The sequence below is a fragment of the Prionailurus bengalensis genome, chromosome A1, assembly GCF_016509475.1.
Source record: "Prionailurus bengalensis isolate Pbe53 chromosome A1, Fcat_Pben_1.1_paternal_pri, whole genome shotgun sequence".
Lineage (NCBI taxonomy): Eukaryota > Metazoa > Chordata > Mammalia > Carnivora > Felidae > Prionailurus > Prionailurus bengalensis.
In genome coordinates, this window is record NC_057343.1 from 101,456,310 (window position 1) to 101,528,398 (window position 72,089).

Genomic DNA, 72,089 nt, shown 5'->3' on the forward strand with positions numbered 1-72,089 from the left:
ATTGGTGCTGTCTCACTCTCTCTTTCCTAGAGGGAAAGCAGGCTGACATATATGGTGTGAGGGGCATTACAGGGAGGCTTGTGTGGCAGCGAACTCACATGTCCAGTCAACAGCCAGTGGGAACTTGAGGCATGCCACCAGCCATGAGAGTGAGCTTGGAAGGAGATCCTCTCCCAGTTGAGTCTTGAATTGGCTATAGCTCTGGTAGATATCTTTATTTCAGACTTGTGGGACACCCCCGAGTCAGAGGCACTCAGCTAAGGTGCACTTGGATTTTTGAGCCTCAGGTAGCATGAGAAAATCTATTTTGTGTTTTTAAGCCATTTAAGTTTGGTGTAATTTGTTTTACAGCAATAGATAACTAATACAGGGTGACCCAGGATCCAAAGTCACTTAAGAAATAGCCCCTAGGGGGCGCCTGGGTGGCGCAGTCGGTTAAGCGTCCGACTTCAGCCAGGTCACGATCTCGCGGTCCGTGAGTTCGAGCCCCGTGTCGGGCTCTGGGCTGATGGCTCAGAGCCTGGAGCCTGTTTCCGATTCTGTGTCTCCCTCTCTCTCTGCCCCTCCCCCGTTCATGCTCTGTCTCTCTCTGTCCCAAAAATAAATAAAAAACGTTGAAAAAAAAAAATTAAAAAAAAAATTAAAAAAAAAGAAATAGCCCCTAAATGCAGTGATCCTCCAGACTATTAGGGGTGATTGAAAAGAGGCCATGATCACAGTACAATATGATAGGTGTTTTAGAAACATACAGAGAAGTGATGGGAGAACACAGAGAAGAGAATTTTTCAATTGTGCTTGAAGGCTAGTGGATTCACTCAGCAGATTTTATTTTGTCATTGAAGAAGGATGGTAAGTCATCTGAAGAAAATGAGCAGAAAAGGTGATAGGATGCTTGAGGAGAAAATTAATTTTTAGAACTTCTACCAGAAAGAGGATTTGGAAAAGATAAATAACAGAGTTGGAGGTTTGAGATCATGGACTTATACGACTTTCAATTAACGTTGGGGGTTACTTATCAAATGGTCTTAGCAATATGGATACAAGATGAGAGAGGCTGGTGGTTGAATTTGGGATTTCAGAGAAGATTAAACAGAAAAGCAAAAACCAAGGCATAAAAGCACCTGAGAAAAATAGTAAGACAATTTTTATAGTTCTGGCTCATGGAATTCAGGTTGAATAGGGAAAGAAAGACAACCAAAGATCCTAAGAATTTGTGGGAAATACAGCTGATTCTGACCTCCTATCAATCACTAGGACTAAAGGAGTCAATAGTATTTGGCTTAGAGGCTAGGTCAGCCCTCCATTCTTGAGTTGGAGGAGACTTTTAGAAAGGAATGGTTACCCAGAAGGAGGGCCAGTTATGCTATCATGAAAAGAGTGAATGAATGCTTTATAACAGAGCCTAGTGGTTCCCTATGATAGTTTCCATTTCCTCCAGAGTATGAGAACCTCTAATTTTTAGGGAGTAGAATAACAACTGCATTTCCTCATTTCCCATAGCTAGAGATAGCCATGTAACTAATGAGCTGTTCAAAGAGATGTGGACAGAAGTGGTGTGTACAACTTCTGGATTCGGCCCTTGAAGGGAAGGGGATGGCATTCTCTTTCCCTTTTACTCCTTTTCTGCCAGCTGGAAAGTAGTTGCGGTGGAGAGCTTACTTGACCATGAGGAAGAGATTATATCCTAGGGAGGGTAAAGCAACAGAAGGAGCCCATAAATCCTAAATGATCTCATAGAGCCTCCATGGTCCTACATGACAAACTACATTTTTTTTAAGCCACTATGTGAACCAGACGAATGCCATCTTGGACAAATCCACCATGATGACCCCTCTGTGACCTGAAGCCTACCTGAGCACAGCCCCACCAACACCCCCAACACATTCTTTCTTTTTGTTAACCGCACCCTTAAGTACACCCTCAGGGCATAACGTCCCTGATCTGCTTTGGAGATATGACTATGGCACACACCTATTTTAAACTCTCCTCCTGTGTGGTCCCCAAACAAGTACTCCCCAGCCTCTACGTCTATAAAAGCAGATCTTAAGGAAGGTAGTGTTGTGGAGATCTATTATGCTTGCTGCCACCGAAGGAACACTTCTGTCTGTAAGTCTCCTTAATAAACCATTTCTTGGTCTTACGGCCTCTTCGGCCTCTGAAGGTCATTCTGCATGTACCTCCCTTTTACAGAACAGCCACTTTTAATTTCAGTCAAAGGTGGCTGGACTTATTTCAACCAAATCAGATGTGTAGTACAAAAAATAATCTGGGAATACAAATGGTCATAGCAGAAGACAGAAAGTAGTAAGCAATAAACAGAGACAGGGGTAAACATTAGGGATGCAGAGAAGAATCCTGTCTACCCAGGCTGTGAGCTTTCAGAAGAGGTTAAAGTGTTTGATCAGTGACAGGTCCAGACTGTAGATTGGTGGGGTACAGGCCGGGGAATGCACCTCAACAGCTGATTCTTCCAGACAGGGACACAGCAGTGGCTCCAGAAAGCATTGGTGATGGTAGCACAATGGTGGCAATCGGTCTCTGCATGAAATTAACCCAAGCAACATTTGAAGTTTGATATACTTATTTAAATTACTCATGGTTTGGGCTAATGCATCTTGATAATCATCATAGAAATGTAGAAATTTAGGAGTGGGGGCGCCTGGGTAGCTCAGTTGGTTGAAGGCCTGACTCTTGATTTCAGCTCAGGTCATGATCTCACTGTTCCAGCCTTGTGTTGGGCTCTGCACTGACAGTGTGGAGTCTGCTTGGGATTCTCTCTCTCTCCCTCTCTCTCTCTGTCTGCCCTTTCCCCCTCGCTATCTCTCTCTGTCTCTCAAAATAAATAAATAAACATTAAAAAAAAAAAAGCTTAGGGATGCAAAAAAAAATCCTCGCAAATAGAAAAACCTGCTCTAATGCAGTTTAAAAAATAAGTTCCAGAGATGCTAAGTAAGTTTTGCACATAGTCAGTAGCACCCAGGCCTAATTCCCATGCCTTTGAGTGTTGAGAGTTTATACTTAATTTGTAAAGAATCCCATCAAAGCTTTTTATTCCTCCAGCAAAATTATAACCCCAGGTTGCTGTTGGCAATGCCCTCTTTTAATTTTCCACGAGCATACTTTGCATTAGCAAAGCACTTTTTAGCCTTTAGAATATTTTCACATATTTTCTCATATTATCCTGAGAATAATCCTGTGCAATCAAGTGACTGGAGGATTAGTAACATTTCCATTTTGCTGCTAAGGAAATTGAAGCTGAAAAGTCTCCAAAAGACCATCCCAGGATGAGGCGCTAGTAATTGGCGGAGGGAATTATTAGGCTCTCGCCAATCATTCACTGCTTTTCCTGTTATTTGTCCAGGCTTTCTCTTACTTTATGAAGCAAAACTATGTGTGGCTCATGTATTTGGAGTTAAGTTAACTAAAGTGAAATAAAATTTAAAACTCAGCTCCTTCGTCACAGTAGTTACAAGGGCTCAGTGGTCATGCCTGGCCAGCAGTTACTCTACAGTACAGCGCTGACAGAGAACATTTCAATCATATCAAAGAGATCTGTGGGACAGCCTAAAGAGGTGTCTCTTTTCCACCAAACCTCAATCTTGCCCTCAATCTGTGTATAATCCAAGCCTAAAGACTGGTCCCCAAACTCTTCCACCTTCCTGAAGGACACTTGAAAAGCGGTAATGCCGGTTTTAAAAGTGGCCCAGACTTGCTACGAAGGTGATGGTAATAAAAGTGCACGAGTCTTCCACCGACAGCACAGCAAGCGGGCGGTGAGAGGGGATGGCCACCCAGACGCGGAGGTGGATGGAGAGGCGGAGGGGCGGGGCTCAGCGCCGCGCTCAGGGGCGGGCGGCATCACGAGGCCGGGGCGGGGCCGCGAGGGGCGGGGCCGGGGGGCGGGGGAGCGAGGCGGCGAGCGCGCCAGCTTTGCCGTGCGTGCTCACGTGACAGGTCCGCGAGGCCCCGCTCGCGCAGTCGTCTGGACGAGCGAAGATGGCGGCGGAGAGGGAGCCTCCTCCGCTGGGGGACGGGAAGCCCACCGACTTTGAGGAGCTGGAAGACGGAGAAGACCTGTTCACCAGTACTGTGTCCACCCTAGAGGTGAGACCGCGTCGCCATGGGTGCTGCGCTCCGCTCCTGCCGCGCGTCTCACCTTTAGGTGCCTTTCCCCGGCCGGGACTTGTCCCTCCCCACCCCCCGGGTTTGCGGGGACCTGGTCGGGGCGACACCTGTGACGCGGGCCCGCCTCTGGTACCTGTCAGTGGGCTGGAGCGTGGCCTGGGCGGCCAGCCTCCCTCACGAGACCAGCCTGGCGGGCTGGGGGTCGACCTGATCCTTTGAGGGGCCGGGACCGGCCCGAGCGTTGCAGCGCCCTTTCCCGGTTCAGCCGGCCTTCCTCGGTGTCATTTGCACCTCTTCTCCAAAGCCGAGGGTCTTGCCCTGAATCCTGGTAAACCTTACCACCCTCCCGGGCGACCTCCGCAGCCCCCTTTGGAGAGGTGCTCGCTTTTCCTTTACCAAGGGAGGGTGTGCCCCTGGGAGGGGAGAGCAGTGAACGGAGCGTTGAGTGGCCGTGGCTCTCCAGGGAGCTTGTGGATGCACTTTTCCCAGTCATGGCCCTTCATGGACTGCTAGTTCCCCTTGAGGGAGGTGCCTCTGTTTTGTATTGTTGAATGCACTTGACCGGTTTTGTCTTCTTTAGTTCTTAGACTTTTTAAGAATACGAGCGTTTATAAAATGCAAAGTTGAAGAGAGGGAGTAGTCCAGGAAAGTGCTGGTTTGGGTTTCCTGTTGTTTTTGTTTGTTTGTTTTATTTTTTGAAGTTGCCAGGAAGAAATAACCGGTCCTCACTCCCTTTTTCCTCTTTTCTCGCATGGTCAGCGGTCTCTGAAGTTGAGTGTTCCTGTTTTTGTCAGAGGAAACACTGTTAACTCTAATTGGCCTCCTAGATCCATTTCAGGTTTGAATTGCTTTGCATTTAAATGAAGTCACCCACACTTCATAGCCCAGTTTTAAGTGTGTGTGTGTGTGTGTGTGTGTGTGTATTAAAATGTAAGCAAATTGCCCAGAGGTTTGTTTACCTTAGGCTGTACTTCTTTATGAAGTGCTTTTGTAAGCTTTCTTGGCTCGTGCAACTCTACACCAAATCAATTGGAAATTACTGTAAAATGTCCATTATCTAAAACTCAGTTAGCTGAAACTTGGAACTTCCGGGAACCGTTTTCATCACTGACCATACTCTGCGAGTTGTATATACAGGTTCCCAGCCAAATCCCACCTCCCCTTAGATTATATGCTTCTTGAGGCTGGGGATAGTGCCTTCATCATCTTTGTGTTCCTCACAAAACCTTGAACATTTGCATTTAGTAAATGTTTGCTAGATTTATTGTCAAAACCAGCATCTCCTAAGAATTAGTAAAAATTGCCTAGCGAAACAGATGAACCTTTGAGTTTATCTTTTTAACCCTTTATACGTACCATGTAGCTGGCTTAAAATGTATTGAGAGTTAGTGTCTATGCTGAATTCTAAGACCTGTATTTCCTTTGAGGACTATGAACGTTTTCCACCAGCTAGGATCAAAACAAACTACTGACCTAGTGTGAACTAGAAATCTGTGAACGCTAAGCGTTCTGTTTAATTGAGGCTTTTCAGAGTTGAGTAGCAGGAGCTGTAAATTTCTATTTCCCATCTGGATGGGACTTTTAAATAAAGTATTTGACTTTTTCAATAAAAGTCTACAGAAGTTTGAGTATGAATAAACTTATCTTGGTTGGTGCAATGTGAAAGTTGTAAAGTTGGGTTTGATTTTTAATCTAAACCCCTTATGTTATATAGACTCATTCAGGTTATTAGTTTTAAGGTAATATAACAGATTTGTAAAATCATAATCTTCCTTGCTTTCCAAACTGTTATGGGGGGGATGGATCTATATCAGTGTTTTTTAGTATACCTAAGCTACTCTGAAGCAATGTTCTTTCTCAGCCCTCCACTTTTGTTTTCAAAAGTGCTTCTCAAACCTGAGAGTGTAGGGGAGACCATAGCGTTCTTGTTTGAAATGTAGATGCCTTCTCCTCACTGGAATCTGCGTATTGAATGCTCAAGATCTTCAAACTTTATACATAACTTACCTAGGGAGATAGATACACACACACACACACACACACACACACACACACACACGTATAATTTATTGTCAAATTGGTTTCCGTACAACACCCAATGCTCATCCCAACAGGTGCCCTCCTCAATGCCCATCACCCACCTAGGGATCTTGTTATAGTGCAAATTATGGTTCTGTAGGGCTGGGATAAGGCCATTATTATGCATTTTTAACACATTCCACCTGGCATTGCTTCTGGTCCATAGACAATAATAAGTTGCAAAGCCTCAGATGATTGTGATGCAGATCATCTACTTCGAATAGTTAACCTAAACTGTAAATTGAAATTCAGATTTACAGATAAATGTATTTTAATTAAAGAAAAAGTAAGCATTTAAAAATTTATATTATTTCTGTAGAAACTTTTTAAATTGATTGAAATTCATCGAAGTGGAAATCAAATTATAGACATTTTCGATGACAGTAAGCTTGTAATGACCGTACAATTTGGTGTGTGATATTAGTCTATTTTTCACACAGTATTGGATTCCTTTCCTTTCACAATTAAGAACAGTCCCATAAAGCCAAATTCAGTAAATGAAGCATATTTAAAAATTACAGTGTTTCTGTTGTGTTGTGACTATGAAACAAGAAATTGGTGGAAGCTGGCATGGGGGCAGAAAATAGAATGAGAAGGGGAAAACATCTAGTGAAGGTTTTTTGGTACCAGAGAGCAAGGCTTTAAATTGTTTACGAATATTGCTTTTTCCTTAAATGATAAAACCCTAAGCTTAAAAGGTGCTTCCCATAAAGAATCATGGAGAAATAAGACAACACCTTTAAAAAAAAAAGTCAGGAAATATATGCCTTTTCTCTATTTTATACAGCTATATTGAAGTATAATTCATATACCATACACTTCACTCATTTAATGTGTACAATTTAATGGTTTTTACTATATTCACAGATATGTGCATCCATCACCACAGTTAGTTTTAGAACATGTTCATCACCTCAAAAAGAAACTCTATGGTTTTCAGCTATCACTCCTTGCCCCCATTCCCCAAATCTCTTTAAACAACCACTAATTAAATTTTTGTCTCTATAAACTGTTCCGGACTTCTGTGAATGAAATCATATGATATGTATTTTTTCATGACTGGCTTATTTCACTTAACATAATGTTTTCACAGTCTGTACTTCATTCCTTTATGGAATTGAATGAAATGGAATAATCCATTGTGTGGGTATACTACATTTTGTTTATCCATTCATCAGTTGATGGACATAGGGGTTGTTTCCACGTTCAGGTTGTTGTTAATGCTGCAGTAGATATTTGTACAAGTAGAATTACTGGGTCTTAGGTTAACTTTACATTTAATCGTTTGAATAATTGCCAGACTGGTTTCCCAAAGTGGCTGCGCCATTTTACATTTCCACCAGCCATGTATGAGGGTACCAGTTTCTCCACAGTCTCACCAACACCCGTTATTATGACTTTTTTTTTCCATTCTGTTTATCTTAATGGTTGTTAAATGCTATTTTTGTGTGGTTTGATTGTTTTTGGTGACTAAAGATGTTGCAGATCTTTTCATGTGTTTGTTGGCCATTTGTGTATCTTTGGAGGAATGTCTCCAGATCCTTTGCCCATTTTTTAATTGAGTTGACTTTTACTGAGTTAAAACAATTATTTATATATTCTAGATAGAAGTTCCTTATTAGATACATAACTTGCAGATGTTTTCTCCCACTTTCTTTGTTGTCTTGTCATGTTCTTGATGGTATCCTTCTAAACACATTTTTAAAAAATTTGATGAAGTAAAATTTATTTTAAAAATTTTGTTTCTCGTGCTTTTCACTGTCGTATCTAAGAATCCCCTGCCAAAGCTAAGGTCATGAAGATGACCATGTGTATTTTCTTCTAAGAATTTTATGGTTTTGGCTCCTTTAAGTCCTTGATCCGTTTTGAGTTAATTTTTGTATATGTAATGAGGTAGGGTCCACCTTTGTTCTTTTCCATTTGGCAATTCAGTTGTCCCAGCACCATTTGTTGAAAAGATTATTCTTTCCCCCTATGAATGATAATTGGCACCCTTGTTGAAAATGACTTGACCATAGGTGCTCACACCTGGTTCTCAGACTAACCTCAGTCTAAATTTAGGTCAGTTGAAGTTAAGAAGAGGACGATAGTTTGCCCATGATAGGGATTATAGAGCATTTCAAATGAAATTTCCAGATGGGAGGCTCACAGGTCTTAAAATTCCTTTTCTCTAACCCCATGCTGCTCTAAGTGTTTGGAAGACATCCTGCTTGGTTGACTTCAGCAAATACTTGGGTATTTACCCTCTCCCGTACTATATGGATCATCATCAGAGTGCAAATATCAGCAACTACTGCAAATCTTTGAGGACAGAAAATCTCCAGTGGAGAAGAAGGAGGTGTACAGAAAACTCCGATACAGATTGTGATTTTATGGTCTGAAAACACAACCAGTTTTCACTGAAAGTACCACTGAAACATGGGGAGATTTTTATTCCTATCAGTGTTCATGACACATAGTAGATGAACACTAAATGCTTCTCTTGGCTGGGAAAAGCTCATTGAAAGGTAATATTTAAGAGAGACCTCAAAGTGGTAATGAAATTTCCAAGTGGGAGAATAACAAGGGTCACTTGAGGGTCAGTCCATATTCTAAGGAACCATAAAAAATTCAGAGTGGCTGAATAGAGGATGTTACAAGTTTACTATGTGGTGAAATTGTGAAGGACTTTGGAGTAGGTGGGTGAGAGCTATGAAAAATTGTTATGGCAGTAACTTGATTATCTAGGAGGATTAAAGTACTAGCAGTCTGAGGGATAAATTTGAGTGGGAGGTATTATTGATAAGTCGATGAGTTGGAAGCTATTTTAAGTTTGAGGTCGAAGACCTGAAAAAGGAAAGCAAGTGCAAATAATAAAGGAGAAAAGGAAATTGATGCAGCAGTAGATGAAAAGTTAGACATCTAAAGACTTACAGTGTCTCCCTGTCTTCAGGCGATTCTTAGAGGAATTACAAGTTTTATTTGGGGCTGCATTACAACAATTAAGAGAACATCAAGCAGCTAGAGATGCCCATGGGCTAGAAATGTTGTTTTGGGAATGTGTCATAAACTTACTGAATGATTATATTAAACGAGGCTGGACATCTAGTCCCTGCCCTAAGGAGTGAGTGTATAAACCATCAAAAGTCAATGTAATAAACCCAGCTCTGTGAACGAATACCTGCAATACCAGATGTTACATGTGTAATTGAAATATGTATGTGCTACAAAATAGTATAGAAGACTAGAGTGACTTAATTACATAGAAATGATCTTTGAGATCTTGAAAATGGTTGGAATTATCAAAAGAAAATAAGAGTATGACAAGGGACTGTTGACAAAGACCTGCTCAATTGGTATGTCTTGTACCTATGCAACAGGTAGTAGCAGTATATGTTTTCTTCTGTTTTCTGATCTCTAGGTAGGCCTCCAATTTTAAATGTACTAATTTTTCTGAAAATTTCTTTATGAATTACGTGTGTGTCAGAGCAAAAACATTTTGCAATCAGGTATTTTAAGGGGTGAGCACTGAAAATTATTAGAAAGATTTATGAGCAGCCTGACTCTAGTTGACCACTTTCCCTTAAAGCTATTAAAGTGAGAGATTTTAGAATGAATGGTTTTTAGTGTCTGTTAAATGTTATTATACGAAGTTGCTTGAGGCAGAGTTGCTCACTTTGTTGTGCTTTTTTCTTAAAAAGAATGAAATTTGCCTTTACTGTTAATTTTACAAATACCCACTTTCCTATGAAGTTGAACTGTTGTTTGTTTTTCCTGTGATGATGATAGTTTTTACTAGAGGCAAAATTTACCTCAATTTTATTCAAATTTTATACCTCAAAGTTTATTCAATTTAGTAAAGTGCATTACCACCTCACTCAGGATAGAGACCACTTCCATCACCTAAAAAAATTCTCTCACATAGTTAACCCCTTCCCACTCCCAGTCTCTGGCAACCAGTGATGTCTTCTGTCTAGTTTTGTCTTTTTTTCAGAATGTCATATAGATTGAATCATACAGTATGAAATTTGGAGTCTAGCTTCTTTAATTTAGTATCAAGTGTGAGACTCAGAGATGTTGCATAGATCAGTAGTTCAGTCCATTTTATTTCTGAATTTAATATTCCATTGCATGTATGTCTCACAGTTGATTGTTGTTGAAAGACAGTTGTGTCTTTCACAGCTTCTTTCAACTGTGTCTTTCCAGCTTCTGGCATTAATGAGTAAAGCCAATATAAACATTGATGTGCAAGTTTTTGTATGAACATAGTGTTCATTTCTTTTGGGTAATACTTAAGGATTGCCGGGTTGTATGGTAATTATGTTTTGACTTTGTAAGAAACTGCCGTACTTTCTGCCACAACGGTTTAAGGGAGGTGAAGTCATTTGCTTTTAGTCCCATGAGTTAATGACTGTAATAATAATGTAATTCAAGACGATATCCGTTAGGGCAGTGTTCTCTGAGTCTGAAAATTGTTAATCTATGGTTTCATTAAAACAGAAGCATGATGTTTCAATATAAAAGCATGTCAGTGTATTTCCTGGTGTCATAAAAGTTATTTTAATATAGAAATTTTATCCTTATTCCGAGAGTCACATTTTATATGTATTACTGAGTGTTGGAATCTTGACAGCTAGCCCCAGGGAAACTTTTGTGCAGCTAGATTTGTCTGTTTTCATCTCTGGTCAAGTTTCTATTCATTTCATCTTTGAAATCTTATAAAATTATAGAAGAGTCAAAGGAGGGAAGGCAAAGAGGGAACGGAAGGGAAAGAAAGCAAAGAAAGAAACTGTCAAGCTCTTTCCAAAGTAGATCTATCATTAATTACATTCCCATAGCAGTGAATGAGAATATGAGTTGTTCCACATCCTGTCTGCATTTATTAGTATCAGTTTTTCTTTTAGGTAGTGCTGAGCTTGAGACTGGCTTCTGTTGGCTTGAAAGAAGTGATTGTTAAATTTTCAGGGATTTGTAAGCTGGTTATTAAACACAGCCATTGTTAAAATTAAGTTATATAAACATATTTAAATGAATTATATTAAAAATTATGGTAATAAGTATTCAAAACTTGTCACTTCCTAATTTCATTACTACTTTTTATTATTTTTATGCTCTTGAGGTCTTATGTCTATTGTATTTTATGGTGCAAAGTACATATCTTCTCAAGTCCACTTTCAGGGAGGGGTAAGCAGCCACAGCAGGCACATTTATACCACACATCAGCAAAAGCTATAAATCAGAGTCTTCTCCCCTAAAGACCTGGTTGCTAAGCATTAATCAGCACACTAGAGATTTTTAGCCATTCTAACAGGTTTCTACTGTTACCCCATTGTAATTTTAATATACAGTCTCTAATAGTCCTTTTGAGTGTCTTTTTATGTGCATATTCACTGTCTGAAAATTATCTTTAGCGATGTCCTTCCTTTCACATCTTTTGCCCGTTTAAAAATTTGGATTTCCTTATTGGGTTTTGAGAATTCTTCATGTATTCTAATTATGCATCCTTTGCCAGATAAATGTTTTGCAAATATTTTTTCCTACTCTGGCTTGTCTTTTTATGCTATTAACATTAGCTTCCACAGAGCAAAAGTTTATTATTTTGGTGAAGTTCAGGTTAGTTCTTTTGTTGCTGTTGATAGTACTTGGTATGTCACATAAGATATCCTTTCCTAGCGCTAACCCAAGGCGACAAAGGTTTTACTTATGTTTCCTTCTAGAAGTTTTGTAATTTTTCTTTTACATTTTGGTGTAACAGGATTCATTATGAATTAATTTTCATGTGAGTTGAAGTGTCTAGTTTTTTGCATATAGATATCTAGTTGTTCCATCACCATTTATTGGAAGATAATCATATTATTAAGGTTTGTTTTGTGGCTGAAAATATGGTCTTTTGTGGTAAATATTATGTTTGCACTTCAAAAGGATGTATTTAGTCAGATGTTGATGGCTGGAGTGTTCTATAATTGTTGGTCACATTGGTTCGTTTTATTTTTCAAAATATACAACATCACCAGTGAATTCCACATGCTTTAGGCTAAGTTAAAGAAGCTAGACTTAAAAAGTTTCTTTATGAGTTGTCTTTGCATCTTTGTCAAAGATCAGTTGAGCATATATATGTATATATATATGTGTATGTCTATTTCTGGACTCCAGTCTTTGTCACTGTTTATTGACTCTCCTTTTGCCAATTGTATGCTGTCTTACTGTAACTAAGTCTTGAAATTAGCGAATGTGAATCCACTGACTTCTTTCAAAATTGTTTTGGTTGTTCTCCTTTTTTTGCCTTTCCATATAATTTTAAAAGCAACTTTTGACTTCTACCAAATAGGTCACCTGAGATTTTAATTGGGATTGTGATGAATCCATAGATTAGTTTGGGGAGAATTAACATATTAACGGTATTGAACATTTAAGCATAAATGTACTATTTCTATTTATTTAGGTTTATTTGATTTTTTCCATCAGTGTTTGTAGTTTTCAGCATACCAATCTAGTACATGTTGTGTGACTTTTATACCTGTTTTGTGGTTTCTTTTACATTTGCTCATTGGTGGCATGTTGACCCTCTATCCAGCAAATGTGCTAAACACTCATTAGTTTTAGTAGCTTTTTTCGAGTCCTTGGGATTTTCATGTACATAATCATGCTATGATTAGAGTTTTATTTCTTTGTTTCCAATGTTTACGCCTTAATGTAATAACTAACATTATCAGCATAATTTTGAATAGAAGTGGTAAAGTGGATATCATTTTCCTTTTTGTGAACTTAGAAGAAAAATGTTCTTTCTCTCCAATATGTTATCTGTTAAGTTTTTCTTTTAGGTGTCCTTCATCAGGTTAAAGAAATTCTATTTATTTTCTGAAATTTTGTACTCATGAACGGATGCTGGTTTTGGCAAATTCTTTTTTTGCATTTAATAAGTTAATCATGTAGTTTTCTTCTTAGGTTAATGATGGCATGGATTATGTTGATTGATTTTTTTAAAACATTGAATAAACCTTGCATTCCTGGGATAAGCCCCGAAGTCATAAATGTGCTTACCCTTTTTATATGTTGCTGCATTCAGTTTGATAGCGTTTGTTTCGGCTATTGTATCTGTCATGCTAGATATTTGTATAGTATTTTCTTTTACTTACAATGACTTTGTTTGATTTTCGTACCAGAAATGCTGGTCTCATTAAAGGAATTGGAGAATGTTTATTTCTCTTCTATATTCTTGAAGAGGTTGTATGGATTAATCTTCTATCTTCTTTAAAGGTTGCTAGAACTCACTAGTGAAGTCACCTGAGCATGTAGTTTTGTTTTTGGAAGACTTTTAACTTCAAATTCATTATCTTTAGTAGATGCAGGACTGTTTCTTCTTGTTGAGCTTCTGTAGTATGTGTCTTTTAAGGAGTTTGTTCATTCAGTCTAGGTTGTGAAATAAGCATAAGGTTTTTCATAATACTCTTATTTTCCTGTGACAATGTCTGTGGGGTCTCTTGGTGATGCCTTTGCCTTTTCATTCCTAATATTCGTAACTTATGTCTTCTGTTTATTCGTGTATTTTTTTGTTCATTTGTTTTAATCTCTCTAGAGCATATCTTGGGATCTTTTCAAAGAATCATCTTTTTTTTTTTGCTTTCTTGATTTTTTTTTTTCCTATTGTTGGTAGAGGCTTCGATCATTGATTTGAAATTTGGTTGGTTTTTTGGGTTTTTTTTTTTTTTTTGAGTATTAGTAGTTAGCTATATATTTCTTTGTAAGCACTGCTTTAGCTGCATCCCACAAATTTTGTTACTGTGTTTTGTTTTTATTCAATTTAAACTCTACACTTACCCTGGTGACTTACTCTTTGACCTCTGGATTATTTAGACATGTGTTAATTTCCCAAATTAGGGAATTTTCTCAGTAGCTTTCTATTATTTCTAGTTTAATTTGATTATGGTCAGAGAATGTTTTATGATTTTAGTTCTTTTAAATTTGTTAAGGTTTGTCTTATGGCCTAGAATATGGTCTGTTATGGTGAATATTTTGTGTGTGCTTGAAAAGAATGTATATAATCTAATGTTACTGTTGGAGTGTTCTTTAAATGTTAAGTCAAGTTGGCTAAAGTATTTTCCAGCTCTCCTCTATGTTGCCTTATTACATACCTGTTCTATCCATTGCTGAGAGAAGAGTGCTGTAGTCTCCCAATATAATTGTAGACTTAAAATTTTTAATTTATAGTTTCAGTTCAGTTTTTTCTTCATATTGAAGCTTTATTGTTAGACACATAGACATTTAGTATTGTTATGACTTTTTGGTAAATTGATGATCGTTTTATCATATCATCCCCTCTTTATTGCTGATAATACTTTATTGCTGATAATACTACACTTGATCTTAGCCAAAAGGCTGAGAATCGATTGCTGATAATACTTCTTATTCAAAGTTTACTTTATCTGATGTTAATGTGGCACTCTGTCTCTGTTTTGATTGTTTGCATGATATATTTTTTCCATTCTTTTACTGTTAACTTACCTATTGTCTTTAAGTTACTTTTTTTTGTAGGGAGTATATTGTTGTGTATTGCTATTTTTATATCCAGTCTAGCTATCTCTGTCCTCTAATTGGTGTATTTAATGTAATTATTGGTGTGATTGGATTAGGTCTGTTTGTTTTCTGTTTTTCCCTCTGTTTCTACCTATGTTTCTCCCTTTCTCCTTTCTTTTGTATTATCTTAATGCTTGTAAGTATTTAATTTTAATTTATCTACTGGATTTTTTGCTTTATCTCCCCTTCCTCTAAGTATATAAATATACTTATATATATATGTATATAGAATACATATATACATATATGTGTATCTACATATATTTATAAAGAAGGTAGTTGTTGTAGGGATTACAAAATACATACCTAATGATTTATAGTCCAATTAGAGTTAATGTTATACTTATAAAAATAAAATGCAGATTCTTATGACCATTTACCTCCCTTTATATTAATTTTCACATGTATTATGTCTCTATACATTAAAAACCTTACCAATGTTTTAAGTTTTGCTTTCATAGTCATACACATTTTAAATAACTTAAGAGAAGGAAAATGGTCTATTATATTTCTCTAGTTAGTTACTACTTCTGTAATTCTTACTGTATTCTTGAAGTTCCAAGTCTTTGTTATTCATATCTGGTATCTTCGGGCTGAAGATTGTCTTTAAGGCCCTCCCCATTTTTTAGATTTATTTATTTCTTTTTTAAGAACTGGCCTGGTGATGGTAGATCCCTATAGTTTTAAACTTTTCATTTGACAGTATCTTTATTCCAACTTTGTTCCTGAAGAATATTTTTGCTGGATATGGAATTATGTTTACAATTCTTTTTTTTTTTTAATTTTTTTTTTAACGTTTATTTATTATTGAGAGACAGAAGCAGAGCATGAGCATGGGAGGGGCCGAGAGATGGGGAGACCTAGGATCCGAAGCAGGCTCCAGGCTCTGAGCTGTCAGCACAGAGCTCAATGCGGGGCTCGAACTCACAAACCCAGAGATCATGACCTGAGCTGAAGTCGGAGACACTTCACCAACTGAGCCACCCAGGCACCCCTGTTTCACCCACCCCCCAGCGCTGTGAAGAGACTGTGCCACTGTCATGGTTTTTTTGATGAGAAATATGAAGTCTTTGTAATTGTATCCCTAAATGGAAATTTTTTGTTTAGCTGCTTCAAGTTGTTGTTTTTTTGTTTGTTTGTTTTAAGTAGACTTTACACTCAGCACAGAGCCCAGTGCAGGGCTTGAACTCATGACCTGAAATGAAGACCTGATCATGAAGCTCAGATCAAGAGTTGGACACCTAACCTAACCAGCTGAGCTACCCAGGCACCCTTCAAGTTTTTTTATTTTTAATCTTTGGTTTTCAGCCACTTTTTATGATGTGGCTGGGTATGGTTTTCTCTGAAGCTGTCCTCTTAGAGTTAGCTTGTTCTCAAATCTGTAAATTTATGTCTTTGAACAAATTTGTGAAGCTTTCAGCCATCATTTCTTGAAATATTTTTGTGCACTTTTTGGGATTTCAGTGACATGAATGTTTGACTTTTTAATATTGTTTCACAGGTCCCTGAGGTTCTGCTTTCTTTTTTTCCCCATTTTTTTTCTTGTCTTTTATTCAGATTGGTTATTTTGTCTTTTATTCAGATTGGTTATTTTCTAATGATCTGTCTTCATGTTTACTGATTTTTTTCCTGTCAAGAACTGTATAAAGTCTGAAATTTTATCATCCTTGTAAGCTAACACATTAACTTGTTTTATGGTTGCTGGAAGAAGACTTGATGAAGTACCGTTTTTTTTTTTTAGTGTTTTTAAAATTTATTTTTGAGAGAGAGAGAGAATGGGACAGAGTGTGAGCAGGGGAGGGACAGAGAGAGAGGGAGACACAGAATCCAAAGCAGGCTCCAGGCTCTGAGCTGTCAGCAGAGCCTGATTGCTGGCTGGAACCTGTGAACTGCAAAATCATGACCTGAGCCAAAGTCAGAAGCAAGTCAGAGGCTCAATCCGACTGAGCCACCCAGGCGCCACCCCCTTGATTAAGCACTTTTACTCCAAGCATAGCAGACAGCATGAGTATCATGTTTGTGACAATTTCCCTTGCCTTTTTTTGGCAGGGTGGTGTGATGGGGTGTGGGGGGGGGGGGTTGTGGGGGGAGTGGAGGTTGATACTGTACCTGCCTTTGATCTGTGTCACAGCTGAAGAACTTGAGATTAGAGAACCCAAATCATTTATAATAGGCAGTAAGTGTGCCTGTTCTTTGCTCTAGAGGGGACATTGTATTATACCAGACAGTAAACAAATCTAGTCTTTGGAAAAGACACAGATTACCTTTTTTTTTCCAAGGCTGTTTCCCAGAAACATTGCCATCTATTAGAGTTGTAGCTGCCTGCATTGTCACACTCTTTTGCTCAACTTGGGCCACCCTTGCAGAAAAGCAGTGAAAGAAAAGAGAGAAAATACTGATGAAGATTTCTGGGTCCCCTTTTCCCAGTTCAGCTGCTTACACAAGTAAACTTTTTTCTTGGGGTTTTAGATGCCAATGCTCTCAGCACTGCTGCTTTCATGCACTTAAGCAACTGGGTCTGGCCTCAGGTCAGGGCCAAGAGAGACAACGGGGTAGGGATCCGAAGAAAAGGAAAAGAATTTTGCACCTACATTCTCTTGATAGCAGGGGCCCTGGTGTTATAGTCAGAAAATAAGAGTTTTCTTGGCATCATTGCTGTTCACACTGCTAGTGTGGTTCTGCCGTTGGAGCCATTCTCAGGAAAAGTTAAAAGAGAAAAGAACGGGGGAAAACCCATAAAATTCACCCTCACATTTTTGTCTCTTTCCCCAGTCTACCTGCCATTAGTTACTTTAAGTCTTTGTGCATTGTACTGTATCCAGAGATTTTAGTGTTAATCAGTGGGAGAGAAAGGGGTGTAGGGGGCTTCTTTAATGTTACTTGGGATCTTAAACACTACTTTTTAATTGAAGAGATACTAGCAACAGCCTTGGAACTTATTATAGAAATGTTCAGCACGCTACTAGGTGATGATGTAGGGAGAAAAAATAAACATTTGTGAAAAATTTTGAGGTCTCTACAATTGCGTATCTTGGAGAACTAGTTCTGATCACCCAGAACATGTGCTCCCGGCAAAGAAATCATCAATGTTCCATCAGGTCCTCATTGACTGGCCGCTGTCTCCATACTCCTGTTCATCGCATGGAGAGGCAGGGGCAAAAATAAGTCCTCACTCAGCCTTTAGTGAGTGACAGCTCCAGTTTAGTGTACAAGTTATATATAGGACCTTAGTGCTCATATCTTGCTCAATACAAGAATATCTTAGTTTTAATGAATATTGTCTGGAAGCTGAATCGTGTATAGGTGCCTACTATTCTCATATATTGGCATACTATAAACATCTTTAGTGCCAGTGTGCTTCATTTTTTTAAATAGACTTTATTTGCTACAACAGTTTTAAGATCACAACAAAATGGAGTGGAAGGTACAGAGGTTCCCCATATACTGCCCCTACACATGCATTATCCCTCATTGTCTGCATCCCCATCCACAGTGGTGTGGTATGGTACGTTTGTTAGAATAGCGGAGTCTGCATTGTGGCATGGTAATCACCTAAAGTTTATAGTTGATGGTGTTTTACATGTTGTGGGTTTAGACAAGTGTGTAATGACACGATATGTATCCACCCTAATAGTGTCGTGTAGTTTAACTGTCCACCAATCCTGTGTACTCTGCCTCTTCATCCTTCCTTCCCTCCTAACCTCTTGTCTTTATAGTTTTGCATTTTCCAGAGTATTCCATAGTTGGGATGATAGGATATATAATCTTTTTAGACTGGATTTTTCACTTAGTAATATGCATTTAAGTTTTCTCTGTGTCTTTTCATGGCTAGATAGCTCATTTCCTTTTAGTGATGAATAACATTCCATTGACTGGAAGGAAGCACCAGTTTACTTAACCCTTTAACCTCCTGAAGGACATCTTGATTGCTTCCAAATTTTGACAGTTATGAATAAAAGCTACTCTAAACATCATGTGCTGTGTTTTTTGTGGACATAAGTTTCCAGGTCCTCTGGATAAATACTAAAGAAAGCAATTGCTGGACTGTATGATAAGAATATGTTTAGTTTTGTGAGAAACTGCCAAACTGTCTTCCAAAGTGGCTGGACCATTTTACAGTCCCACCAGCAGTGAGCGTGAGAGTTCCTGTTGCTCCACACCATTGCCAGTATTTGGTGTTGTCAGAGTTACAGATTTTTGACCACTCTAATAAGTGTTTACATATACCAGCATGAGGCATAGTGGTATCTCATTGTTGTTTTAATTTGCATTTTCCTGATGATTTGTGATTTGGGACATCTTTTCATATGCCTGTTTGTTAGATGCATATTTGGTAAGGTGTCTGTTAAGGTTTTGTCCCACTTTTAAATTGGGTTGACCATTGTCTTATTGTTAAGTTTTCATACTCCTTTGTGTATTTTGGATAGCAGTACGTTATCAGATATGTCTTGCAAATATTTCTCCCAGTCTGTGGCTTGTTTTTTATCCTCTTGACAGTATCTTGCAAAGGAAGTTTTAATTTAAGATTTTTTAGTGTTTATTTTTGGAGAGAGAGAGAGTGAGAGAGACAGAGCATGGGCGCACATGAACACGGGAAGGACAGAGAGAGAGGGAGACAGAATCCAAATCAGGCTCCAGGCTCCTAGCTTTCAGCACAGAGCCTGACTTGAACTCATGAACTTGAACAGAGCCTCATGAACTCATGAACCGTGAGGTCGTGACCTGAGCCAAAGTTGGTTGCTTAACCGACTGAGCCACCCAGGTGCCCCTAGTTTAATTTTTTAAAGTTTATTTATTTTGAGAGAGAGAGAGAGAGCATGAGCAGGGGAGGGGAGACAGAATCCCAAGCAGGCTTCGTGCTGTTAGCGCAGAGCCTGACGTCGGGCGGGGGGGCTCAATCTCACGGGACAGTGAGATCATGACCTCTCAGTGGAAATGAAGTGTCAGATGCTTAACTGACTGAGCCACCCAGTTGCCCTAAAGGAAGTTTTAATTTTAATGAAGTTTGTCTTATCCATTCTTTCTTTTGTAAATTTTATCTGTGTATGTATTTATTTATATAGGCTTTATGCCCAGTGCAGAGCCTAATGCAGGGCTTGAACTCAGGACTCTGAGGTCAAAGCCTGAGTTGAGATCACTCAACCAACTGAGCCGCCTGTCTTATCAATTCTTTCTTTAATGGCATATGCCTTTAAAGGCTTATGCCTTTTGTTATTGTATCTAAAAACTCACTGCCAAATCCAAGATCGCCTAGTTTTTCTCCTGTTACCTTCTAGGAATTTTATACTTTTGTGCTTTATAATTAGGTATATGACTCATTTTGAGTTGACTTTTGTGTAGGGTGTAAGGCCTATGTGTAGATTCATATTTTTACATATGAATGTTTAGTTATGCCAACACTATATGTTGAAGAAACTATTTTTTTTCTCTCTTGCATTACCTTTGTTCCTTTGTCAAAGATCAGTTGGCTGTATATATGTGGATCTATTTGGGGACTTTTCTGTTTCATTCATCTCTTCTTTCATCAATATCTCATTGTGTTGAGTACATTAAGCTCAAAGTCAGGTAGCTTCAGTCCTCCAATTTTGTTCTTCTTCAGTATTTTTTTTAGCTATTCTGGGTCTTTTGTCTCTCTATATAAACTTTAGTGTTATTTTACTGATAATCCACAAAGTAACCTGCTGGAAATTTGACTGGGATTGCATCAGATTTATATGTCAAGTTGGGAAGAACTGACATCTTGAAATTATTTAGTGTTCCTATTCATGAATATGGAATGTCTCCATTTATATAACTCTTCTTTGATTTCATTCATCATAGTTTTGGAGTTTTCCTCATATAGGTCTTGTACATATTTCATTAGATTTATACATAAGTTTTGGGTGGGTGCTAATGTAAATAGTATTGTTTTTATTTTATTTTTTTAATGTTTATTTTGAGAGAAAGTATGTGTGTGAGTGGAGGAGGGGGGAGAGAGAGAATCCCAAGTGGGCTGTGTACTGTCAGGGCAGAATCCAGTGTGGGGCTTGATCTCACATACCATGAGATCATGACCTGAGGTGAAACCAAGAGTCAGACACTTAACTAACTGAGCCACCCAGGCTTAGTAGTATTGTTCTTTCCCTTCCCTCCCCTCCCCTCCCCTCCTTTTCTTCTCTTTTCTTGTCTTTTCTTCTCTTTTTTTATGTTTTACTTATTTATTTTGAGAGAGAAAGAGAGCATATGAGCCCAGTAGGAGCAGAGAGAGGAGAGAGAATCCTAAGTGGGCTCTGTACTATCAGCGCAGAGCCTGACATGGTGCTTAAACTCGTGAGAACCGTGAGATCATGACCTGAGCCGAAATCAAAAGACGCTTAACCGACTGAGCCACCCAGGCACCCCTCAGTAGTATTGTTCTTAACTTCAAATTCAGTTTGTTCATTGATGCTATTTAGGAAAGTGATTAAATTTTTTGTACTAACCTTGTATGCTGCAAGTTTGCTATAATTGCTTATTAGTTCTGGAAAGTTTTGTCTTTTGGATTTCCTATTTAGATGTTTATGTCATCTGTGAACAAAGACAATTTTATTTTTTCCTTATCAATTTGTATACCTTTCATTTCCTTTTCTTGTTTTATTGAATTAGAAGGGACTTAAAGTACAATGTTGAAAAGCAGTGGTAAAAGGTGACATCCTTGTCTTATTACTGATCTTTGTGGGAAAGCTTTTAGTTTCCCACCATTAAGTTTGATGTAGGGGCTGCCTGGCTGGCTCAGTGAGTAGAACATGTGACTCTTGTTCTTGGGATTTTGAGTTCAAGCCCCACGATGGGTGTGGATCTTACTTCAAAATATTTTGATGTATGTTTTTTGTAGCTGTTCTTTCTCAACGTGAATAAGTTCCCTGTGGTTTTAGTTTGTTGTGAGTTTTTATCATGAATGGTTGTTGGAACTACTCTGCTACATTTTTATGTAGGTGTGATTTAAGCTATTTCAAAATGTTCAGTATTATAGGTAATCTCATTGACAAACTTGTGGCCACTTCTGAGGCATATTTATAATTGTTTTCTTAGAATTCATTTAACAACAACAACAACAAAAAAGAACTCAGTTAACAGACAGTCATTGAGCACAGCCAGGAATTGAGTGAAAAAGTAGTAAACAAAAGAAGATAGTCATAATCTATAAACAGTTAATAATTATAATGTGGTAAGAGAAATTATGATAGGAGAAGTAGATATTCTGTAGGAGCATATAGGCCATTAACCTAATCAGACTTAGCTAGAGATGAGGTTGAGATTGCCAGAAACATCTTCCACAAGAAAAATGTATAAGCTTAGTTGTTTTTAAATTCCTTCAAGTAAAATTGGTAAGGTAAATGGAGGCCCACCTATGTGAGAGTTTGAGGCTATAAGAATGAGTTCCTGAGGGAAAAGAGAGCCTCCCCTTTAAATTCAGTAAATAATTGAAACTGATTTTGAAAGCTGTAAAGAAATGTCCTTATGCCATAGAGGATAGTTTACTTAAAAATCTAATGAGAGGGGCACCTGAGTGGTTCATGTGACTGAGTGTCCAACTCTTGATTTTGCCTCAGGTCATGATCTCACCCTTTCGAGGGATCAAGGCCCGCATCAGGCTCTGCTGACAGGGTGTAGCCTCCTTGGGATTCTCTCTTTCTCTCTCTCTCTCTCTCTCTGTCCCTCCTGCTTGCTCTTTGTCTCAAAATAAAAAAATAAACATTTTTTAAAAAGAACTACAAGTCACTAAGAAAAACAGCAAAATGGGCAAAATACTTGGAGACTTCACAAAAGAGGATATTCAAATGGCCATTTAACATGTGAAAAATTGCTGAATGTCATTATTCCTCAGGAAAATGCAAATTCAAACCACAATAAGATACTCTTCATGTTGCCATAATAGTTAACATGGAAAATGATGGAATATATCAAAATGTTGAAAAGGATGTGGAGCAATTGATATTTTCATGTGCTGCTGGTGGGAGTGTAAATTGTGTAACCACTTTGGAAGATTGTTTAATGATATCTTCTAAATCAGGACATTCACCTACCATGTGGTCTAACTATTCTACTCATACATACAAAGCAGAAATTCGATCCCGTGTTTGTTAAAACATACACTGGAGGTTTATACAGGATTATTGATGGTAGTACGAAAGTGAAGACTATCCACATGTCCCATCGGTAATAGAATGGATCAATTGAGGTATATTTACACAATGGAATATTTTGCAGCAGCAAGAATGAGTAATCTGTTACTATGGAAGTATCTTGAATACATAACATTAAAAGAAAACAAAACGCTAAAGAATATATTCTCTATGGTTCCAGTTTTATGAAGAACAGCAACAGTGGAAACTAATCCATGCTGGTTGAAGCTTGGGGGGGTGGATAGTAAAGAATGGAAGTAGAGCTTCTGGGGTTCTCTTTCTTGATCCTGTGCTGGTTACACAAGTGTGTTCGGTTTGTGAAAATATCTAGTGCACTTTTGACATACACACTTTTTATGTGATGATTTTAAAAAGGAGTATTGGTTTTAACTGTTAGGAAAAAGCTACAATAAAGCTGAAACCTTCACAGTCTAGATTCTATTTTGGTGGTCCTTGTACTTTAAGGTTAAGAAGTTCAAAAACAGTCCCTATGCTCATTTGAGATGTAAATGTTTGGGAAGAGAGCTTATTTTTCATTTGAAACCATAGAATTTTTGAATAATTTTACTCTTAATTCAACTAATACTAAACCTTTCTCTTGCGTTAAAGGAATGCTTTGAACTTTTTATTCATGCAACATGTTTTCAAGATCTGATTTTTTGTTCTTATATAATATTATATGTGACTGTAAAGTATTTTTTGTTAATTATAAGTCAACATGATAAATTAGTATCTCTAAAAGGATGATCAAAAAAGATTTTTTAAAAAATCTTAAATGAGTTTTTGTTAAGGAAAATGAATAAAAATGTGTTTTTGGTTCATTCTTACTCTCAGAGGAGGTAGGATAAATAGCTGTTCTTGTTCTTCACTTTTTATCAAGAGAATGTTCTATTTCTATAATGTATAGAGTCATAATTATAACAGCTAAACATGCTAATTCATTATCTATTGTTATTTTTTTAACAGTCAAGTCCATCATCTCCAGAACCAGCTAGTCTTCCTGCAGAAGATGTTAGTACAAACTCCAATGGTCGGAAGCCTGCAGAGGTTGTCCTAGATGATGACAGGGAAGATCTTTTTGCAGGTAATTATAAATATTTTTATTTTTTTAGTAACAGTCAATTGTAGCATATATCCTGTTACATGATACTCTGTAACGCAAAACTGAGATTTCGTGTAAGGTTAGTGGTAGCTCTTCTTGTTAACACCTTGGAAAGATAGGAAATTTCCAGTTAGTTCCAGTTAGATCGCTTTGTGAAAAATACAGACTGTTGAGAGAAGCAAACATGTGATCCTTTCTTGTTTGAAGCATTTGAAAGTAAATCACATATTATAATTTTATGTTTTGACTCAAAAAACTAATGATTGTGGCATTCATACTTTGACAAATAGCAGTAATTTTCGTCTTTATTACTTACAGGTTAACACAAGCAAAATTAAACTCGATTTTAAAATTATTTCAAATATGTTTGTTTCAATAAAATACTTTAGTATTTACCATAGTTCTGTTTTGATTCACTTGTGGATGAGTAAATTGTTGGTTGTGGTATTTATTTTTGATACGGGGGCAGGATTTGGTGTGGTCCTGCCTTTAAAATAATTGGATTCTTGGGGCACCTGTCTGGCTCAGTTGGAGCCATATGACTCTTTATCTTGGGGTTGGGTGTAGAAATGACTTAAAAATAAAACCTTAAAAAATTGGATTCTCTTCAAAACAGTTACCTGCTTTAACATTAAAACTTAGGCAAAAGTTAATGCTTGGATATTAAAAGGCAGAATCTGTTTAAGATTAATGACAAAAAAAGTAGTAGATCTTTGTTTAACTGCTTGATTTACCTGAACTGGTTTTCATTGAGTTAAAATTTAACAACATGTCCTCAGCTTTAACGGTAGTTGCATATTTGAGCCATTCTGTATTTTTTACATCAATGTCTTTGAAGATAAAATTTTATGTCTTGGGACACCTGGATGGCTCAGTTGGTTAACTGTCCACATTCAGCTCAGGCTGTGATCTCGTGGTTTGTGAGTTTGAGCCAACTGGAGCCTGCTTTGGGTTCTGTGTCTCCCTCTCTCTGACCCTCCCCTCCTTGCAAGTGCATGCGTGTTCTCTCTCTCTGTCTATCAAAAAAATAATAATAAACATAAAAAAAAAGCCACTTCTCCATCTCAAAGGTCCATATACATTCCTTCTTGATTAGTTTTATGAAAAATTTTTACTACAGATGAATTCGTGTATTTTAACATGTCAGAAAATTTAAAATACCATACCAAAAACCAGTAATATTTCCCATTTATTTATTCACTTATTTAGTAGCTACCTAACAACTTATAGTAAAATGACAGTTAATCAAAGTCATAATATTTCTTTTTGTTTTCTTTTACAGACTTTTTCCCAGGCATCCTTTAAAGTTTTTTCATGGCATTTATGTTTTAAAATAAAAGACATGAGTCCTTTCTCTTCTAAGTGGGTACTAATTTAAAGTATGTATTCCTAGGGCGCCTGGGTGGCTCAGTCGGTTAAGCTTCCCACCTTTGCCTCAGGTCATGATCTTGAGGTCCGTAAATTCAAGCCCTGTGTCAGGCTCTGTGCTGACAGCTCAGAGCCTGGAACCTGCTTAGAGTTCTATGTCTCCCTCCCTCTCTCTGCCCCTCCCCTGCTCACACTCTGTCTCTCTCTCTCTGTCTTAAAAATAGAGAAACATTAAAAAACATTTAATAAAGATTAAAAAAAAAAAAACCTGGCACACCCCAAATATTTTTTAAAAATAAAAAAATAAAGTGTGTATTCCCCCAATAGAGGGTTTTACATGGAAGTTTTGGATTATCTGTTTTATAAAGGACCCTTTCACCTTGAAGTCTCAAAACTCATACGTAAAGAATACGCTGAAAGTTCTAACGCCAGAACTATGTGAGGGTTTTTTTTTTTTTTAACCAGTATCCACAACTGATCAGTTTCCAGATGAGTATACGTTGACATTTGCCCACTTAGCTTAATTAGAAAAATTTTTTTTGTGTTCTGCTCTACCTAGCAATCTATACTAAATATTGTGATTCAGTGATGGTCAGTGTTAGTGTTTGTTTTAAAAAAAGAGAGAGAGGCGTCTGGGGGGCTCAGTCAGTTGAATGTTCAACTTTGGCTCAGATCATGATCTCACAGTTCATGGGTTTGAGCCCTGTTTCCGCCTCTGCTCTGACAACACAGAGCCTGTCTCCCTGTATCGCTGCCCCTCCCTGACTGACTCACTCACTCTCTCTCTCTCTCTCTGTCAGAACATAAACACTTTGTTAAGAATTTTTTGAATGTTTTTTTAAATGTTTAAAAATGTTTTTTTTTTTTTTTTTTTTTTTTTTTTTTTTTAGAGACAGTGTGTGAGCAAGGGAGGGGCAGAGAGAGAGAGAGAGAGAGGGAGACATAGAATCCAAAGCAGGCTCCAGTCTCTGAGGTGTCAGCCCAGAGCCTGACGCGGGGCTCGAACTCACAAACTGTGAGATCATGATCTGAGCCGAAGTTGGACGCTTAACCATCTGAACCACCCAGGTGCCCCCGAACAAAAATACTTTTTATACTTAATCTTTTGTCTTAAACTCAGCTGTATTTCAAAATGACATCATTAGATGTTCTAATAATCTGATCTTTTTTTTAAAGTTTATTTATTTATTTTGAGAGAGAGAAAGCTCGAGGAGGGGAGAGGCAGAGAGAGAGAGAGAGAGAGAGAGGGAGGGAGAGAATCCCAAGCAGTCTCCACACCGTCAGCGCAGAGCCCATTGTGGGGCTCCATCTCTCAAACCCTGAGATAATGACCGGAGCCGGAATCAAGAGTCCGGTGCTTAACCTACTGAGCCATCCAGACACTCCTAATCGGATCATTTTTATGTGAAAGGATTAATACTATCTATACACTTCCGTCTTAATGCCTTTAAGCAGGTGTGGTTCTTGGAACCATAACAGAGAGGAGCCTGTGTTATCAGGGTGATGAAAACTATTGTTCATTACTAAAAGAACATGTACTTAGTTTATTTCCCCTACATCAGGGAGAGAATATAAATATTGCTCTAGTGATCTAGCCATTTTGATTTTAAAACCATGAAAAGATTAGATAACTATAGGTACTCTGCTAAGATGTTTTGGGGAGCATTTCAGGTACTATTATGTCAGGGGCGGTACCAGAAAAAGGTTGTAAGTGTGACATGTTACTGTTGCTAGTTTACTTGGAGAGCATTCACCAAATGTGGTTGACTATAAGCCCCTCCACCATTTGTTACATCCTTCAGACTAAGCTTCACTGCACGTACTTCAAGACATTGTCGTAGAGGAATAACTGAGGGTGAGCAAATTACCTGTGTTGAAATTGTGCTATACTTTTAAATCTTGTTTTTGCCAGGGTCGTTAGCTTATTTCATTTATGACACCAATTGTAAGTTTAATGAGTATTCCTTTGTTTAAAAAATTCTCTGGTATCTATGATACGAATGAAATTACTTCTCTGACATTGACATAATCAATCTATATTTGTCCTCAAAGTGTCTCTTCCAAGGAGAAGTTAATCTTTATGCTTAAAACCTGTGGGGCATCTCCACAGGTTTAAATTAAGTTCTGGTTTAAATTAAGTTATGTGAATTTGTTGGAGTAAAGTCATGAGAAGACTAAAGCAGACTGACTATATGGTAGTTAATGTGCTAAGTCTAATCTCTTTCTTTCTGTATCCATTTTCCTTCTCCGTATCAGCTACTTAAGTAGATCATAGTTAGCTTTTCTTATTTTAAGGTTACCTACTATTTATGAAACAGCTACCCAGAGTCCTTGCAAAGAACACAGAATCTGGTATCAGTGAAGTAAACTGTGATTGAAAAATTTGTCCTGATACATCAGTAAAGTTTATATGCCTTTCCCTTTTTTTGTCTCTGGATTTGTTGCGCGTAGCAGTACCTCTTTCAGAGAATTTTAGATTTCTTTTTATTTATCTCTTTTGTTTGCTGCTTGCTGTTTGGCTTGTCTGTAGATTATGGATCTCACACCGCCTGCCTATGCTACACTGCTTTCTTACTTTCTTTTATTGCTCATTGGTTTCATTTCTTAGAAAATGAATAAATACTAGCAGTGTTAACAGCCTGAAGCCGCGTGTAAGCTTTTAGTCGTTCTATCAGGGTCATTTATTGTCTGTGTATTTTACATCTACAGTCTATCTTCCTTCCTCTGGTTAGTATGATTTTGGTTATTCTTTTTATTTTTAATTTAAAAATATCAAGAGAGCTGAGTCAGTGAGGGTCTCATCAACATGAGAAAACCAGTAAGAATAGATTGATAAAATGTTGACCTGTTTACCCTGCTCACATTTAAATGTAAATCTTAACATTATTTACCGTATTTCGGGATCACTGACTGCCATTTCTACCTTCCCAAACTTCTGGGAATCTAAGAACCTCAGGTTAGAAACTGCTGGTCTGATTCTGTTCCCCTTACAGCCCTGCCTTCTTCTCCTGTTATCAATTCTCTATTATCCCACCGAACTGTGGTTTTCATTATGGCCACTGAATGTAATTTTCATTTTTCTGGTTTTGCTTTTTCTTTATGCTATTGTTTCATTTTCCTAGATTTCTTCGCCCATTTTTTCTCTATGCATCCAGATCAGTTTCATAAACTGCTGCTGATTTTCCCCACCCTAACGTGTTGTCTCATCTCAAATGGTAGTGTTTGTTCTGTAGTTCATATACCAGTTAAATGTCTTTCTTGTAACATTCTTTTTTATTGTTCTCTTGCCTATTATTTGTCTTTTATTATTATTTAACATTCCGCATGCTTGTGTCTTGTTTTCCCAACTAGATTATAAACTCCCTGAGGGCAGGTATGATACTTTACATTTCTTTGTGTTTATCCATTGCATTTAGCACAGTGTTACCTAGTTTGTAGACAGTTTATTGATTTGATTTGGTTTTAATTATGTTTAATTTTAGATTTTTTTCAAGTGAATGAGCATTTTAAATTAAAACCTAAACAGCTGTTTGCTTTGTGTCATATTTGTGTGTTCAACTAATATCCAGTAATCTTTAGCAGTTAATTGCTTTAGATCACTAACTTTGTGGATTTTCCATAACGGATTTTTAATCCCATTTGGGATATTTCTGGGCAGTCTGTTACCATGAAATTTTTGTTTGTAAAGTAATCATAATGTTAGTTTGAATAAAAGATTTTCAAAGGTAAGTTACCCCAAGTATAAGATGTATGATAAACCCAAACATAAATGAATGTGGAATTATCCACATCATTGCTTTCCTTCTAGCTTTATTCTTACCACTAGTTTAGATAATTAAGCTGACCTACTTTACTTCTTCCTGAAATCAACACAGTCACTATTGGTTTTAAAGTTTTGATAAACATTTAAGGAATAATTCATTAAATTATAACAACCATTTTTAAATGCCATTATTTTGATATTTGTGAGTAGTATAAAACTATTTTTCATGACTCATTAACTGCAATGTAGACTGCAGGGGTTTGTTATCACTGTCCTTAAGTAAGTAACTTGTTTCATTTGTATCTAGAAGCCACAGAAGAAGTTTCTCTGGATAGTCCAGAAAGGGAACCTATCCTCTCCTCAGAGCCTTCTCCTGCAGTTACACCTGTGACCCCTACTACACTCATTGCTCCCAGAATGGAATCAAAGAGTATATCTGCTCCTGTGATCTTTGATAGATCCAGGGAGGAGGTATGGGAAAATGTTTCTATTCTAGATTGAAATGTAAATACTAAGCTTTTTGTTCCCTGCCCAGCATCACTCTCTTGTGAGGCGTCTCTAATCAAAGCCATTTCAACATTTGGGGGAAAACGTATTGGACTAAAGAAGTCAACTGATGTGGCTTCTAATCTTATCCTCATCACTTTTTAACCCAATGACTTGGGCACATTACTTTCCTTCTTAAGGATTTTGTCATTTGTGATCTCACAATGGTAATGTATGACTCAGGGTTGCTTTGTTGGTCAAATGAGAAAATGTTTGAAAGTGCTTTGAAAGCTTTAATAAAGTGATCTTTTGAGTAATTTTATTTGATGAATCCTGCAGTAAATGTTAGTGGTTATGTTGGCAGGGTGCAGAGTGGGTTGTGAGTGGAGAGGAAGCACAAGAGGGCCTACAGGCGTGTAAGGGTGGTGTTTGTGGAAGTTTCTGAGCTATTTTTTTAGGGTTTCTGATTTATATACTTGACCTTACAATTCAAATAAGGTTTAGTTTTTTAAAAATCTGTACAAGAAGACAACTTTGGGGGAAAAAAGGTTATGGTTAGAAAAACTAACTTTTAGGTAATTTTAGGCTATTAATATTACTCTAAAATATTTGCAAGATTTAACAAATTTCTGTGCTTTCTTCTTGAGAATAACCAGGCTTGCCTGCAGAGCTGGTCCTAGATTGCTTATTTACAATGGCATTAAAAAGTGCTTCCCTGCAGTCTCATGCGGTTACCATTTTTCCTACTTACTGCTTTATAGTCCTTTCGTTGTCTTCAGGAAGAATGTGTGTTTACTGGGTTATTAGACAAATCATGGTGCTGACGATTCTAGTGTAATTATTTCTACTGATAGGTAGTGTGCTACGGGCAAAAGTAATGGCTACTTCCTCCTGGTCATTAAAGACGAGAGACAACTTCAGAAAGTGCTAGTATTAAAAATCATTAAGGTGTTAGTTTAATAATGTGAATCTCAAGATTCTGTATATAGAACAAAGAAAACTTCAACAGTACTCTTCCAGAAGACTAAATCTGCGGAGGTGTGAGAACACAGGCTTTCTGTAACTTCTACAGATGATCCTTTTCCTAGTTTCTGTACGTGTGTGTTGTGAATGTGTGCACATGTGTGTGTGTGTGGTTTTTTTTAATATTGTCAGGAAATATGAAAGCTTTTGTTTTTCAGAAATGGAATGCTGAGTGGCTTTTTAAATTGTTTTGACACTGACCCTAATAAAAGATCGTGAACATTAAAGTTATTAGTGTTAAAACAGTAATGTAAATTGGAATCTTTAACATCAAAAAAGTTATCTTTTCTAGATTGAAGAAGAAGCAAATGGAGATGTTTTTGACATAGAAATTGGTGTATCAGATCCGGAGAAAGTCGGTGAGTCAATATTTAGTACACTTTAATTTCGTTCTTTTTGATAAGTACCTTGGTTGTTAATATGCTGTTTTTCTTAACTGCAATGTTAACAGTATTAAAATGGTACTTTCATTTTTAAGCTTCTGGGGGCTTTTTACTCTAAATTTTACTTTTTTACTCATTTTACTTTTTTCAGCTTTATTAAATTATAATTAACAAATGATCGTATATATTTAAGGTATACAGGATGCTGATTTAATATATGTACACATTTAATATATGTATACAATAATACATTACCACAATCAAGTCAGTCAGCGTATTACTTCACATAGTTACCTTTGTGTGTGTGTTAAGCTTATTATTTTTAATAGTATTGTTTGACTTTTCTTGTAGGTGATGGCATGAATGCTTACATGGCATATAGAGTAACAACAAAGGTAAGCCTTTGCTCCTTCAGAGAAGTAGTAAGCCCTCACCATGTGTAGTATGAGATTACAACATCCTGTCTTTACACAGGTTACCATCCAGTGAAGGTTTCACATAAGTAGTTACATGAGTTATGGTTTGTTAAGTACAGTATTCTGTAAAGTAGAGGTAAAGTATTTTGCATTTTGTATGTAGGGAGGAACCTAATCTAGACAAAGATAGGGGAAAATGATGGGCAAGAGAGGTTCTTGGAGAAAGGAGAAGAATGCTTGCTCCAGGCAAAGCGATTTGCTTTTGTAAAGGCCAGACCTCCAGAAAACAGTGTGCTTTCTGGGATCTGCAAGACATGGTACCTGATTGAATTGTTCGGCAGTAGCCTCCCTGTATTACCAGCAGCCACATGAAGGAACTTAGGTTCGTCCTGAGTATAATGGAGAGCAACTGAAGAGATTCAAGCAAGTGTGGCACAATTAGATTTTTCTTTTAGAAAGATCTCTCCAATTCCTAATTTGGGAGGGCAAAGTATAGGTCAAGATTTCCAGTTAATTCCATCGTCATTTCTAAAGGATTGTAGACCTTCGGATCTTAAAAGAGACAAAGAGGATCTGCAGCATTCCTAGCTGTGAGAAGTAATATTTTATACTAAAGAGTAGATTCTGGGGATGAACAAAATAATGGCTTCCTGAGTTGTGTAGGGAGTAGAATCAGTAGAGCTTGGATGTGCAGAGTGAAAGAGAGATGCCTAAGTTACCGACTAGAGGATCTCTGTGGTTGTGTCAGAATGATCTCAGAGAAAAGGCAACACAGAGGGAGCAACACAGTTTTTGGATGGGGGTAAAGAATTTGTTAATTCATTGAACAGATATTTATTAAACACTTAATCGTGGGGTCTGGCTCGTTTCCAAGCACAAGAGTTTATAATAGGAAACAGTACAGACACGTGCCCTCCCCACATGGAGATTATGTTCCAGCAGGAGATGTGGTGAACTTGAGGTGGCAGTCAGATTTAAGTGGAAGTGTCCCTTGGGCATTTTGATATATTGGACTGAAGCTCAGAGGAGATCTGGGCCAGAGGTAAAGATTTAAGAGTCATTGACCTAAATGTAATTAGAGTTGATGAGATGAGTCAAGGATAGAATAAAGCAAACATTTTGTCCTTTTAAGTCTCTGTAAAAACAAAACAAAACACAACGTATAATAACATAGGAATTTTTTTTTTTTTGGTTAGAAATGTGTATTCCACATTAGTTAGCTACCCTGTGGTCTTTTGCAAAGTAAAACGTGTATGTAGGTATACATATGTTCACAGGTTTATGTGATGCTAACTTCTGAAGAATTGCTTAGTATTCAAAATTTAAAATGCCTCTTCTTCACTTGTAGACTTCTCTTTCCATGTTCAGTAAGAATGAATTTTCAGTTAAAAGAAGATTCAGTGACTTTCTCGGTTTGCATAGCAAATTAGCAAGCAAGTATTTACATGTTGGTTATATTGTGCCACCAGCTCCAGAAAAGAGTATAGTAGGTAAGTATGAATTTAAAAAAAAAAATTACTGCTACTAGTTCAGTTTTAAACTACCTAGATTATTAGGCTACCATGATCATTTATTATCAGGATAAATTATAGTGTCTGGCAATACTGAATTTAATAAACATTCCATTTATGATAATCATTCATCAATTAAGAATGTATAAGCTCATACTTTTATTTTCTAACCTCTTAGGATTTTTATTTATATAGGATCAATTTAGGATTTGATTTATATAACGATGTTAAATATTGGGTCTGAATTTGCCAAGTTGAAGACAATCAAACCCTAACATTTTACTAAGTAACATTCAGAAGATACTTAATATTGGTAGCATATTAACATTATTCTAAGGAATGAAAGTATTTGGGTTTCAGCTATTCATTGTCCAAAAAGAAGATTTGATCCACTCCAGATCTTATAAGAGGTATCATGTTAGTATATTCCATACCTCAATTTAATGTTTAAAAACATTTTTACCTATACAAGTAATAAAGGCTTAGTTAAAAATCTGTAGAAGGGAGCAAGCACCTGTTGATTCTCTTGGCAGAGCGTGCAACTCTTGACCACAGGGTCGGGAGTTCAAGCCCCATTTCGGGTGTAGAGCTTTAAAAAAAAAAAAAAGAATATGCAGAAAATTTCAAAAGAGGACAACTTACATTGTCCCATTAAAAGACATGTCATCTCTTAAAATTTTGTGCTTCTTTTCTCAGTGTTTTCAATTTATTGTGAAAATATTCAAATTGAATTTTGCTGATCTTTAAATTTTTGTTTTTACTTTTTAAAAACATTTTGTTTGAAGAGCACTTCTGTTGGTATCTTTTATGACTTTTTTTTTTTTAATTTTTTTTTTCAACGTTTATTTATTTTTGGGACAGAGAGAGACAGAGCATGAACGGGGGAGGGGCAGAGAGAGAGGGAGACACAGAATTGGAAACAGGCTCCAGGCTCTGAGCCATCAGCCCAGAGCCTGACGCGGGACTCGAACTCACAGACCGCGAGATGGTGACCTGGCTGAAGTCGGACGCTTAACCGACTGCGCCACCCAGGCGCCCCTCTTTTATGACTTTAAAACCTGACATATTTAAATGCATTTATTATATTCTCTGAGTTTTTTTATTATAAAGAACTTTGTAGGGGCACCTGGCTAGTTCAGTTGGTAGAGCGTGTGACTCTTGATCTCGGGGTTGTGAGTTCAAGCCCCACGTTGTGGGTAGAGTCTACTTTAAAAAAACTTTAAAAAATTAAGAATATCAATAAATTAAATTTTTGTAAGGCAGTGTAAGTTTAAGTGACAAGAGTGGCTTGCTTTTTGTTTGTTTTAGTTTTCCAAATCTCTGATATCTGGCTTAATAGAAAATAGCTATGTTCTTATATCTGCTTCTGCATTCAATCTCTTGTGATATAACACACCATATAACCTTTGTAAAATTCTGCTGAGCTTTCCGAAAAGAATGAGAGTAAAAAAGACAATAGTATTGTGAAAACAGGCTTTTTGGTACACCCTTCCCCGACACCTGTCTGAAAAAGGGTCTCAGAAACCTTTCTTGTATTCTGACTGTATTTTGGGAACTGCTGACCTACTTCATAATCTTATTTCTCTTATCTTTAAAACTTTGGCAGTGGTATCTTCTGGCATCCTACTATTTACATGGATCTTAAGTTTCCTGTATCACAAATTATTTATTACCTTTTTTTCTTTGATTAGGTTGTGCAACTATTTTTATATATCAAAAGAGGAAAAATAAATTATTTTTCTCATTTTGCTGGCTAACATGCTAATCCAGTCTATAAACAATGAGCAAAAAATTTTTTTTGAAAAAGTAAATTTTAATGTCCAGGTTAATTGTTTTAAGCTAATATTTTGCCTTAATGATCTTCAACCTTCCACAAATTGTTACAGCATAATAAATAGTATGTGTAAATTTAAAATAGAAGTTAGAAACTAAATCTTAAGAGCATCCTTTTCTGATGTTGATTCTCACAGGCTTCAAAAGGTTATTAGGGGACAGTCACACGGTTATGTTTGTATTATGCATACACGTGGCCAAGATTGCCCATTACGTTGTAAGGTTATCAATTAAATTATAGGCATAATTAACATTTATTGAAAGTTACTGTGCTAAATAATTTCCAGGAGATTCATTTAACCTTCACAACAACTTTATGAAGTTAACTTAGTGTCGTCCTTATGTAATAGGTGAGGAAGGTAAGGTTCATCGAGGTTACATAACCTGTCGTGTGCTATATTTATTTATATACTACTTTATTCCAGGAACGACTTGAGGCAACTACATATATAATGCAGTTTAAAAAAATATATGCGCACACACAGGTACACATGTATGTGCATGCACACGCACATATGTGTACATGCGCATATACGTGTGCACACACGTATGCACATACATGTGTGTGCACATATGTGTATATGTATGCTTGCATGTGTGTATACATATACACATATACATATCTATACGTATATAGATATGTGTATATATATCTAAAGAAAGAAATTAGCAGGAAAAATAACCATAGTCAAACAGTAAGATGAAACCAAGTTAAATAGTTTCTTTAAAATGTACATGTAAAGTCTGAACAATTACTAAAGGTAATTACTAAAGGTGGGTAACAAATTTGTTGTGAACTTCCTGGCAGCCAAGCAAATACAGAAGCAGTCATTTTTTCAGATTGTCTTACCAGTTTTTTAAAAAACAAAACAAAACTCAGTTGGTTAAGTGTCTGACTCTTGGTTTCAGTTTAGGTCCTAGTTTCACAGTTTGTCTGGGTTTGAGCCCTGTGTCAGGCTCTGTGCTGGCAGCACGGAACTTGCTTGGGATTCTGCCCCCTCCTCTCTGCCCCTCCCCAGCTGGCTCGCAAGTGCGCTCTGTCTCTGTCTCAAAATAAATAAACTTAATAAAATAAAAATTTAAAAAGTGAATAGGTTGTCCACAAAACTGTTGATATATGGGAGGCCCTCTTAAGTATACAGCCAGTGGTTTTCAACTAACAAACACTTAAAGTGGAGGCAGGAGAAAAGGAATTGTAATTTGTCGTCTTTGCTGAAAAGTTAGAACTGCCCCTGAAAGAACAGGAGTCTTTTCATTAGCCCACAGGTAACCTGTTTGTAAGATTAGTTAACTGAAAACCACTGTTTCACTAAGCTTTTAGAAAAGAACAACAAAGTTGAAAAGTTTTAAGAGTTAATTGGTTAGAGTAAGTGTTTATTTGCTCTGGTGGCCCTTAATAGTTACCTCTAGCATGAACAGTAGCATGAAGTAGCATGAACAGAAAATCCTTAAAGGGAAAAATGTAAAGAACTTCATAGCAGTAAGATTTATTTTGAGGGAAACAATATGTTATATCAGTAACACCCCACTTTTAGTGGTCCATTCATGGCGGATAATTTTAGGTGTTTGAGTTTTCTTTTTCAAACTTGTATTTCAGAAGAATTAATTATGTTAGGCAAAACATTCATAGATGATATGTTTATTTACCAGATGTACCAGCCTGAATAAGAATTACATGGTTTTACATAATCTATTTTTAATAGCTTTGTTGAGATGTAATTTAAATGCCATATGATTTATCCATTTAAAGTGTGTAATTTGGGGTGTCTGGCTGGCTCAGTTGGTAGAGCATGCAACTCTTGACCTTAGGGTTGTGAGTTCAAGCACCCCATTGGGTGTAGAGCTTACTTAAAAAAATAAAGAGTGTATAATTCAGTGTGGTATATAAGGCTTTTAGTATATTCAGAGTTGTGCATACACCACCACAGTCAGTTTTAGAATACCTTCTTTTTAAATAAATTTTTTAATATTTATTTTATTTTTTATTAAAAAAAATTTTTTTAATGTTTATTCATTTTTGAGAGAGAGAGACAGAGCATGAGCGAGGGAAGGGCAGAGAGAGACGGAGATGCAGAATCCAAAGTAGCCTCCAGGCTCTGAGCTGTCAGCACACAGCCCGACGTGGGGCTCAAAGTCATGAACTGCTAGATCATGACCTGAGTAGAAGTCAGATGTCCAACTGATTGAGCCACCCAGATGCCCCTCATGTTTATTTATTTTAGAGAGAAAAAGTGCACATGGGCAGGGGAGGGACAGAGAGAGAGAGGATCCAGAGTGGCTTCTGTGCTAACAGCAGAGAGCCCACCACGTGGCTTGAACCCACAGACTGCGAGATCGTGACCTGATCTGAAGTCAAATGCTTAACCGACTGAGCCACCCAGGCGCCCCCTCTTTATTAGCACTTCCCGTCATCCTCTAACTCCCCCAACTCCGTAGGCCTAGGCAGTCTTTAATTTATTTTCTTTCTCTCTAGTTGTGCCTATTCTGAATGTTTCATGTAAAGGAAAATAAGTGGGCCTTTGTGACAGGTTTCCTTCACATAGTATTTTTCTTTTAAGAGAGGTAGCAAGCAAGGGAGATGAGAGAGAAGGAGAGAGAGAGAGAGAGGGCGTGTGCACACATGCATATGAGCCTGAAGCAGGCTCCACACTCAGCACAAAGCATGACCACCAAGCCTGACGCGGGACTCAACCCTGGGATCGTGACCCGAGAGTCAGACACTCAGCTGACTGAGCCACCCAGGCGCCCCTTTCATAGCGTATCTTTAAAGTTCATCCATGTTGTAGCATATGTCATTACTTCATTGCTACAGAATTGATTCTGAAAGAAAAAAGCACAAGGAAAAAAGAAAAATATGCAATTTGATACATTATTGTTAAAATTTAAATTGCCAGTACAGAAATGATTAACATGATTTTTTATGAAAGTGTTTGTTGTTTCAGCTATTACAAAACTAGCTATAATAAATAAACAAGATGTTTTTAGACTCTACAACAAGGAAAATACTTAGCACACTCATGGATTATACTCCATTTTTCTAGTCCCCAAACTAAAGAACCTTAATTATTACTCATAAGAAATGAAAATAGTAATTGAGCTTAAATTTGCTAATTTGAATGTCTTTATGCATATTGAAATGCAAACACATTTTAATTTACCATGAGTGTAATATGTAACAGATAAGGAACGCAAATAGAGTTTAGAAAACTGCAGACACAGCTCACCCTCTGCTTTATCTGGTTTCATGTTATGCGTACTTAGCAAGATGAGATGTTAATATATGATGAGTTATAATTTCTCTAAAATATGATACTGGTTATAAGTTTAGGAGCTCTTTTTTTTAATCACATTCAAATTTAAAGTGTATTTTAGATTATGAAGGAATGACTATAAAAAAACTATTTCAAATAACAAAATTATCATGAGTCTCATTGAGTGTTTTTTCAAAGGCATGACCAAGGTCAAAGTGGGTAAAGAAGACTCGTCATCCACTGAATTTGTAGAAAAACGGAGAGCAGCTCTTGAAAGGTAATTGTAGACAGCTATGCTTTATTACTGTCATGTTTTTATTTCAGTAATAATAAGTCTAATTCCATTATATGGCACAAGTATGTTTTAATGTTTTTTTTTCACAGTACCATTTCATGGTTCTACTAAGAGTGCTTTAAACTTTTATTAAGAAAATTACTTCTTTCAACAACACAATACTGTGTTCTGTTTTCGTTAATCATCATAGTGGATTAGTATTTAGCAAATAGTGTGTCTAATAAAATAACACCTACTTTTGTATCCTGTGTTGTAAGCAGGAATATAAAGGCATTAGTTTGTTGGGGATAGAATTAATGTATCATAGGGGCACCTGGCTGCTTTAGTTGGTTGAGCATGTAACTCTTGATTGTGGGGTTGTAGTTCCAGCCCCACGTTAGGTGTAGAGATTCGTGTGGCACCTGGGTGGCTCAGTTGGTTAAGCCTCTGACTACAGCTCAGGTCATGATCTCGCGGTTCGTGACTTCAAGCCCCATGTTGGGCTCTGTGCTGACAGCTCAGACCCTGGAACCTGCTTCAGATTCTGTGTCTCCCTGTCTCTTTGCCCCTCCCCTGCTTACACTCTGTGTACGTATCTCTTGCTCAAAAATGAATAAACATTTAAAAAAAATTTTTGTAATAAAATAAGATCTATTTTTGAAAACATAGCTGTATTTTGCATTAGGAGTAAGGAATGGCTAAGCTTGTAAAAAGATACCATGAAACTTGTGAATGGGAAGAAAGAAATGATAAAAAATATTTGGATTTTTAATATTTAGTATTATTTAGGTTCTAGGAAGTTTTACCCATATTCACATTCTTTGTTGGATAATTTGGCTCACTATAGTTCCATTGAATTATTACTTGGCTAGGAATGTTATTAAACACAATAAAAAATTAAGTTTGTGCTCCCTCCTTTAATTTTGTATAATTGATTTTGACTTGAGTGCACAATTGTATGAGTCATTTATTGAGTTGACTGTATGCTTCAAGTCTGATACATTTGCCCTACCTTACTGCATAGTACTTGACATGTTTCCTTTAGTTTTGAAGGGTTGTCTTCAATGTCACAGACCAAATGAGTTACTGATAGGAGGAACCCACTCCCAGGATCTTAACATTTATTCCTTCCTTGCTATGCTGAAAATTAAGAAAAAAAATTTGAAATTATCTTAAAGCCCAACTTTTAGAACGTAAGTTGGTAATCACCTAGACATAGAAATTTTCTAATTACATAGGGTTTTTTTGCTTGTTATTTTAATTGAATGTGCTTATTCTTTATTTTCTCTTTTGGCTTAAAATCAGTAGATGAGGTGGATAGGACAGATTTTAAGAAATAGTATGTCTATCTCCAGGGTGCACATTATTATTTAAACTATTTTTAAGTCACTTTATTTTTGGGTCTTATTAATAAATTGTTTCCATTTTAAGAAAATGCTGCAGTACAGTCAGGTTTGAACAATTTACAGTAAGAAAGCTGACTATGCAACTTACTATTACAGAAGTCTTGAAGGATGAGATTGTGCCTGTGAGAAAAGCATTTACTCAGGAAAGGATTAAATTGTGTCCAGAGAAGTTTAGGTTAGGCTTTAGAATTGTTTCTGTTGTGAAAGAGGTCACAGACCAAATGTTTTTAAGAGTAAAGGTAGATAATGTTCTGCTTCGATTTCGCTTAGTTCTTCCTGAAAGTGTAACCATGACCCTTTGAGAAACCTTTCAAGTCCTATTTTTCTATGAGTAAATTTGAAATGTTTCAGATGGCATGCTTGATAAGGAACTTAATGAAGATTTATTGTACCAAGGACATATAATTTGATTCTACATTCACCTTTCTCGCAACTTGAATGCATTGCTTAGTACTTACCATAACATCATGTGGTATGAAACATTGAGGAGAGTTGTAAGGAAATACTAGGATTTGATCTAGTGGATATTTGAAAACAGTTTCTTTAGTGAAAAATGTTACTTGTTAAGTGCTACCCTAGTGGCTATTGCAGTAATAATAATAATAAACAAAAGAAACCATATACTATGAGGGGAAAGTTCATTTTGCATTAAAAAATATGACTAAAGAAAATATAGGTATAAAGAAGCAGAGGAATTGGGATGCTTTTTCTAAAGGGAGTTTTCTGTGGCATTTCATAAAATTTAAAAATTAGAACAGGCTTATCTATGGGATGCCTAACCTAGTTTTAATCTAGTGGATCAGGGAAGTAGTTTTCTTTGTATATACTATGGTAATAAATTTGTGTATTTATTTGTTTGTTCAACTCAGAAAATTTAGATTTTGCTCTTGAATGAAAGGATGAACATCTGGTGTTAAAATACAGGAAGAGAGAGGGAGTCGTTAAGAAAGGGACTCTCCTGGGCCACCCACACTCACTAAAGTAAGCAGAAAGTACTTTTAATAAGAGTTTCTCTAAGATCACTCTCTTGGTTTTCTTGAGAGTGCTTCACGTTTTATGTTAAGAGCATATTGACTTTATTTCATAGGTAAGGATACACTTCTGCATATATAAACAGAGAAGTATAGAGTAGCATGAGAGAGTGTGTAGGGAGTTAGAATCCTTTCTCTGTTGAAGCCTGTATTTCACTACACACTGTAAAGTATTTGTGTGGCCTTGGGCGACTTGCTGAAAGCATTAAAAGCATTTTTCCTTATCTTAAATGTTATCAGGATTGTGTTCAGTCCAAGCACCTAAAAACTCAACTGGCTTGGCCTTAACAGTTAGTACAGATTAATTAATCTACACTTTCCTATCAGGAAGTATTTAGGATTATCCAGTTTTCTGAAAATCTTGTTGCCAGTTTCTGGTAATCTGGAATACAACCATTTCTCACTACTACCATAGTAGTCCAAATGCTGGAATTAACTCCAGAAGGTTCTTAATTGGTTTCTGTTTCCATCCTTGAATCTCTGCTCTTTCTTAGTACAGCAGTCAGAACCATCCTCTTAAAATATAAATCACATCATGTTTCTTGCTCCCCATGTCACTCCGTAAAAGCCATAGTCCTTATGATGGCCTGCAGAACCTTATATGACCTGCACCGCTCACTCTTATCTGTTCTATCTCCTGTGCCCCTTGATCATACTGCTCCAGGCCACACTCGTCATTTTGCTGCTTCTCAAAGATCCCTGGCATTTTCCCACCTTAGCGTTTTCTCACTGGCCTCTCCCGTTGCCTAGAAAGCTTTTGTTCTCAAATGTCTGCGTGGTAATTCCCTTACCTCTTTTAACTTTAGATGTTCAAGTATCATCTTTCCAGTGAAGTCTTTTCTGATCATTGGCTTCATTCTAACCTATTCTCTTTGAATTGCCCCCAACGATACCTTGCACACTTGATCTCATTTGCTCTGTCTTCCGTTCTACCCTCCTTTTTCCATAGCATCTGCCAACTGGTCACATACTGTGTATATAATCTGTGTGTTTATTCATGATCAGTCTTCTCTTACTAAAATATGGTTTTCTCTCATATATTCTGAGTGTTCAGAACAGAAAATGACATGCAGTTAGTAAATGCTTTACAAATATTTGCTGAATCCACAAATGAATGTCATCAAAGCCCAGGCTCTTTCTGCCTTTCTGTTCTTTTGTTCGTTATCATTAGCACCTGTGTTTGAGTTTCAAGCAAGAGAAATTTTTTTTTGTCAAAAACTTTTTTTTATTTTTATTTTTTTAAATATGAAATTTATTGTCAAATTGGTCTCCATACAACACCCAATGCTCATCCCAAAAGGTGCCCTCCTCAATACCCATCACCCACCCTCCCCTCCCTCCCACCCCCTCATCAACCCTCAGTTTGTTCTCAGTTTTTAAGAGTAAGGGAAATGTTTTTAACTTTATTCCTCTCAATTTTGTGTAACCTGCTTTATTTTGTTTTGTTTTCAGTAAGTCAGAACTTAAAACCCTAAGCGATTCTTCTAAATTTTTTAGTAACCCTTCCTTGGAGCAAATCTGCAGAACTACTGTCTCATGTTGAGTGTGATACTTTCTTGTCAGCTTTTCCATTGTGTCTTCATTTCTTTCTTCTTCCAAATGTGTCTCTTTCTCCCCATGCCTCTTTTCAGGTCTTCTCCCTGTGTTCCCTCTTCTCCCTGTATTCTTTGCCTGTTTTTGTTCTGTATCCATCCTTTATAGATCTACAACCCTGCGGACCTTAATTCTGAATTGGTGAATATTTACAAATATTCATTAATTTAAAATATGTCTTAAGATGCTCAACAGCACTCATCATCAGGGAAATGCAGATTAAAACTACAGTGAAATATCACCTCACATATGTGAGAATAGCTAAAATCAAATAGTTAAGAAACAAGTGTTGGCAAGAATATAGAGAAAAAGGAACCATTTTGCACGGTTCTTGGGAATGCAAACTGGTGCAGCCACTATGGAAAACAGTATGGAAGTTCCTCAAAAAGTTAAAAAGAGAGCTACTACAATCCAGGAATCTTCCTATCGTGTATTTGCCCAGAAAATACAAAAACATTTATTCAGGGGAATGCATGCACCCCTATGTTAATTGCAGCATTATTTACAATATGGAAGTCGCCCAAATATCCATGGATAAATGAATGGATCAAGATGTGTTTGTGTGTGGATAAAATGGAATATTAGCCATAAAAGGAAATGAAATCTTGCCATTTGCAACAACATGGGTGGAGCTAAAGAGTATGTTACTAAATGAAGTAAGTCATTCAGGGTAAGAAATGCAATATGGTTTCGTTTATCTGTAGAATTTAAGAAACAACAAATGAGCAAAGGAAAAAAAGAGAGAGAGGAAAACCAAGAAACAGACCCTTAAATATAGAGGACAAACTGATGGTTACCAGAGGGGAGGAGAGGGGAGGGAGTGCAGTAGGTGATGGGGATTAAGAGTGCACTTACCCTGATGAGCACTGAGTACTGTATAGAACTCTTGAATCACTGCGTAGTATGCCTCAAAGTAATACCAACATTGTATGTTAACTACAGTGGAACTAAAATTTTAAATTTTTTTTTAAAAAATGAAAAAATATACATCCCTATGAACATAAGGATTATGAAGATGAAGGATAGTTTCATGGCTTGTAAGAAATGATGAAAGTGATAATGATAGAAAGATTGATGTGAAGGGAGAGGAAAATGCAAATCTGTTCCTTTATTGTCTAATTTAAAAACACAAACCACTTAGTAAAATAGGAATTGTCATTTAAAATGTGCCTATTGAGGGGCACCAGTGTGGCTCAGTCGGTTAAGCTTCTGACTTTGGCTCAGGTCATGATCTCACGGCTCATGGGTTCGGCTCATGGGTTCGGGACCCACGTCAGGCTCTATGCTGACAGCTCAGAGCCTGGAGTCTCCTTTGGATTTTGTCTCCCTCTCTTTTTGCTCCTCCCCCGCTTGCATTCTGGCTCTCTCAAAAATAAACATTAGAAAAAAAATCTTAAAAACATAAAATGTGCGTATTAAGATAAGCAAAGTGGATTATATACAATCAATTTGAAGAATAAAATTCCATTTTATGTGATAGTACTTGGCAAATTATAAGAAAGCGAGTAGTGATTGTAGTATTAAAAAATAACTACATTATAGTTTATCTGTAGGATAGAACTCCATGTAGTAAATAAATAAAAATGACATTAGTAGTATTTCATGACATAGAAAGGTACCTACAACTGACTGTTTTGCGGGAAAGGATACACACCTATAGGTGTAATGGTGTAATATTTTTGTGAAAACCAAATCTGAGTTTGTGTGTATACCTACACCTTTAGAAAAAAACATTAAAAGGTAATTATCTCTGGAACAAAAAAATCTGTTTTATATTCCTGTTCCTAATTTTAACATTAAGCTTAATACTTTTTAAGAAACAGTTAACTGCTATTTACTTCTGTGTAACCCTTAAGAAGTAAAGTTTTTCTGTCTTTTTCTAGAATGCCCTTTTCCAAGATGTTGATACCTCAGAATGCTAGTATGTGGTAGGATGACAAAGGAAAATCTAGACAATTGAGTTTTGTTAATGTAGGGTTTAACAAAGTTAAACCAGGTTTTTTTTCCTATAAAACTTTGTGCAGCACTTAACACGCTATTTAGGACTCAAAGAGAGTGATATGTATGTGGTAAGTTGCAGACTTGCCTGATTATAGAACCAGTCTTTTTCCCGGAATACTGAAGGAGACTAGTATTCTACAGAGCTCACTTTGGAAAGCCATTTTAGAATGTAAGTAGTAGTAGGTAATGACATTTAGGTTTGAACTATTAGGATGTACAAAGTTTGGGTACGACATGTTTCGTCTTCCTTCCCGCTGGTTCATTTTACAAATGTCTGAGTACTTGCTGTTTGCCAGTTGTTGTGTGCGCTCCCGTGAACAACTTATGCAAACTGCTTTAAGCGGTACACGGCCTAAACAACCAAATAACCCAATACCATTGGAAAACTTGAGTATTAAAACTGTAAGTAAAATTCCAGTAGGAGTATACCACCATTTCTTTGACACAAAATTAACATTCCTGTTGCATCTCGTTTTTAGCTTGATAATATTGGCAGTAAATTTTTTTAAGCCACAGTGTAGAATGTATTGCACATACCTGCTAAATGTTCTATTTCTGTTACAGTGTTTTCTTATGTGGGCTAATGACTTGAAGTTTAATGTATTAAAATATATAAAAACAGAAGTTAACATTTCGGCCCTGATAAAATAGTCGTTTTAACCACTGGGTAGAATCGTGACTTTATACCATTGTGACTTTATAGAAGGTTACCATTGCTTTTCAGAAGCTTTAGGTATGTTTTATAATCTTATAATGAGATCGAAGAAAATTAATGATTAACATTTATTCTGTAGATGTATAATAAACATGTAAACTGTGAGGTAAAATACTATAATTGAAATACTAGTGTATGTAATCATTAAGGGAAGAATAATTTTGCAGAACATGAGATTAGATAAGTAATCAAGAATAATTAAATAGTGGACCTTTTTTCTTTTTATGAAAGAATGTTAATTATGGATGGCAGAAACTTGGGCTTTTCTATGTTCTAGTAAAGGAAAATATCTAAAGTTGGGCTGAAAGTGATTTAGCAAGGGTGTTTCTCTTTACTTTTCATTTTTATTTTATGTTGTGTCCTATAAGAAAAACATGAATCAAACTTTTAGCAAAACCTTATTAAAAATAGAATTTTGAAGAAAATCAGTCCTTGTCCAATAAAGATCAAAGCTGATTTGATAATTTGCTGACAGGCAAAAAAATCTGGTAGGTGTTCCTCTGTTTTGGTGATAACAGCAGTAATAAAAAAAAAATAGTTGATTGGAATATATATAGTGATATGTGTTAGGACTCTGAAATATTAGCTCAGAACATGGTGACTCCACCCGAAGATCAAATTATTCAACAAACTCATATACCTTTTTACAACTCTATACTTCGCAGTGAGAAGTTTAGTAAATTATTTAATCTCTCCTGTATCCCCATCTCCACAGCCTGCCATGTCTCTTTTTATATATGATGAACTTTCAAAAGAGGAATAAAAAGCTTTTTAGTCATTAAATTGCTATAAGAGTCTAAACAATTAGAGTGAAAGCAAACTGATATTCTAAGAGGCAGTCTGAGGACATCATTTTACCTATTTTTTTGGTTTGTTTTTGTGATTTTGTTCAAATAATATTTAAAGTGCTACTCATAAATAAAGGAGAAATTTTATTCTTATATCTAGGTATCTCCAAAGAACAGTAAAGCATCCAACTTTACTACAGGATCCTGATTTAAGGCAGTTCCTGGAAAGTTCAGAGGTATTATTTCCACTTTAAATTTTTGTATGATACGAATTTTCTTATTATTTGTTTGTCATTTTATTTTATTTTTTAAAAATAAGGTTTTTTTGAATTTTTTTTTTTTTCCTCAACGTTTATTTATTTTTGGGACAGAGAGAGACAGAGCATGAACGGGGGAGGGGCAGAGAGAGAGGGAGACACAGAATCAGAAACAGGCTCCAGGCTCTGAGCCATCAGCCCAGAGCCTGACGCGGGGCTCGAACTCCCGGACCGCGAGATCGTGACCTGGCTGAAGTCGGACGCTTAACCGACTGCGCCACCCAGGCGCCCCAAAATAAGGTTTTTTTGAATGTTTTATTTATTTTTGAGGGAGACAGACAGAGTGTGAGTGGGGGAAGGGCAGAGAGAGAGAGAGACACACACACAGAATCTGAAGCAGGTTCCAGGCTCTGAGCTGACAGCACAGAGCCTGACACAGGGCTCAAACTCACGAACTGTGAGATCATGACCTGAGCCAAAGTCGATGCTTAACCGACTGAGCCACACAGGCACCCCTGTGTTTGTCATTTTGATAATTTTTGTAAAAATAGATATTCGGTAAATGATGGGATTAGTGGATGGAACAAATTGATTTTCTTTTTTCTTTTTTTGGGGGGGGGTGGCGCTTAGTGTTTATTATGAGAGAGAGTGCATTCATGGGGGAGAGGCAAAGGGAGAGGGAGGGAGAGAATCTTAAGTATGCTCCACACCCAGTTCTGAGCCTGACATGGGGCTCAATCTCATGACTGTGAGATCATAACCTGAGCTGAAATCAGGAGTTGATTTCAGCCACCCAGGTGCCCCTTGAGGTTAGTGTTTTAATAATTTAAATTATTAGTAAAATACCTTTTCTGCTTTGGTAACAGTAGGATGACCACTTTCTTTTTCAAAAATTTTTAAACCAGATTTAGAAGAATGATCTCTAAATAGTCTAATTCTCTATGCCCTAAGTGGTTGTTAAGGCATTGTGTTGAAATAAGTTTATTCAGGCCTCCTTTTAGAGACAGCTAAATGTGTTTATATGTCTACATTCTAATATTCTTACCAAGGTTCTGAAAGCAAATTTGTGACTTAAAAGAGCTTAAATTATAACCATGCTGCTCCTTTGATTTGAGATGCTTAGTACATTTGGGGCTTGTAACAGTTTACAGTTCTAATTATTACTATTTGAGATTTTTTTTTTTTAATTTACTGGAATACTAGAATTTTTTAAAAATTTTGAATCACACCCTCCTAGCTGAACATAAGGAGATTTTTCTCAAGACTTTCTTCTTTCCTTATAAACAAGTTTATTTAGCAAACAGGTGGCCAATGTTAAGGTACTTGACAATCTCTTAATATATTTTGACAAACAGAGTGTTGTTCCATCTAAATGTAAACGTGCTGAAGAAAAGCAAATGGAAAGTCTATTTTTTAAGTTTTCCTTTGAGAGTGTACAAGTAGTGTATTTGAGAAATTAGATCTCACTATTGAAATGTATGAGAGTGAAGAAAATACAACCTCCTTTTTTTTCTTTTTTTCTTTTTTTGGAGGGGGTGTGCAGTTCCTTTTGCGCCCACTTAAACCTCCAGCCTTTTAACCGGTTTGTTTGCCCTTATTTGTCATTCAATTCCAGCTGCCTAGAGCAGTTAACACACAGGCTCTGAGTGGAGCAGGAATATTGAGGATGGTGAACAAGGCTGCCGACGCTGTCAACAAAATGACAATCAAGATGAATGAATCGGATGCAGTAAGAGCTGATTTTTCGACTTGAATAATGAGATGAATTAATGAGCCCAACAATTGCATTTTAAAGCTGTACAAGTAGAAAATAGGATATTAATTTGCTTATTGAGTTTAGTCCTCAGCCACATCAGTTGACTACCATGGTTTTATATACACGGTTAATTTGTTGCTTTAAAACAAGGAATGTGGCTTGCTATTGGTAACCTAATTTACAGCGGTTTGTTCTTGCTAAATTAGCTCCATTTTTCTTTTTTTTTTTTTTTTTCTTAGTGGTTTGAAGAAAAGCAGCAGCAATTTGAAAATCTGGATCAGCAACTTAGGAAACTTCATGCTAGTGTTGAAGCCTTGGTCTGTCATAGAAAAGGTTTGTTTGCCTCGTTATTTATGTGTTTAACACCATTAGTTAATTACAAATTTTATTTAAATTTTATTAAATTGCACATTCTGGAGCTACTATAGAAGAGAGAGAACAATAGTTTAAGAGAATGTTTTCCATTTCAACCTTGTTAATATTTTTTTGTTCTGTTGTAACCTAACTTAGTTGAGAAGTATAAAAATCCTGAGCTTATAAAAGTATATTTTAAAGTTTGGTTTAAAACTGTTGTTCATTTGATTAACACTTTGTTAACATTCGTATAGTTTAATGAATGAAGATATCTTATTAGTAACTGATACAGTTAAAAATATCAGCTTAAAAATTGATTTTTGAAATTTGTCTTTGAAAACTTCCTGTGTGCCTGCATTTCCTAGAAAATTTTGAATTATTTTCTTCATTTTTTGAACAGCCAAATTAAAAAGTCTAGGGGAGGGGCCGTTAAAAATTGATTGGCAATTTGAGTTGTATTTTTTTAATTCTATGATGAAGTTTTTGTTGTTTTCTAAGAATATGAGGATTTTCATGTTAGCTTTCTAAAGTACTTACTAAGTAATTTAGTATGTACCATTACCAGTAACCATTTCAGTAAAACAACTACAGAAATACATCAGTACGCTTTTATTGAAAGTAGTTTATAACAGCTTTTGCCATTTATACTGTATCTTGTAGAGAATGACTTTATGGTTCTTTTAGAGAAAATTATGTAATGTAGAGCAATTTCTAGGCAATGTATTATTAGTTCTTGGCATTATTTAGCTTATAAACATCTGTGTCTGAAATGATTATGTTCAGAAATCTGTTTAGAAATTCTTAGTATTTCCACCAAGCACTGTTCAAGCATTGTACACAAAGAAAAAAATATGATTTTTATGAATTATACAATTCTCTACAGTTTTACCGTGATTTTTTTCCTATTAGCTAAATAATGTTTTCGTTAAAAATTAGAGACATTTTCAATTTCAAATAAATGTGTAAAGGCCAAAAAATGTAGTATAAGTCAATTACAAGTCCTCCCAGTGCTTTCCAGAGACAAGAAAATATGTTTTATCTTTTATAGGAATAGACAAAAACAGTGAGCGCTTCAGGAAGAAGAGGGAGGCAGATTATATATAATTAAACATAGTTCATCCCTTGGGAATATAGGCAATGGTTCTTCTTGATTTTTCTTTAATGTTCTTCTAATTTTCCGTAGAGCTCTGAGCAGTTGGCATGTATGCCGAAGGCGTCTTAATGACTGGTTGTTTTATGTTAATTATTTTAAGATAATTATTTGAGCAATACATGAACAGATAAAATTTAGAGAGAAAGTAGAGAAATCAATGCAGTATTTAAAAACTTTACTAGTGAACAGTAAAAGTGAATACTTTTTTATTTCAGAACTTTCAGCCAACACAGCTGCCTTTGCTAAAAGTGCTGCCATGTTAGGTAATTCTGAGGACCACACTGCTTTATCTAGAGCTCTGTCTCAGCTTGCGGAAGTGGAGGAGAAGATAGACCAGTTACATCAAGAACAGGCTTTTGCTGACTTTTATATGTTCTCAGAACTACTTAGTGACTACATTCGTCTTATTGCCGCAGTGAAAGTAAGCCTCATTTTGCAATCTTCCTTGAGTTTTTCTCACTTCAGTGGTTTGCTTTTAAGAAGAATTTGGTTACCCATTAGGCATGTATTTAAGTGTGTAAGTTCTGTATTCTCTCAGTACATATAGATGGCTTCAAGATGGATGATTCATAGCCGAATACTTTCTTCCACTGTGACTTGGACAACGTGGTAGATACAACTGATGTTTTTAAGAGGTGTAAACAATGCCAAATACAGTGAAAACGATACACGTGTGCCTACATACTTACCTATACAAGGTTGCACCTAACTGGTAGTATTTATTTGTTCACTCTAGCTTGAACTAAAACTAGCCATGGACTCTGTTATCGTTAGTAAAGGTATGATAGGAAGCAGAACAAAACCAGAACTGATTGTTGCATAAATGTTGAATGGTGGCTTGTAGCATTCATCTGAACTAGAAGCAAACATTCTTTGCACACACTGAAATATGTAGTCACTGTATATTTAGAGCTGACTCGGGACTAGATTAGATAATAAATTGTGTTATCTTGTAGTAATGTTTAAGGATGAACAGTTAAGTTTCTGAATAGTTGGGAAAGTAATCTAGTTAACTAATGAAAATTGGTTTTCTACAGATGTCTCCAGTATTCATATAGTTAAAGTGCGTGTTATTTTATCTATCCTATGTTTCAAAAGGTACTTTAAGATCCTATGGTGTCTTTCGATTATTTTTATGAGCATTAATCATCATAGGGTGGAGGAACTGGGAATTTACCTTTTACTTTGAATTCAGACAAAGTTACTGAGACCTTGTTCCTTTTTTTCAGTTAAAGTCTGTGTCCAATTTAGTATTAATACATAGAACATTGATACACTGTATATTATTTACAATCCTCTTCTCAAGCTAACGGTGACAGTTATTGCTAGAGGGTTCTTAGCTCTAAAGAATGGCGCTATCTTGGGATTGGTAAAATTACCAGTTTTGGTCGTATTTACTCTTAGGTGTTACTCTGTATATTTCTGGTGGTTAATTGTACTTTTCAGTTACTTAAGGTAATATAGACAGCAGTTATTAGAGTGTATTTCATTGTACATGGGCAACTTGTGATATGCAGAAATCCATTTCACACATAATGGTTCCTGTTCCTCTCCCATCCAATCTCACCTCATTCCAGAACTCCCACTAGCATGAGGGCTGCTGTAAAAAAGTAGAGCACCTTTCAGAATACCTATGGATCCAAAAAGGGAAGCCAGGCAGTGTCTGTAAGAAGGAGTACCTGCTGAGGAGCACTAACCCAGGAGATTACTCCCTGGTGGGAATGGCCTGCTTGTGTCTTGGGTGATGAGCCCTCACCTGGGCTGGCCCTGTGCTGCCTCAGTCTTCCTGCTGTATTTTTACCTTCTCTGAAATTCACTTAAGTTCATGTTTTGCAGAAAAACACTGACACCAGAAGATGTACCATGATCAACTGAGTTTGGGAGATAATGTATCCCTGTCTTACAGATTGAGAGAGCATTAAAATGCTCATAACTGTCTAGGAGTAAAAAATAAAATAAAACATTTAACCTTATGTAATCCAGAGATTTACAAAATCATATGAACAGGAGTTCTTTTTCACTTAATATCTTTTTACATAAATGGAACAGACTTGGAGAAGAACTGAATTAGTGATTCCTTGACTGAAAGAAAGTTAAAGAGCCATGCTTAAGTTATATCTTGAAGTAAATTAAGCTCTTTCACATCGACTTTGTTTTCTGCTGAAACCTTGCCCAGGTCAGCTGCACAAAGGAGTTGAGAAATTATGGGATAGATTGAGAGGGAATTTTTGTGGTCTTTGGTTTGGTTTGGTTTTTTTTTTAAACCGATTTATTTGTATTTGAAAATGTGATCTATGGACATATTAAATCTCACAACCCAAAAAGGTCAAGTTCAGGGGCTCCTGGGTTGCTCAGTCAGGTAAGTGGCCGACTTTGGCTCAGGTCACGATCTCGTGGTCTGTGGGTTCAAGCCCCACATCGGGCTTCGTGCTGACAGCTCAGAGCCTGGAGCCTGCTTCAGATTCTGTGTCTTCTTCTCTCTGTGCTCCTCCACTGCCTGCACTCTGTCTCTCTGTCTGTCTCTCAAAAATAAATAAACATTAAAAAAATTTAAAAAAAAAATACATTCTTGTATGTCTTTACAGCCTTAGCTATGCATGTGTATGACACTAATTTTCTTTTTCTTGCCACCTTTCTTTCTCTTTCTCTCTTTTTGCCTCCCTCTCTGCATCTCTTCCTTGTTGAAGAAGGAGCATACTATATGTACCGTTCCTTGCCAGCTTTTTCACCCACTCCGTTTTGGGCAAATGTTCACGTTAGCCTCTGTAGATACATTACATTCTTTTTAAGGTTTGATTGGATAGCCTCAGTCTACTTGTAAATAGTAAGTTTTTTGAAAATCACTCTTTGGGCATAAACTTCCTAGAGGTAGGTAGAGTTGCTTGGCCAAAGGGTATATGAATTTTAAATTTCAGTAAATACTCTCTTGTTACTGTTTGAAGAGATTATACTCCTTTGTACTCCCATCATCGTATGTGTTCCTTCTTCTCCCACCCAAATAACAAAGGTGCTTTTTGGTATAAGTTTTCATTTCTTTAGTTATTGTGAATTTAAGCCTCTTTACAAATGTTAAGCCATTTCCATTTCTTTTTGTGTGTGTGAACTCTTCATGTCCTGTGCCCAGTTTTCTTTTGTGTTTGGTCTTCTGTATTTCTAATAGCTACTTAATACTACCTAGCCCTTTGTTTTTATCCATATTGAAAATACTTTTCTGATGATAAGTTTGAAACTAAAAGTGCTTTAGAGCCAAAGTGGGGAAGGAGCTAAGACCAGCCACTTACAGTATTACTTAAGCCTGGCCGTGTATCCAGGAAACTCCTGCTTTTCTCTTTGTACGGGGCATGGCCTCTCACATGTAGGACTCCACATTTTGGCTAGTAATGTTACCTAACATATATTAAGCATTGTACTCATTGTATGCATTCTCATGTATTGGCTGCCTGTGAACCCCTACAGTAGGGTCAGGGATTGAAAATACGGTTTTCAGTATGTTTTGCACTAGAACTTTTCATGAAGAATTCTTACAGAGAATGTAAATTTATAAAACATGTAAAATACCTTGTAAACCCACTAGATGGTTTCCCCAAAGAGTTGAAAAGCTTCTTTGTTTGGCTATAAGTAATCAACATCTTTGGACGACTCCAGGAAGCTGAGTGGCATATTTTCAGAATCACTGAATTGGAAGGTGATATTAATTAAAATTAAAACTAGGAATGGATGTGTGGATCGCTTAGTCAGTTGAGCGTCTGACTCTTTAAAAAAAATTTTTTTTTTCAACATTTATTTATTTTTGGGACAGAGAGAGACAGAGCATGAATGGGGGAGGGGCAGAGAGAGAGGGAGACACAGAATCGGAAACAGGCTCCAGGCTCTGAGCCATCAGCCCAGAGCCCGACGCGGGGCTCGAACTCCCGGACCGCGAGATCGTGACCTGGCTGAAGTCGGACGCTTAACCGACTGCGCCACCCAGGCGCCCCGAGCGTCTGACTCTTGATGTCAACTCAGGTCTTGACCTCAGGGTGGTGAGTTCAAGCCCTGTGCTGGGCATGAAGTGTAAAACTAAAAAAAATTAAATTTAAAAAATTAAAATTAAAATTGTAGTGTTTTGGTGGACCAGGGAAAATGTTCCACAACTGCAGCCTTGTCTAACCTAGGCCTGTTTGCATACAAATGTATAACATAAATTGGCAGAGGGATGGAGGTCCAAAGTAGTTCATCAGTGTAAATCTGTCTCTCTTACAGGAGAGGCTGGTTCTACTAGAGCAGATTTGGTTCTTGACATACAAGACAAACATTAAGTTGTGATTTAACTCATTTAAAAAAATTTTTTTTAATGTTTATTTATATTTGAGAGAGAGAGACAGTTCATAGTGCATGAGCAGGGGAGGAAGAGAGAGAGAGAGAGACAGAATTTGAAGCGGGTTCCAGGCTCCAAGCGGTCAGCACAGAACCCGATGCAGTTCTCAAACTTTGGAGCTGTGAGATCATGACCTGAGCTGAAGTCAGATACTCAACTGTCCCAGCTACCTAGGCGCCCCTAACTGATTTTTAAGGTAGCATTTCTAGAATATCAAGTGTGGTTTTGATCTTTTTTTTTTTTTTTTTTTTTTGATTACAAGGAAAACAAATGAAGAAAAGTTATTTCTCTTTAGAGCTGAGATTAAATTTTTTTTTATTATAACCTGACTTTCATAGTTCTGTCTTTATTTTAGAGCTCCTATGTATGTGCCACAATAAACATGTAATGGTTCTAGAATCTGATGAGATAATAAATTGGGCAGGGATAAAATTAGTTTAAATTACTGTATCACCAAAAATGCCATTTTATATATATTGAGAACTTAAGCAAATATTGAAATTGAAGGGCATTTTGGTTAGCTTTTGCCCTGTATTCATACATATTTTAAGTAATCAAATTGTTACTAAACAGAGGAGTTTATAAATGAAGAGCTGATGTGGTGGCCCTCTTCTCTTAAAGATGAGAAATAAAATCTTAAATTTTGGTGTTGTGTATGTGTAGGGGGTTAATGAGGGGCAAGTGTTGTTTAAATGGTAGTGACTTTCTTCATCTACTTATGCTAAATGTATTATTTTTATTATTTTTCACGCAATTAATTTGGCTGAAGCAAAATTAAGTTCTAATAAATACCTTGGGACAGACACCTGGGTCGCTTGATTTTGGTTCAGGTCATTATCTTGCAGGTCCTGGTATCAGAGCCCTGGGACAGCTTCCGTGCTGATAGCACAGGGCCTGCTTGGGAGTCTCTCTCTCTCTCTCTCTCTCTCTCTCTCTCTCTCTCTCTGCCCCTCCCCTCTCTTGCTTGTGCACACACCTGCTCTCTCTCAAATAAACATTTAAAATAAAAGAATGTCATGAGGAAAATGTCTTTTAACTATAAGAAAAGCAGGCAGAACACCTGGGTGGCTTAGTCAGTTGAGCATCCAACTTCGGCCCAGGTCGTGATCTCTCATTTCGCAGGTTTGAGCCACACAGCCAGAGCCTCTCTCTGCCCCTGCCCCACTTATGTGCTCTCTCTCTCAAAAATTAAACATTAAAAAAAAATTTTTTTAAAGCAAAGGGGACAGTAAGATTTACTCAGTAATGTGAGAAGAGAAATTATATGAGATGACAAATTAAAACTAACAAGGTAGATTTAAATACCTGAAATAAGATGCTTTGACTTATCAGTTTGCCCACGATGTCTTTTGTCCTGGTTAATTTGAAATATGCAGGGTCTTTGGAAAGAAAACACTTTGGTTTGTGGTTGATTTAGAGGTTTTTTGTTTGTTTGTTTGTTTTGCTGTTGCCCACATTTTTGAAATATGCAGTAATATAAATGCGGTCCAGTTATGGTTTTTTCCTATGGTATTGTGTTATTATTATTTGTACTTTTAGTATAAATCCAAGAGTTAATCAATTCTTAATTTATTTGTGTGTGGTTTTAGGAATAATCCATAACAGTACCTGCTAATTATTAAACATCTGCTAGGTTAAGTCACTGTGCTATTTTTCATTTTATTTCCAATCCACTAATATAGATCTCCTTTTCTTCCTTCTATATTTGGGGAATCTGTGGCTTACAGAAATTAATTTATCCAGGATCATACAGTGACAGAGCTAGTATTTGGATCCAAATTTGATTTGTTCCCAAGCGTATATTTTTAAGATAGATTATCTGTGTACTCTTCAGCAAGTCCCCATAAGAACATGGGTTTATTTATTTCTTGATCCAAGAAGTTCTTTATTTGGGGTAATGAAAATAACTCTGGTTTACTGCTTTCTGGTTCACCCAGTGTATTAACACCAGCTTCATCTGTTCGAATAGTAAATACTAAAATAATATGAATATATCTCCAATATCAAAATAGAGGATTTATTATTACATTCTCCCATCCTATCTGTCACCTTTTTTCAGGAGATTCTAATTACTCTCTTATGTTCATATTTCAATTCTTATTTCCATCCTCTTGTTCTTACTTTGCCAAACTCCTTGAAAGAAGTAGTGTATTTGGTTGACTTGGTCTCTTACCATCTTTTGGTCTAGTTTTTCATTCGGTCCTGCCTACTAGATGTGTGTGTGCGTGTGCGTTTCACACACACACACACTCATTTTCCCCGTTCATCTTGTGTAGGACTCTCTCTTTTGTTGTTGTTATGCCTTTACTTTTTCATTGCTTTGCTTTTTGCTGTGGGTCATCTCTTCCACATTTTTACTTCCTGTAGTCTTACGGGGTTTTCTCATTTTATTCTTTTCAATTTCTGGCCTATTTCCAACACTTAAATCTGCTTTTGATTTTTTTTTTTTTTTTTTAAGTAGGGAAACTTACAATGTAAATATGATACCAGCCTTTTCCTATTAAATCTGTCTTCATAAAACTCTGTTAGAAACTTATTACAAGCTAGATTTAAAACCCAAATGGCTAGTGAAATAAATGCATCTTGTATGTAGTTTCTGTTTATTTATTCAGAGCTCTTCTAGTCACAGGGACTTGTTTTTGTTTTCAAGGAAGTGAACACAGAAATTTCTCTTATATTGGCATCTTTATTTGCATTATCTTAGCATATGAGAATGGCGTTTAAAATACTTTTTATTGTTTTCAGTATTACAGCACTTCAAGTATAATGAAAGTAATTCAGTGGTAACTCCCTCGCTTAATAGCATTATGTCGTTCACTTATAGGGTGTGTTTGACCATCGGATGAAGTGCTGGCAGAAATGGGAAGATGCCCAAATTACTTTGCTCAAAAAACGTGAAACTGAGGCAAAAATGATGGTGGCCAACAAACCAGATAAAATACAGCAAGCTAAAAATGAAATAAGAGAGGTGATTAATATAAAATGCTTTATTTATCACTTCATTCAAATTTTCCGTGAGTCATTCATATATGCATAATTTTTCATAAATTTTTTTCTGAGCCATTCAACACTAGCCATTTCTCCATAATTTTATGAACTGTGTTAGAATTACTTTAATGTTTTGATCATCGTCAAAAATCTCCAGAGCCCTTTCTTACTGCCACACGATTATTATGGAATGGATAAAGAAGCGCACAAGGAAAAGATTTAAATTAACCTCTAATTAGTAATTACACATTTCTTTTGAGATGGTTCATTTAATTTCAGATAATTACTTATTTTATGTTTTAGACCATAGACTTGCCCCATATTTAGCTTTCCAAGCAACATTATCCCCCATATATATGTACTATATATGGTATTTTAGTAAATTTGTATAAGTTTATTATAATTTATACACTTCTTTTGCCATGCTTCAATAAGGAAATTGAAGAGGTAGGACAACCTTTATATTACTAAAAGTAAATGTACCTGCTCTTTGAAGAGTATGTACCACTGTTTTGGTTACATAGTGGGAAAATACCATTTCATTGCTTAAGTCTTCAGTTATTTTATTTTAGCTGTTCCATTGGTCACTGGTCACATGTTTTGTTGTTTCTGTACTGAATTTAATGTTGATGAGCAAGGTCTTCAGTAGACCATAATTCCACACTTTTTTTTTAAGCCAAACATTTTACTATTAAAAAATGTTTTTTAAATGTTTTTTAAATGTTTGTCGTACACTTTTCTTAATTTAAAGTATTTCCATGGGCATATAAATTGTGATGAACGTGTATTCTTGAACTTGGCAGAATATTTTTGATATAATATGGAATTATTAATGATATCAAAAAGAACACTGCTAAATTATTTCATAGTGAATTTTATACTCAATGTTTTCATCTTTCTTAGTCATATAATTAAGCTGTGGAGATTGTAATTGATTAAGTACTGAAATATCCTCATCATGGGGTGCCTGGGTGGCTCAGGCAGTTGAGCGTCCAACTTCGGCTCAGGTCACGATCTCGTGATTGATGAGTTCGAGCCCCGCGTCGGGCTCTGTGTTGACAGCTCGGAGCCCCGCGTCGGGCTCTGTGTTGACAGCTCGGAGCCTGGAGCCTGCTTCAGGTTCTGTGTCTCCCTCTCTCTCTGCCTCTCCCCTGCTCATGCTCTGTCTCTCTCTGTCTCAAAAATAAATATAAACATTAAAAAAAATTTTTTTTAATATCGTCGTCTTGAGTAAATGTGACAGTGAAATATTAATGAAAATTAACCTCCTAGGCGTTTCTGCTGCTTAGAAGTTAGATGAAAGTTTGAATGATCCTGAATTGGGCTTTGCCAGTAGTGAGCTTCCTCAGGGTCTACAGACCTTACATTAAATGAGCTAGTTCTATAATATTTTCCTGACAAGAGTTATAAATTTGTGCTTTTTTGTTTGTTTTTATTAGTGGGAGGCAAAGGTACAACAAGGAGAAAGAGATTTTGAACAGATTTCTAAAACAATTCGAAAAGAAGTGGGAAGATTTGAGGCAAGTATAATAATTTTACACTTGTCCCAACAACGTGGTCTTTTTTTTTTTTTTTCTTTTTGCTGTGATTTTGTAGTAAAATCGAATTTAGTTTTGTACTAATGGAGTTTTTCTTCATGTACCACAGAAAGAACGAGTGAAAGATTTTAAAACTGTTATTATCAAGTACTTAGAATCATTAGTACAAACACAACAACAGGTAAGCTTGTTTTCTTTATGACTTATTTTATAACTTATAAATTCTCCTAGGACTTTGGTATACTTCTTCATTTTAAACACGTCAGTGAAAGGAGCTTTTATACTTACGGAAAATAAGAAATGGGGTAGAGAAAACTGATGACCACAGAGGAAATAATTACTGGTAGTTAAACTGGAAAGTCTCAGGTCCTTTGCCTCTGCTCTTGAACACCAGGCAAGATGCTTTTTTCCCACGTTAGGTGATGAGAAACTTGCTAGACAGTCTTTTCCCTTTTCTTGTCTTCCTAGTTTTAGTTCCCTAGTGATCACAGTGGTTTGAGTAAACTCTTAGAGTGAGTTCTCTTCCATAACAGAACTTAAATGAAAAACTAGCTTATTTAAGGTTAGCAGGCAGGGGTGAGGGTTGTGCTGTTTTGGTCTTTGTTTTATTTTGTGTGTGGTTTGTGATGATTGTATGCCACAAAATTTGTCTCCTTAACGAGAGAACAGAGAAGACCGTGGCTTTTAATTAAAGTCTCTAATAAGAAAATAGTACAGGTTTTTTTTTCTGTTTGCTCTATTACAAGTTTGAGTAATCAAATTATATGTAATGTTTTGAATAAAAGGATGTCTTCTTTCTCCCGTTTTAAAATAAATGTGGATAGAAACTTGATTATGTAATATAAAATAGATTAGTTTTTGATTAAGCAATGACATTATATGTTCAGATTACATTTAGTCTTTAAATACTTAGTTCACCAGGTTAGATTTTTTAAAAGAACAATTTACATGAACTTGTTTTTAAAGGAGTTGTTTTAAACATAACTTCAGTTTATACTTTGGTTAATTCTGTGGACTATTGAAGAAACACTGGTAGCTGATGCCTTCCAGTTTCAAGAGAGACTGCATGTGTCCCTTTCTTTCCTGCCTAGTGTTTTCTTTTCTTGCTCCTTTTTTTTTCATTGTTTTTGGCTACCAATAACATAAAATGTGAATACCCTCTGATTAGGATGTTATCCCTTCATATTGGAACAGTTCATTGCAGTTTTATTATGTAAGGTAGTCTCATTTAATTTACAGTAACAATCTGTTTTATATACAATTCCACATAAGCCAAAAAAATCTGAAGTTGTATTTTAAAAACTATATTGTTTACATCAAAAACTGAAATTAGCCAGTGGGAATTAACATTTAAAATAATTTACACACGAAATATGTTGACAGACTTCAGTTAGGGACATTTAAATGATCCCATTTGGAAACAGGCTATAGTAGGGGCTCCTGGGTGGCTCAGCTGGTTAAGCACCCACCTTCAGCTCACAGTTTGTGAGTTTGAGCCCCTCGTTTGAGCCCCTGGAGCCTGCTTTGGACTCTATGTCTCCCTCTCTATTTCTCCCCGACTTGTGCTGTCTCTCAAAAAATAAACGTTAAAAAAAAAGTTAGAACCAGACTTTAATAAATGTTAGTCATTGTTAGCTACTTACATATACATTTTTAAATGAGGTACGGAATATGTGCATATAAATGACAAAAAGGTAATTAGAATATCTTTGGTTATGATCCACAGCTGATAAAATACTGGGAGGCATTCCTGCCTGAAGCCAAAGCCATTGCCTAGTGAGAAGATTTCTGTTATGAAGATCTTGGATGTTTGTTCCGGTTACGCTGAATTCCACAGTGAAATCATTCAAAACCATCTAAATAAACCACTCTATATTTTATGAATTACATGTGGTTTTTTTATATATATATATAAATATATATATATATACATATATATATATACACACACATATATACTCTGCCATTTTATTACAAGCTGCATGTCCCGACCCTCCTTGACTTAAGTGGACTGTGGCATGACATTCTGCAGTACTTTGCTGAATTGAACACTGTTGTGTCTTAAATACTTGCACTAAACAGTGCACTGCAAGGCCAGACAATTTTACATATTTTTTTCTTTACAATACATTCTGTAGCGTGTTTGCCCTCGTTATGAAGTGAATTATCAACGTGTTGATTAATGTTCACTTATACATTCCTGTACAGAAATTCTGATTTTGTGATTACAGTAATAAAATGCTATTCCTTGTGAAGTATTAGTAACAAATTATTTGGGTATATAAACATATTAGAGATCTTTTGAAAGCATTTTTAATGGGAAGAAATTTTTGTTTCTAGATATGCCTAGGTGATATGATCCATTAATTTCTTTTTAGTTGACAGAAAAGGCTGAACTCTTGTTAGAAATGACTAAATGAAGGTTAAGTTTTCTTCTGAAATCATCATAAACCAAAGAACATTTATCTTTTGATTCTACTCTGGAGAATGTTCTTGTCTCTAGTAAAGCAGAGAATGAATAATTGCTTTCGTGTTTTACTCCATCCCTATTACCAATGTCCAATTTAGGAATTAGGAAAAAAATGTATTTACGTGCTTCTATTACAAGTCCTATGATTTCGCTCATCTTCAAAGTCCTAGACTTTGTGTCTTAGTTAACTGACTCCTTGCCTTTTCTTTGTTTTTCGTTTGAAACTAACGGTAAGGTCATCTGTGCTCGTAACGGACAAAGAATGGTACCACGCTGAAATCCCCTGTGATTTGGTGAATAACCATGAATAACATAAAGCAAATTTGAAGTAAAATGAAATTTGTCTTTGTCAACCTTCTTACCTATTCTGTATCCTCTTGAGATGGCTGTTACATGCTCCTTGAGGCTGTCGAAAGTTCAAGTTATGACTGGCATCAGAGTTGTTTTCATTTTTTAACGTGTTCTTAAAGATACCCCTCTTCTTAAGCTTACCACGTGCGTCTCCCAGAGGAGACAGATGTGGTACGTGTAACTGAGTCCTGTCTGGCAGTTTACTGGATACAGTTAATAGCTCAGAGTGTTCTCAGGATGTGTTTGCTTCCAGCTGTTTTAGCTGAAGTTTTAAGCCTACTGTAGGCATTACTGATTTTTATACTCCTAGAACTCAGAGGAGTACCTGATTCTTAATAGGTTAATAGGAAAGACTTGATCAATCGAACAGGAAAAAGAAGTCCTGGAAGATGCAAAAATAAGACACTCTCTTAAGAAGGAGAAACTAACGCAGAAATAGGACTTCTGTTGCTTCTGTTGGAGATAACTTAGAAACTTGTGCAAAATGAGCAGTTCGTAGTAGAGTGTATGAGATGCCGTCTTCTGGTCCCATTAACCCAGAGCAAAATCTCGACTTACTGGGAATAGTTTGGCTACAGTCATGTCTTGTTACTATGTCCGTAGTCATATTACTTGCAGAGACACAGTTGACATTCAGGGTAATAACTCGGTGAGATCACCCATTCCACTGGGGTACGCTCATTAGAGTATTCAGCACCTCTCAAAAGTAATAATTATTCTCAGTCTTATTCAAGCTGGAGGGAGTAACAGACCCAGTTCCCGTTCCAGATTTCATTCCCCTCAATGGTCTTTACTAAAAGAGAAAGAGTCTTTTGGAAATTTCAAGTAAATTATATGAGCCTCTGGTAGCTACCAGCCTTTTTAATATCTTCACCACTGAGCCCACCTCCACCTATAATCTTTGCGCCTCCTATTCATACTACTGAAATAATTTCACTCCAAAGAAATAGAATAGGAACATTAATAGTGCTAATAACGTTAGCCTTTTATACATCTGAACTTAATTTTTTTCCTTAAACCAGACAAATAAGCACTAAGTATAATACAGTGGATCAAGCTGAACCTGGAGTCAGCATACGTGTGTTCATTCTTCTATCACTTTGTAACTATGTGACTTTGGCCTTACCACATAAAATTCATCTATAAAACAAGGGTGTAAGACTGATTCCTGAAGTGCCTTTCCACTTTAAAATAGTTTGCTTAGGGGCGCCTGGATGGTTCAGTCGGCTAAGTGTCCGACTTCAGCTCAGGTCATGATCTCATGGTTCGTGAGTTCGAGCCCCGCGTCAGGCTGTCTGCTGTCAATGCAGAGCTCACTTCGGATCCTCTGTCCCTGCCTCTGTCTGCCCTTCCCCTGCTCATATTCTCTCTTTCTCTCTTTCTCTCTCTCTCTCTCTCTCTCTCAAAAATAAGCTTTCAAGAATAAAATGTTTGCTTAAAATACCAAACTTCAATATAAATATTCTGTTAGAAAATTAAATTGTAATCAAAATCACCTTGTATAATAAAACAAGGCTAGAAATGTATGTAAAAATAGGATTTCTAAAACAAAAAGATGTTTTCCTGTTTGTATTTTTTGACAAGCTCTTTTCAACTATTTGGCTTGTTTTATACATACATATATATTTATACTAGCCTCATGACACCCTTGTTTCAGTGTTCTTTAAACTTTTTAATTTTATTATCCACATCTAGTAAAGTTTTACAAGTTCCTCATGCAAGTTGTTTCATATGTGGTTTTTAAATATAAATGAACCTCTTAACAAAGTCATATTTCTCTAAAGGAATGAAATCAGATGAATAGAAAAGTAAGACAAAATGCTTCATATCTTGAGGTCTAAGGGGAATTCAAAAGACATTTTTCTGTCTGAAATAAAGCTCGTGATTTAGATAAAGCTACGGTGACTTCACTTTTCTTGTGGCTCCCTTTTTGAGCAGTCGCGATTAACAAAAGTCGAGGGGACAGCAGAATTTCAGTAACAGTTACTAGAGATAGGCTGACCAAAAGTCCTCATGTCTTAAAGGATGGGAGCTTGCTCAAGGATCCTTTTCCCAAGGAAAGATAACATCTGGGGAAAGGAAGTCCAGTCTGGGGAACTTTGGAGGCATTTTCATATTCTGTTCGCTAGTCCGGAATATATATATATTCATATTCTGTTCGCTAGTCCGGATTATAATATATATCTATATATATATATAGAAATGTATATATTTCTCCATGTGACACAGTCACTGTTTCAAAGTATTGAGAAAAAGACTTTGAATAGAATCACCATCTCCTTCCTTATCCAGAATCCAGAGTCTAGTAAGTATCAATGCTAACCCTCACAGTGAAGGCTATGGTTTCAAGTAATAATGAAGATAGGTGGTTGGCCAGATGCAGAATTAGCAAGAAGAGAGGAATTTACAAGAGTGGTGTGAACAGTTGCTGATTACTCTGCTTTTTACTCCATTCCTGTGGAGGGAGTTCATGGTTCTCTGTGGATGAGGTCCTTAAGAGTTTAGACCAATAAAAATGTAATGTGAGCCTCCTAAGTAATTTGAAGCTTTTTATAGCCAAATTTTAATGAATAAAAGAAACAGATAAAATTAAATGTATACCCAGTAGCTCATGTCAAAATGTTATTTTAACATGTAATCCAGTATATCAAGGATGATTGCAATCTTTTACGTTCTGTTTTTCATTCTAAACCTTTGCTATCCATTGTGTATTTTCCATTCTTACCACCTCTCCATTCACACTAGCCACACTGCAAGCGACTGGTTGTCACGGGTGGCTCGTGGCTATGATACTGGACATTGCGGGTTTGAACAACGCCTGTGGCAGGACAATCTAGGTACAAGACTTGTAGCATGGTGCTTTGCAAGTAGTGGATACTATGTATCCACTGTGAATTAATTGTAGCGCTGTATTGCCAGAAGCCAACTTCAAGACTCTGGGACAACTTCTTCCTCTTCCTGATGAGCTTAAATCATTACGATTGAACTGATTTTTCCTGTTTTTCCTGTTAACCATCTGTGAACATTCTTCCTTGAAAACACGTGATGAGCTTTTCAAGATTCCGCTTCTAATCGTTAACGTATATAATTCTAGGAAGTGCTTTGGGATCCAGAGAATTTATTTCTTCCAACTGTTAATTCAGAAGTGGCGATGAATAGAAGACTGTACAAAACAGGAAAGTTGCAGCTTGCCGTCTAATCTTTTAACGTACGTGAAGAAATTAAAAATGGTCATCTTCCTTTCTTCTGTCACATACTTTTTAAAAAATTCTTTACGGATTAATTCAGAGTATTTTTTTTTAATTAACTGGGTGAGATGGAAAGTTTGTAATTAAAGCCAGTTAAGGTGAAGCTGCCCACTTGTTAGTACACAGAAAATTATTATTTTTTTTTTTATTAAGGCCGATTAATGGGATAAACTGCTCTAAGGGAGTACTTGGAGAAAGAGGAGGCTCTATTTTAAATTTATATATATATATATATGTATCTGTTTGATAAAAAAAAACTAAAATCAGACAAAATTTAACAGAACTAAACAATAAATTGCCTTGTTGCTTCCATAGTCAAGTCTCGAGTTATCTCTTGATTTTGATTTTAACTTACATTTTCTAGATATTTATTTCAAACATTTCCACTATGTATATGTGTGTGCAGATTTGTATGTGTACATAAATACATGTGTCCGTGCATCACAGTGACGTTTCAAACTTCGTTTTCTAAATTTCAGCTAAAAATGTTGCCCAGCCTCTTGTAGTTGAGACGTAAAGCGAATGGTTTATACTTTCAGTTCCTTTGCTTTAGGTCCCGTTATTTTGCCAAAACAACTTGAGTTGAATCTGTTTCTGAATTGTATTCCCTTCTCATTTCTCCTGTTTTTCTCTCCCAGGGCCAGGATCTTGTGACTATGTACCAGAGCTATCTTAAGTCTCCTCTGAAATGCGCATTATTTCGGTCCCCCGATGTCAGCCCTCCATCCTGCTAAAATCATCCTCCTAGAGAACAATTCTTACCACAGTACCATGCACAGAAATCCTCAATAGACTCCCTACAGACTACAGATAAAATTCCAAATTATCCAGAATCTGGCCTCACGCTACTTCCTGTCCCGATCTTACCCCTTCCCTTTGCTGTAATCAAGTGCAGCCCCTGCCTTGTGAGCATGTTCTGAACCTTCCTGAGTCTGCTGTTGTTGTTACCTTGTCTGAGTTACCTTGTCCCCTTTACCCGCAATTGTTTATATCCTATCCTTTCTTTAAACTCTAAGGCCAAATTTAAAAGTCCACATCTTCCATATATCCTTTTTAGACTCTTAACCAGACGTAAGTAAGGAGCCTCTCTTGATCCTTCAGTAGGACTCTAATATTAAACACCTTGTGCCTTCCAAATTGTGCTTAGTGATGTCTGCATTGCGTGACAGTTGATAGTTGTCTGGTCTTAGTGCTCCGACCAGTCTCTGTGCCCCCTTGAGGAATGACTGCCCTTGTTAGTTCTTGTAGAGCCTAGTACGGTTCAGCCACAGGGTGTGTATAGTTATGCATCCAGCCCACCAGTTTGAACCCTGACTCAAGAATCTATATCACTGACTTTAAGAATGGTATTTTTCAATAAAACTTAGTTTGCATATCTGTAAAATGGAAAGTAATAATTGTGCTTGTTCAGGTCATCTTTAGGGGGCTTGAGATAATTGATGTGAATTTCTCAGCCATAGCAAGTGCTTAATAAATGTTGGCTATTATGTATCCACTAAGTGTTGACTGAACACTTAATACCTCCATCTGAGCAAAGAATACCTGCCTTTGGGTTATTTCACCAGTATTTGAGCCTTCTTGAAAAAAAAAAAAAATAATTGGTGTATGCTTGACCAGAGTCTCACTGGCCTTATCAGAAGGGTTTCCTCTCAGAACACTGCCTCTGAGATACGCTGTTGGAGCCCTGGGGCTGAGGGTCGGAGCTGGAGGAGGGGAATGCTTCTGGTTGAGATCAGCTTATATCCAGCCAACAAAAGTGCGACACTGTCCCCCCTCAAAATGGGTCTTGTCAGGAAATGTACTAGAGACTCTTAAGCCTAGGACAAAGGGGAAAAGGGTGAGATAGAAATGTGGCAGTTGCCCAGGGAGAAAAGTTTATTTCCACCCACAAGAACTTTGAAGATGCCATAGACTAAAGGAAGTAGTAAGCAATGAAGAAAAAATAACGGAGAATAAAAAGATGGTGATAGCGGTTGATGGGGCCGCAGCAATTGGCCAGCCAGGTGACAGGGAGGGTCTGACCACTCGGTGGAAGTAGAAAAGGAGATAGTTTACAGAAGTGGAAATAAAAGTGGGTAGGTTCCGTTCCATAAATAACTGTTCCGTCTCCACCACGTGCTTCAGGCACTGAAGCAATGGATTAAGATCAGGGAGGTACAAGAAGGTTGCCCAGGATGATGACCAGGTTTCCAGCTTTAACCACTTACGAATACTGCTGCTCCGCTTAACTGTGATATTAAAAGGAGTGGAGGTTTGGGGAAGGATGAAAACGAGTCAGGACTAGATATTGCATCATCACTTTAGAAACATGACCATGCTCTGTTCCTTAAAACCATGATTGTTCATGCAAGTAGCCTCGGAGAACAAACAGGAGGAGATGAGTTTGTCGGGGACACATCCAGGGTAAAGCTAATGTCTAAAGTGGAAATGGAAGTTCAGAAGTCAGGTAGATGGAAAAGAGCCTCAGAAAGAAGTAGAGAGGCTCCTTCTGAACAAAAAGGAAAGGAAGGTGGCATGAATTTGGAAATAAAGACTGAAAATTTTTTCTTGATACAACAGGAAGTTAAGCCATCAGGGAGTGATGTCAACAGGAAAGCCAAAGAAGATTGCAGGGCAAGGAAGAATGGTATGTTGTTTAGACAACTGGCCTACAGATGGGTAGGAACAGGAATTACAAATGAGCTTGGAAATCGTGAATTTGCAGTGAAGCCAAGCAGAGAGAATATCCATTTCTTCAGCCATGAGAAAGCAGGATCTAACACAGATTGTTGGGTTCATTCAGAACTAGTGATTGGTGGTGGGTGTGAGGGAACGTCAAGGGGAAGGGGATTTTGAAATAAGTTTATAAGACTACAGGGGTGCCTGGGTGGCTCCATCGGTTAAGCGTCCCACTCCGGCTCAGGTCACGATCTCACGGTTCACGGGTTTGAGCCCCCCGTCGGGCTCGGTGCTGACAGCTCAGAGCCTGGAGCCTGTTTCGGATTCTGTGTCTCCCTCTCTCTCTGTCCCTCCCCTGCTTGCGTTCTGTCTCTCAAAAATCAACACTAAATTTTTTTTTTTATATAAAAGAATAAAAGACTACAGAGGCACAAACTGAGAGAGGCAGATGAAGTGATGAGGTCAGAGGAGGAAACCTAAGTTTCCTGACATTAGTTGTTAGTATGTTGCCATTTAAAAAAAAAAAAAAAAAAAAAGAATACCATCAATATGCCAAACAACTGCCCAGGGCTCTTTAGTGGTGCGATTCAGGTTATTTCCTCAAATTTACCTTTCAGCTTGCCAACCTATTGAAAGCTTTTGCTTGTCAGTAGATAAAAATCAACTCCGGTCTTCTGATTTTTAAAGTAGTGTTTATCTCATCCAGTTATTACTTGCATACAGTTTGGAGACTAAACTAGTTTCAGGGAGCACCCAGCTGCCTCAGTCGCTGGTGCAGGCACCTCTGGATCTCAGGGTTGTGAGTTCGAGCCCCATGCTGGGTGTAGAGATTACTTCGAAACAAAATCATATATATATATATATATATATATATATATATATATTCAAGGATATATATATCAAAAAATACATATAAATATCCTTGAATAGGAGGAAAATAAACTAACATCAGAAAGGCTGATGACAAAATAGAGGGCTTCTATGCCCCACATGTACCTCAGTTTCCCAGTACTTTTCCTGAAAGATAACCTCTCTACTTTTTGCTGTTCTACCATTTACATCACCTTCACATTTCTAAATCAAGTGCGTGTCCGGCTAGCTTTTTGTCCGTCTGCCTCATGCCCTCATGCCCCTCCTCCCCCGCCCCCGTTCAAGTGTAGTTAGGTTACAGTTTCTGGTTAAATCCGTATTTAATGCTCGCAGTAGTGTGCCTATACAAATATTGTTCACCATGGAAAATTGTAGTATATTTAATCATGATTTTCTTTTTTAAAAAATAAGCTTTATTTTCTAGAACAGTATTAGACTTACAAAATCTTGGGAAGAGTTCCCCTCAATATCTCATTTCCCTCATTATATATATATATATATATATATATATATATTTTTTTTTTTTTTAGAAAGCAATATTATTTTTTAATGTTTTTAATTATTTTTGAGAGAGAGAGGACAGGTGGAGCACCAGCAGGGGACAGGTGGAGAGAGAGGGACAGAGAGAGAATCCCAAGCAGGCCCCACAGCTGTCAGCACAGAACCTGATGTGGGGCTCGAACTCACGAACCGTGAGATCACGACCTGAGCCAAAACCAAGAGTAGGACGCTTTACCTACTGAGCCACTCAGGCACCTGTCTTCCTGTTTCTCGATTTAGCCCTCATTTTGGTGGATCTACGGAGTAGTTTCCTGAAAACAGATACATAGAAACCATACTTTTGAGACTTTATTTTAGTTTCCTTCTTAATAGATAACTTAACCAAGTATATGTTGAGAATGATTTTCTCTAGAACTTTGAAGACAGTGCCTCATTGTCTTTCAGCTTCCAGTGTTGCTGTTGAGAATTCCAAAGCCATTCTGTTTTCTGATCCGTTGTGTATGAGCTGTTTGCCACCCCAACCCTGCAGCCCCTCTGGACTCCATAAGGTCTTTTGTCCCTAGTGTTCTGGAATCTTAACAGAGATTTGCTGTTGTGTATGTCTGTTTTAATCCAGTATGGGTGCTTTCAGTCTGGAAACCTGACATACAGTTCTGGAAATTTTCTTGAATTGTTTCACTCATGATGTCTTCCCTTCTGTATTCTCTGTCTTCTCTTTCTGGAAGACCCATCATTTGGATATTGGATATCCCGGACTTGGGCCAATAGTTTTCTTTCTTATTTTCCATTTCTGTCGTTTTTTTCTACTCTCTGATTATACTTCTTTGTTTTGTGATCATTCCTTTTTTTTTTTTTAATGTTTATTTATTTTGGGGGCGCCTGGGTGGCTCAGTCGTTTAAGCATCTGACTTTGGCTCAGGTCATGATCCCACAGTTCACGAGTTCGAGCCCCGCTTCAGGCTCCGTGGTGACAGCTTAGAGCCTGGAACCTCCTTCAGATTCTGTGTCTCCCTCTCTATCTGCCCCTTCCCTGCTCAAGCTCGCTCACTCTCTCTCTCTCTCTCTCAGAAATAAACATTAAAAAATTATTTTATGTTTATTTTTGAGAGAGCAAGTGGGGGAGGGGCGGTAAGAGAGGGAGAGAATCTGAGGCAGGCTCTGTGCTGACAGGAGAGAGCCCCATGCGGGGCGCAAACTCGTGAACCATGAGATCATGACCTGAGCTGGAGTCAGACACGGAACTGACCAGGAATTCAGGTGCCCCTGACCAGTCCTATCTTTAAGGCCTGTATCTCTCTGAGAATGTTACTTTTTATTGTACTTTTTAAAGTTCTTTTCCTCCCCGTTTCTGTATCCTCAAAATTATTTTCTCTATTTTGGCCTCTCTTTCGCGTTAGATGCTTTCCTCAGATACCTATTAATCACTGAATGCCTCTTCACGTTTAGCAGTGAAACATGTTTAGCAGCGAAAGCCAGTTGGGTGCTCTGAGCATAGTCATGGGACCTGTGAGATTTAAGCATCACTGAAGAGTGATCTCACTGAGCTGTTTGTAGGAAATTTCCAATGTGGGTGTCTCCAGATTTCTCCTCTTGGGCTGGTCAGATTTTCCAGAGAATGCTTTTCCTGTTTCCTGCCTGGAAGGTAGGAAAGTTTTCAACGTTCATCGTTCGGCATGTATGTTGCCACCACCCCCAGGCCCTCAGACAGGGTGTCACCTTACAATGCGAGGACTCTGTCTTCTCCCCTCTCTTGAGGACATAACCTCCAGCACGTCTAGAATAGCATGGAGGTGAGGAGGTGATGAAGGAAGGGGTCTTCCCGATTCTCAGCTAGGTGTCACTCCATCTACCGAGTTGTAGCCAGCCCCCTCCCATTCTGGGAGGCACCTGCTGTTCTCTGTTGCTGTGCCTTTGACTGCTGTGCTGTGTAAATCAGGCTGGTTTTCAGCTTTCCCATTGAAATTCAGCTTTTTCTTGTTTGCTACAACAGTTACTTCTCATCCATCTGCTTTGTAGCTCACAAATATCTTGTTGCCGTTCTCTCTTCTCCTGTTTTCCCTATTTTTATGGGTGTAAGGGAAAAAAAGGGGAAGTTCCTTGTAGTTTTACTGGGGCTGGAGGAAAACGTGAGATCAGTTATGGATGTTCAATTTGCTATCGTAACCCAGAGCTCTCTAGATGGGTTTTCTTTCTTTCTTTTTTTTAACAGCAACGGAGTATTCATTGTGTGGTTTCACTGTGGCCTCTGTCCTTAGCTCTTACATTTCTTGCCTTGGGGGAAGTGTGCCTCCATGTTTTCCGGATATGCAGAGGGACAGATGGAAAGATCCAAGAGGCCAGGAGCGGAGGCCTCCTGCCAGTGACCAACATGAACTTGCCAGGCATGTGAGTGACCCACCTCGTTGGTGGGTCCCGTAGTGCAGTAAGTAGACTGTGGAGATGACTGAGCCTTGGTGGATATTTTGACGGCAGCCAAAGCTGCTCCCAGATTCCTGACCCATAGAAACCGTGAGAGACGGTAAGTATTAATTGCTAAATTGTGGCGGGAGGTAATTTGTTATGTGCTAATAAACATTTAACACAGATCTTTGAGCCCAATTGAATTCTTCTGGGAAATGCCTGTTCGAACTGTGAACATTTCCTATTATGCTGTTAAAAAAATTGTGTATTCTTTACGTGTATAATGTACATTAGTCCTCTGTTATACAGGTTGAAAATATTTTTCTCTGATTGTTGAATGTTTTTTTAAACTTTATTCTCTTTGGCTTACATTGCAATTGACCTTTGAACGACATGGGTTTGAACTGTGCGGGTCCACTTACTTACATGTGGAATTTTTTATAGATACTAGTATATTATGGTACCTGTATTTTCTTTCTTATGATTTTAACATTTTCTTTTCTCTAAGCTTTCTTTATTGAAGGAATACTGTATATAATACATCTGACATACAAAATGTGTAATTGAAGGTTTATGTTCTGGGTAAGGCTTCTAGTCAAGAGTAAGCTATACGTACTTTAGTTTTTTGGGAGTCAAAAGTAATACGTGGATTAAAAAAATTTTTTTTAATGTTTATTTTTGAGAGAGAGAGAGAGACAGACAGACAGAGTGTGAGCGGGGGAGAGGCAGAGAGAGAGTGAGATACAGAATCCGAAGCAGGGTCCAGGCTCTGAGCTGTCAGCACAGAGCCCCACACGGGGCTCAAATCCACGAACCGCAAGATCATGACCTGAGCTGAAGTCGGACGCTTAACTGACTGAGCCACCCAGGCGCCCCAAGTTATACATGGATTTTTAACTGCAGGGGGAGTCAGTGCTCCTAACCCCTATTTTATTCAGGGGTCAAGTGTAATTTTAAATCCTTATCTAGTCTAAAATAGCTTTCCATTAATGTCTTTGACATTTTGTATATTGTAATAAGAAGATTTCATCCACATGAAGGTTTTTATAGCTTTGCTTTTTCATAGAGATTTTTACTCTGTATGGAATTCATTTTTAATTTTTAATTTTTTTTAACGTTTATTTATTTTTGAGACAGGGAGAGACAGCATGAACGGGGGAGGGTCAGAGAGAGAGGGAGACACAGAATCTGAAACAGGCTCCAGGCTCTGAGCTGTCGGCACAGAGCCTGACGCGGGGCTCGAACTCACAGACCGCGAGATCATGACCTGAGCCGAAGTCGGATGCTTAACCGACTGAGCCACCCAGGCGCCCCTGGAATTCATTTTTAAAACCTATTTTATT

The 72,089-nt window shown here is 37.1% G+C and overlaps 1 protein-coding gene across 2 annotated transcripts; it reads left to right on the forward strand.

The window, feature by feature from the left end:
• The first annotated feature begins 3,948 nt into the window (after window positions 1–3,948).
• SNX2 (sorting nexin 2) lies at window positions 3,949–60,503 on the forward strand. 2 transcript variants are annotated; one of them, XM_043586263.1, is made up of 16 exons: window positions 3,949–4,104; window positions 23,868–23,985; window positions 29,442–29,605; window positions 30,936–31,002; window positions 31,378–31,421; window positions 32,791–32,932; window positions 38,236–38,314; window positions 46,006–46,081; window positions 47,718–47,831; window positions 48,098–48,191; window positions 49,581–49,786; window positions 56,547–56,690; window positions 57,146–57,157; window positions 58,150–58,230; window positions 58,358–58,429; window positions 59,975–60,503. In XM_043586263.1, exons 1-16 carry the CDS (start codon window positions 3,997–3,999, stop codon window positions 60,023–60,025), a joined length of 1,572 nt encoding a protein of 523 aa, XP_043442198.1. In that variant the 5' UTR covers window positions 3,949–3,996; the 3' UTR covers window positions 60,026–60,503. The 2 variants fall into 2 exon arrangements, with proteins under 2 accessions (XP_043442198.1, XP_043442206.1); XM_043586271.1 differs by lacking the exon at window positions 57,146–57,157 and having other exon boundaries at window positions 3,950–4,104.
• The last annotated feature ends 11,586 nt before the right edge of the window (window positions 60,504–72,089 follow it).

Bases quoted from the DNA above. Each gene is read 5' to 3' on its own strand.
- SNX2 (XM_043586263.1), top strand. From the start codon at position 3,997: ATGGCGGCGGAGAGGGAGCCTCCTCCGCTGGGGGACGGGAAGCCCACC. The intron at 29,606-30,935 runs GTATGGGAAAAT...TATCTTTTCTAG, and splicing joins TTGATAGATCCAGGGAGGAG to ATTGAAGAAGAAGCAAATGG. The intron at 58,231-58,357 runs GCAAGTATAATA...CATGTACCACAG, and splicing joins AAGAAGTGGGAAGATTTGAG to AAAGAACGAGTGAAAGATTT.